Here is a 72089-nt window from a genome sequence, read left to right on the forward strand (position 1 = left end):
TCATAGTCTCCTTTACTTAAGCATAGTACGCTGGTTTGAGCTCCAAATGTCTCACCCTCCAACTGAATTTGGAATTCAACCATGTTATGGTCAGTCATTCCAAGGGGATCCTTTACTAGGACAATTTTATTAATCCTGTCTCATTACACAGGACCAGATCTATGATTGCCTGCCCCCTGGTTGTTTCAGTAACATACTGCTCAAGGAACCCGTCCCTAATACACTCTATGAAATCTTCCTCAAGGCTGTCCTGCCAAATTTGATTTGTCCAGTCATTATGAAAGTTAAAATCTCCCATGATTATAGCTGTTCCCTTATTACAAGCCCAAACTATTTCCTGATTTATACTCCGACCAATAGAGATCCCACTGTTAGGAGGCTTATAGACTACACCCACTAGTGACTTTTTCCCCTTATTATTCCTTATCTCCACCCAAACCGTTCCACTATCATGAACATTTGACCGAATATCATTTCTCACTATTGCAGTGATTCCATCTTTCTTAACACAGCCACCCCACCTCCCTTTTCTTCCTGTCTGTCCTTCCTAATAGTCAAGTGCCCCTGGATGTTTAGCTCCCAGTCTTGGTCACCCTGCAGCCATGTCTCCGTAATGGCCAGCAGAACATACCCATGTGTAATTATTTGTACTGTCAACTCGTCTATTTTATTACGAATGCTGCATGCATTCAGATAAAGAACGTTTAAATATGCTTTGTGACAATTTATTCCTGCTTTTACCCCCTTTACCACTTTACCTTTATCTTTATATATTCTGTCCCTTCCTGACACGATCTGGTTTTTAATTCCCCCACTGCTACCTTGCTCTATTGCCTTCTCCGTTGACATTTTTATTTTTCACTCTCTTGAAACATCCCTCCCCCCACTAATTAGTTTAAAGCCCTCTCTACAGCCCTAGTTTTTCGATTCGCCAGGATTCTAGTCCCAGCACTGGCCAAGTGAAGTCCGTCCCAACGGAAAAGCTCTATCCTGTCCCAGTACTAGTGCCAGTGTCCTAAGAAGCAAAACCCATTTCTCCCACACCAATTTTGTAGCCAAGCATTTAACTCTCTGATTTTATTTACCCAAGCCAAATTTGCTCGTGGCTCAGGTAGTAATCCAGAGATTATTACCCTTCTGGTTCTGCTTTTTAATTTGGCCCCTAGCTGCTCATACTCCCTCAGCAGAACCTCTTTCCTTGTCCTGTTTATGTCGTTGGTACCAACATGAACCACGACAACTGGATTCTCCCCCTCCCACTCCAGGTTTCTCTCCAGCCCAGAGGAGATGTCCTTAACCCTGGCACTGGGCAGGCAACACAACCTAGGGACTCTCGCTCTCGGCTGCAAGGCACCCTATCTATCCTCCTAATGATGCTATCCCCTACCACTACAACATTTCTATTTACTCCCCCCACTTGAATGGCCCCTCATTCCACGGTGCTGTGGCCAGGTTGCTCATCCTCCCTGCAGTCCCCGTTCCCGTCCTCACAGGGAGTAAGAGCCTCGAACCTGTTGGACAAGAGCAAGGACTGTGGCTCGTCCAGCACTACCTCCTGCTTCCCCATCCCTGCCTCAATCATAGTCACACCATCCTGCCCGGACCACGGACTACATCTGAAATTGTTAATCTAATTGGTGTGACTACTTCCAGGAACACAGAGTCCAGGTAACTCTGCCCCTCCCTGATGTGTCGCAGTGTTTGAAGCTCCGTCTCCAGCTCATCAACACGGAGCCAGAGTTCCTCGAGCAGCCAGCACTTACTTCAAATGTGATCATTTTGAACATCAATGCTGTCCACCAGCTCCCACATATTGCAGCAGTAACACATCACCTGCTCTCCCATTCTATGTAATTAATTACATTTAAAAATATTATTTTTAAATACCCTCTGCCCCGATTCTAGATGATGAATATCACACCTCTATTTAATTGAACTTATCAACTTATAAAGGTTTCTAAGGGAAGGAAAAGTACTCACGAACCAGCCAATCACCTACCAGCTTGGCTGTGATGTCACTTTTGAATTCTGACGTCCCCTTGGTATGTTGCCTTTGGAGCCTTTTTAGGCTGCTTCGCCTCACTGCTCCGACTCGACTCAACACCCACTGCTGCTACCGGCTGCCTCGACTGGGCCTCTCCTCGCTGCTCCGCCTCCACGATGTCTGCTAATCCTGAGACTGGCAGGAAAAACAGGGCCAGAAACAAAACAGAAACAGCACCTCACACCCCAATTACCCTAACTCTCTCACTTACCCAAACTCTCACAGCACACTCTGCTGCTCGCACTAGCACTGGTCTTTTTATACTGTTTGTTTGTAGCAAATTGAGTCACCCCTGCTGATTGGTTAGAGCACTGGTTTTCTCTGCCTGCCAATTAACCTTGTTTTACTCTTCTTAAACCAACCGAATCTCAAATATTTAACATTTCCCCTTTACTTAAACTGCTTAAGTAATCTTATCAACAATCTAATGGCAATTGCCACTAACAATTTGCACCACTCCAAATGATTTAAAGAGAAATAACCATTAAAGAACTATGTCATTTACCCAAACTTTCACAGCACTCTCTGCAACTCGCACTCATTTTGCACATCTGTACCGAATGATGCACTGCTGATTGTTGAGGCAACAGCAGCGGTGTGGAAAGTTGAAAGGTTCAGAAGTGCAGGCAATTTTTCTCACGGTTGCTTTCAATGCTGGTATTACAAACAGCCAAAAAATGCACTGTTCTCTGACCGCGAATGGAACCCGTGCCGCGCCGGTGAAAGCGTCGAATCCTAACCACTAGACCACCAGGGAAGCATCCTGCCAGCAAGCAGAACAATGCAGTCTTTCCTCCTTGCTGCTTTGAAATTCAGGTCACTTTCACGCCAGGCAAACTTTTCGCACAAGATGACATTTTTTAGGCGAGATCACAAAGGACATGTTCACGAAACCACAGCATCAAATGCGGGGAGGCGTCCACCTGAAATCTATTTGCTTCTATGCTTTTCTCAGAGACACACAGTCAGAGAAAACCCTTCGGGATATTGAATAATCAGGACAAAAATATCAAGGACAATATAGAGGAAATAGTAATGCAGTGCTTGAGGCAAAGAATCAAACACATACACGAATATAGATGTGTGCCCACTTTGTGTGCGTATGTCTCAGATATCCATATGATTCATGGAGGCTTGCAGCACTGTGTGAGGCCATTCGGCCAATCGTGCCAGTGCTGTCTCCTTGAAAGAGCAGACGTGCTTTCTTCCGCTGTTATCTACATTTCCCTATCCTCTCTCCTTCCGCAGTGCCCCGCACAAAAGACAAACAGAAAGCGAACACTAACGAGGAATTGATGCAGGAAGTTGTTATTCAGTTCTCCACCGTTTAAAATTATTGTAGGTTCATTTTTATTCTGTTCTTCTTTACCAAGGAGCACTTTAATGTGCTGCCCAAAGGTTTAAAATCGGGAATGTTAAAATTCCTCCCCGTTGGGGAATGTAACCCCGGTCTCCCGCGTGACAAGCGGGGATACTCACAACTGTTCTAACGGTGAAGTGAGCAATGTAATATCTGCCAGAGTAAGGATCGAGCCAGTTACACAGGAACAGGATGACCATTCAGCCCCTCAAACCTTTTGCACAGGAACAGGAGCAGATCATTCATACCCTTGACCCAGTTGCACAGGCACAGCTAATATATTATTAATGCTTCATGTGATGTGTTTGCTATGAAATAAATTGTTAAAAAAATTACGCTGCATTGACCAGGAATCGAACACAGGTTTTTCGCGTGGCAGTGCGAGAATTCTACCCCTGAACCACCAATGCACGCAGAGTCAGCGGATTCCATTTTCTGGTAGCTACAATTTAATTTTGATTTTTGTTAATACAAGCGAGGACACTGCATTAACATAAAAAGCAAAATGAAGCAGATGCTGGATCTGGAATTGTTGATTAAATGCTGGAAACACTCCGACGGTCCTGGAAGATCTGTGGACAGAGAAACACAGGGTTAATCTTTCAGGACCATGAGCTCTCGGCAGAGCTAAGATTTTGCGGTTTTGTAGTTCCCGTGTGAGTTTCCATCCAAAGTTCTTAAGCTGCTCAAAAATTAGATAATTAAGAAACTAACCTTCCCCAAAAGAATAAATAGGTGCAGGATTGGGCCATTCGGCCCCTCGAGCCTAACCCGCCATTTAATAAGTTCATGGTTGATGAGATTTCCGACACAACGCCACTTTGCCACCCACTCCCCATAAAGCTTGACTCCCCTGTAGCTGAAATATATGTCTATCTCCTCCAGATATACAGAGCCCGTTTGACCTCTTACAGAGTGGCCCAAGGGATAAGCGACTTCAGTTATGTTGATAGTGTGGAGAAGCTGGGACTGCTTTCCTCTGAAGGCTAGGAGGAAATGTAATAGAAGCTTGCAAAATTACAAGGGGTTTTGATAGATGAAATAAAAGGAAACGCTTTCCAGTGGCAGGAGGGATTGTATGCAGAGGGAGAACTGTCCTATGCAGCAAGTGTTAAGGCCTAATAAATATGCGGATAAGTTATCACGGCCCAGGTATTCTCTCATTCCACTCTTGCACACGATGCTAATTTTTCACACTGGCAATGAGTTGACTGACAGCCGTGCTGTGATCAGCTAAGTTTGTTAGGGAGATGCAGTCGGCAAGATAAAACATGGAAGAGGGATAATAACCGTGACTGTTCTGACACAGTTAAATGTGGGCATTTAAAGTGTCTTCTTCCCAATGTCATTTCCTGCTGACTTTGAAACAACAGGCAAGGCAGGAAGTGAATGTTGCACCTCTGTACCGAATGATGTGCTGCTGTCGGTTGAGGCAACAGCAGCGGTGTGAAAAGTTGACGAGGTGCAAGCATTGCTTCGCGCAGTTGCTTTGATTGCAAGCATTTCAAACAGCCTGAAAATGCACTTTTTCCTGACCGGGAATCAAACCCGGGTCGCGGCATTGAAAGCACTGAATCCTAACCACTAGACGACCAGGGAAGCTGCGGGAAGCATCCTGCCAACAAGCAGAACAATGCAGTCTTTCCTCCTTGCTGCTTTGAAATTCAGGTCACATTCACGCCAGGGAAACTTTTCGTACAATATGACATTTTTTAGGCGAGATCACAATGGACATGTTCGCGAAACCACAGCACAGCACAGTGTGAGGCCAATCGGCCAGTCGTGCCAGTGCTGTCCCCTTAAAGAGCAGACGTGCTTTCTCCCGCTGTTATCTACATTTCCCTGTCCTTTATCCTTCCGCAGTGCCCCGCACAAAAGACAAAGAGAAGGAGAACACTAACGAGGAATTGATGCAGGAAGATGTTATACAGTTCTTCACCGTTTAAAATTATTTTAGTTTCTTTTTTTTTTCTGTTCTTCTTTTCCAAGGAGCACTTTGATGTGCTGCACAAAGGTTTAAAATTGGGGATGTTAAAATTCCTCCCCGTCGGGGAATTTAACCCCAGTCCCCGGCGGGACAGGTGGGGATACTCACCACTATTCTAACGAGGAAGTGAGCAATGTAATCTCTGTCAGAGTAAGAATCGAGCTTGTTACACAGGAACAGGACGCCATTCAGCCCCTTAAACTTGTTGCACAGGAACAGGAGCAGCACATTCATACCATTCACCAGTTGCACAGGTACAGCTAATATATTATTAATGCTTCATGTTATGTGTTTGATATGAAATAAATTGTTAAAAAATCTTACCCTGCATTGACCAGAAAACTAACCCGGGTATCCCACATGGAAGGTGAAAATTCTACCCCTGAACCACCAATGCTCCCATTGACGAAAGATTCCATTTTCTGGTAGCTACAATTTAATTTTGACTTTTGTTAATACAAGCGGGGACACTGCGGTAACATAAAAAGCAAAAGCAAGCAGATGCTGGATGTGGAATTGTTGATTAAATGCTGGAAACCCTCCGAAGGTCCTGGAACATCTGTGGACAGAGAAATACAAGGTTAACCTTTCAGGTCCATGAGCTCTCAGCAGAGCTAAGATTTTGCAGTTTTGAAGGTCCCGTGTGAGTTTCCATCCAAAGTTGTTAAGCTGCTCAGAAATTACATAATTAAGAAACTAACCTTCCCCAAAAGAATAAATAGGTGCAGGATTGGGACATTCGGCCCCTCGAGCCTAACCCGTCATTTAATAAGTTCATGGCTGATGAGATCTCCGACACAACGCCACTTTGCCGCCCGCTCCCCATAAAGCTTGACTCCCCTGTAGCTGAAATATATGTCTATCTCCGCCAGACATACAGAGCCCGTTTGACGTCTTACAGAGTGGCCCAAGGGATAAGCGACTTCAGTTATGTTGATAGTGTGGAGAAGCTGGGATTGCTTTCCTCTGAACGCTAAGAGGAAATTTAATAGAGGCTTGCAAAATTACAAGGGGATTTGATAGATGAAATAAAGGCAAACGATTTCCAGTTGCAGGAGGGATGGTAAGCAGAGGGAGAATTGTCTTATGCAGCAAGTGTTAAGGCCTAATAAATATCAGGATAAGTTATCACGGCCCAGGTATTCTCTCATTCCAGTCTTGCACACGTTGCTAATTTTTCACACTGGCAATGAGTTGACTGATAGCCTTGCTGTGCTCAGCTAAGTTTGTTAGGGAGATGCAGTCGGCATGTTAATACATGGAAGACGGATAATAACCGTGACTGTTCTGACACTGTGAGGTACAGTTAAATGTGGGCATTTAAAGTGTCTTGTTCCCAATGTCATTTCCTGCTGACTTTGAAACAACAAGCATTTTACAGAAGGCAAGTAAGTGAATGTTGCACCTCTGTACCGAATGATGCGCTGCTGACTGTTTGTCGAGGAAATTAATTATCAGACGGAGACTTCGAGGTTCGCTTTAGGAATTTATTACGTGATATCACGGAGAGTCTGCAGCAGTCCCTACTGCCCACCAGCACTCTAAATTACTATTGTACAGCGCTCATATTTATACAGCAAGGTTAACAACTTCAGGTGATTAGCTTACATTACATTTCAACATAAGGTTTCATAGGTTCCATTGTTCTCAAGAAAAAGATTAACATGTTCACATTTTATCACCAGATGTCCTAAGCCAAAATGTCAGCTTGACCTCATTATGGCAGTCAGCATTTCTTTTAGTTTTAACTAGTTTAGTGTCCTTTGTTCAATTAGTAAAGTGGTCAAGTATCCCAGCATGCCTTAATGTTTAATACGTTTTCTCCCACAATTCCCTCCTTGTTGATCTTTACTGATCAACACTGCTTTACGGCATTGTATTCAGTTCGTTTTCATAGGGAGGATAATATCCCTTTGGGAAAGGATGCATTTTTAGACAATCTTCTTCATCATATTCATCCTGGTTTGCTCTTTTTCTTTCCTTTCCCTCTAGTACTTTCGTAGCTCTTTTTACAGATGCTACTGATTCTACTGTTTGCGCTAGCAGATATCTCACTCTTATCCACATTATACAAATTAATATAAATAAAACTCCTGTAACTACACAAAACATAACCATCGGGTGAACAAACAATTCCAGCACTGCGGATGCTTTAGGTGACCATCCTTTAAACACCTCCCACCAGTGGTGTACCGTCAAATCTGTTATTTGTGTAGCTATTTGAATCAAACCTTGCTCATCATAATCCATCACTGCTTTTAAATGGTGCAGATCTCTTCCTCTTTTCGCTAAGGATTCTGCTATCTTTTCATTGTTTTTTCAAAAATTTCGTCAGATTAGCCAAATTAACTGTAGGGGGGGCATTTTCTATCCCCAATACAGTTCTTCTTTGCATTACCGTAGCCCATTTTCCCAACTGATATGATTTGTTGGTATGTGGGTCAAACACAGTATAAACATCTTTTATGCAAGTGTTTAAACGGGGCCTTTTCAAAATCCCGTCTACATATATGGTCCAGGCACTGCTAATACACAGCTAGTTCTGGCCTATCTCATGCAAGGTAGTATCATTACAAGGTTTTAAATTCCAAATACATGTATCTCTACTATGTTGCAATGAGCAAGGTTCATATATAGGGGTATGCAATGGGCATACTTTTCCAAACGGCCAATCTTGGCAATCCGAGGCATCGTGGGTCTTATTCCTCTGATCTATCCATTTACCATGAAATTCTGGATACCAAAAGTTTTCTCCAAACAGTTGGGGCAATACCAAGAACTGACACCAGGTTTTGGCTTTTGTCACAATTACTACTTTCAACTTTCATTGTAAAATTACATCCCATAAGGTCACATTTAGTATATCTTCGATCAGGTTTTACTTCTAGATTATATCCTTCAAATCCGAAAATTCTCATCCAACTAGGAGCATGTCCTGACATAGCGATTCGCTCTAGCTCAGCCCTCAGTGACTGCTTGGTAATTTCTTTATACATACATTGAGTATGATTATTGACTTTCTCTTGTCCCTTTGCAACATTATCTTGTTCCTTTTCTACCTTATTTACTTGATTCCAACTCATTGTATCTGATATCCACTGTGTTAACATCGCTGCTGTCAGTCCATTGTCCCAAGCATTTCTTAATTTTATAGCATCTCCTCTAAGCCCTCCTACTTGCTGTATTTTATTCTGCAATGTTTCAACATCTATTGCATTGAGGGCTCCCATACCAGTTCCTACTCCTCCCAAGACCGTTGCTAAGTCCCTTCTCCTTCTCCCGATCCTAACTCTCTTATTCAATTTGGCTTGTATAGTAGTAATATTACATCCAGTATCTTTTTTATCCTCATATTGTACCTGTACTGTCAAATTTAGAGTATATGGGGAGATCAAGACCAGGGTACAGGTAGAATGCAATCTTTGCAAATGGTCCATCGGACTTTCTATCTGTTTCGTTTTCTTTGCGAAGAATGTTTCCCCATACCAGTGAGGTCTTCCTTCTATAAGAGTTGCATTTATGCATCCGTACGCCTGACCGTCTTTCAAATATATCGGTTGTTCCATGTCTCCGGTTCTTGTGTCATTTTTATACCATTTCCATCATTTAGTATGATAGTTTAATATGTCAGTGTCATTCTCTATCCTACAACTTATGTTCACTCCTTTTTCCCATTTTATACTTAGAGTTATATTAGACCCTTGGTTAAATACTATTTTATCCATCCCAGATTTCATTTCGAACATCCCACAGGCTTCGCAATTAATCGTCCAATTAGCAATTACACAAATGGTGCCATTGTTACAAGTGTTAGTTCCCTGCGATTGGTTACTGTCTCTCGCCTTCCATCCTAACTGGCCTGCCCATTCTGTTTTTTCAGCAGGCAGGATTGTCCAGGCGGCTGTCCTTATTACACTTAGGCCGATTATTATTATCTGGTTTAACATATTTCCTGATTTATCCTAGAAATCTTTAAATTATCCTAATTATTGTTACACAGCATTAAATATAAATATATATAGCAATCCGAAAGTAATCAGTCCTTCAATGGAGTGCCAAATTATGGTGGGCACGGACCTTTACCCGTTTCTGAAGCGGTGTCTGGTGCAGTATGTTTATACTCCACCTCCGGTGTTTCCTCCGGATGATGCAACTTGCACCTTGTAGCGTGTACCCAATCAGGTTTTTCTTTCAATTTGAGAGCTGTTCGAGTTGTAAGCAGCACCAAATATGGTCCTTTCCAACTAGGAGAAAAAGATTCTTTATTTAGCGCTTTCACATAAACTTGATCTCCGGGTTTAAAGGGGTGCATGTTTCCTTCTGTGGGGCGCGTCTGGGCCTGTCTCACTTTCTCATGTATTCTTCCTGCTGTTTCAAACATGGCCTGAGCATAATTTAACGATTTTTCAACATTCCAAATTAATGCCACCTTCTCTGGAGTCATGGGTGGGCGTGTGCCTGTTGTCATAGGCCGGCCCATCAAGATCTCATGTGGTGTCAGACCTGTGTTTCTATTTTTCTGATTTCTCAGGGCATACATTACTACTGGCACAGCATCCGACCATTGCAACCCATTTTGCTGGCATACTTTGGTTAGGGCGGCCTTGATTTCCCCATTCAGTCTTTCCACTATTCCTGAGGATTGTGGCTGGTAAGGTATGTGCAATTTCCATTGAAATCCAAGGGCTTCATTTAAGTTTTTTATCTGTTTGCTGGTGAAATGAGTTCCTCTGTCACTGTTTATTCCCATAGGTATTCCAAATCTAGGTATTATTTCTTTTAGCAGATTGCGTACTACTGTTCTGGCATCATCCCTCCTAGTGGGGTATGCCTCTACCCATCTGGAGAACATATCTACTATTACCAGTATATACTTAAATTCTTTTACTGCGGGCATATGTACAAAATCTATCTGTAGATTCTCAAAGGGCAGCTCTGGTTGGGGTAGGTGATCAAAATTTGTGGGCGATTTCCCTCTATTGTTCTGCTGACATACTAAACACGTTCTGGCAACTTTTTCAATTGTTACCGTTATTCCTGGTGCATACCATTGTTGGGAAAATGCATGTGCCATCCCTCCTTTGCCCATGTGAGCCTGTCCATGTGCCAGGCGAGACAGAGGCAAAAACAAGCTTCGTGGGCAAACCACTCGGCCATCAGGATGCATCTATATATCATGATCTTGATAGCAACCAGCCTTACTCCAAGTACGTTTTTCTTTGACTGTTGCCTGACTTTGGGCCTGTCGTAGTAGATCAGCATCAATGCTACTATGAAGTTCTGCTGGAAAGTAACTAACGGTATTTTTGGCGGCTTGAAGCTGTGGGGCCTGCCTCAGTGCAAACTCTTTAGCCGCACTATCAGCAAACCGATTTCCACACGCGACTTCATCATCTGCCATGGTGTGGGCCTCAAATTTTAGTACTGCAATTTTACTTGGCAACTGAATAGCCTCCAACAAATTTAACACCATTTGCGCATGCTTAATAGATTTTCCTGAGGATGTAATAAAACCTCTGTTTTTCCGTAATTGTCCAAAATCATGCACTACCCCAAATGCATAACGGGATTCAGTATAGATATTGTCGCTTTGATCTTTAGCCAAAATACAGACTCTGGTTAATGCATATAGTTCAGCTGCTTGTGCAGATGTGCCAGGTGGCAACGCTTAAGCTTCCAATAATTCATGAGGAGTCACCACCGCATAACCTGCTAATAGTTGATCATCACTAGGTCGATGCGAAGAACCATCCGTGAAGAGGATCAAGTCAGGATTATCAATAGGATCACTTAGCAAATCTGACCTGGGTGTAGTGGTGGCTTCAACAGTTAACAAGCAGTCGTGTTCTGGTTCACCTGGATGTTCTGTTGTTATTGGCACAAAGGTCACCGGGTTGACAGCTGGTGATCTCTGGTAGATATAATTAGAGTGTGACAAGAGGATTATCTCATACCCAGTTCTTCTTGCCGCCGTAAAGTGCTGAGTAGCTGCCGAATTTAATAATAGCAGCACTGCGTGGGGAACAATTACCACACAAGGGTGATCAAGCACAATAGGGATGGATTTTTCCACTATTGTGGCGGTTGCAGCAACGGCTCGTAAGCAGGCTGGCATGCCTCTCACTACGGCTGGTAAGGCTACAGAGTAATATGCTACAGGCCTTTTTCCTCCACCATGTTCTTGTGCCAATACTCCTGTTGCAAAGCCTTCTCTTTCATTGACGTATAACTGACAAGACTTATTATACTTAGGTAGTCATAACGCGGGAGCACTGACCATAGCTTTTTTAAGATCACTGAATGCCTTATCTCGTTCTGGCGTCCATTCAACTATGGGGGGCTCTGTCTGCAGCGTAGCTGATCGTAAGACCGCATCCATTTCTCTGTAGTCATATATCCATTGTCGACAAAAACCCACCATTCCCAGAAACGACAAAATGTCCTTCTTTGTTCGCGGGATCAGCACTTTATCCACTGCTCTTATCCTTTCCAGTCCCAATCTTCGCTGTCCAAACTCCAACTGTAAACCCAAATACTGGACAGATGTTTGGCAAAACTGCAACTTCTCAGAGGACACCCTGTGTCCCCTGCTAGCCAGATGCTGGAGCAATTTTACAGTATCTTCTTGGCAGTCTGGCCCCGTTCGGGAGGCAACCAAAAGGTCATCTGCGTACTGGATTAAGGTGGACAGATCCAATAACTGACATTCCTCCAAGTCATTTTTAACCGCTGCCGCATACACCACAGGACTTTCAGTATACCTCTGTGGCAACGTGGTCCAGGTATATTGCTGATTTTTATAAGTAAAGGCAAACAGATATTGACTGCCCTTATGCAGTGGTATGGAGAAGAAAGCAGAACACAAATCGATAACCGAAAAGGTAGTTGCATCAGCTGGTATAGAGGAGAGGATGCTGTTGGTATCTGGCACCAAGGGAGCAATGGGAATGACTATTTTATTGATCGCCCGGAGATCTTGCACAAAACGCCAGTCATTTGGTCTTCCTACTTTCGGGATGGGCAAAATAGGAGTATTGCAGGGGCTCTGTGTTTTGACTAAAACCCCTTGCTGCAGTAAAGAATGTATAACCGCTGCTATTCCTTCCTCGGCCTCTGGGGCCAACCGGTACTGCTTTAGACAGCGCAAAACAGCATCCTTCTGTAGCTGGACCCTATGTTCAGGTGCCGAATGCACCTTTCCCACATGATTCTTGTGCTTTGCCCATAACTCAGAAGGTACTTTAGTCAATGACCATGGTAACAATTGTGGATTTTCCTTAGGGGGCTGCTGTCTTTCAAAAATAGTATCCCATTCTTTTCTTAACCAGCGAATTTTTCCCTCTGTTTCATTAAAGAATTCTATCTCCACCTTTCCAGCTTGGATTGGCAACGTGATGGAATAGACTGGCTTGTGGTGTTGTATTCTTTTTATCATCTCCCCCACTTCCTTCGCCTTTGCTGGGGCTCTGACTGCTATGTTCAGGTGGGGTTCGGATGTGTGATGCATCCTAAATCTTTCTTTTTGTTCGTGTGTAAGGTGAACCAACATTCCCAGGCCTTTATCTCCAAAGAATAAATAAGGTGAAATCTGCAGCAATTGTGGCTGGTTTAGGTATGAGCAAACCAATTCTTGATAATTGGGTGTTTCTTTATGCGTGTACCATGCCGTACAATGGGTCCGTTTCTTTTCTCTACTGGTTTCAATTAGATATTGTAAATACTGCCCCTGAGGATCTTCCAATTCCTGCAAGGATTGGAATACATTTTTTACCAATTGGCCATAAGGATTGCTATTCAGCTGCCAACACTACAAAATGGGGGCTCCTTCTACTTGCTTTTCCTTTATCATGAAATTAATTAGCTGATAAGTTTGTATTTGAGGCAGTTCCATGAACATGCCGTCTCGAGTGCAGTATATAACTGCTCCCAATTTACATAAAGCCTGTCTTCCCAACATAGGGAGAGGGGCGGTCTGAGAAATTATGAGGGTGTCTGTGACGGATTGCCCGTGCACTTGAATTTCGGTAGGTTTGGAGAGGGCTTCTAACATAGGGATACCGGCTACTCCCATGCTTACAACGTTAAATTGACTGGCGGGTACACCCACGGAGGGGGTTACAGAGGACATTGTTGCAGCGGTATCGACCAGAAGGTCCAAATGGCTATTTCCTATTTTAACTGTAGCCATAGGCTGTTCTCTCATGGATTTGGACAATCTGATCACAGCCGTCTGTACCACCGCTTCTCAGTGGCACCCCTATGCGGATGGATTAGGGTTACTGAAAGAAAAGGAAGTTCCTTCTGCCCCTGGAGCTGGATACCCTCCTTGTTGGGGGTATTCCTGCTGTGGCCTTGTGGGGCATCGGCAATCTCTAGCCCAATGTCCTCTTTTCCCACAGTTCCGACATTCATCCTGTAATCTATCTCTCATTTGCCATTGTCCTCTTCCCCTCCCTCTGCCTCCACCATTACCTCCTCTTCGTGCAAATCCTCTTCTATTCTGCTGGAAATATTGTCCCGCTGTTTTTGGCTTTTGCTCTTTCGACTGAGAAAAGAGTCCTTCCCTATCCATATTTACCAGAGCAGTAACTACGTCCACCCAGCGCTAAGTCTGCCAATTTAGATTAATCATTTTAAAGGCTTGAGCTTGAAAGGGTAACATGCAGTTTAGCAGTGTTTGTACTGCCAAAGGTCCATTGTCTGCTAACGGAACTCCCGCATGTTCCTCCCACTTGCTTTTAAATCGAGCTACAAAATCAGGAATTGTCTCCTCCTTTCTTTGCAGACATCGAGTAACTTCTCCAATGTCACTAGGCTTCTTGGCTCCTCTCATTATAGCCTCTTTACCTCTAAGTTCCAACCAGTGAGCAACAGACTCATTTCCCTAGTCCAGTTGTACATCATCTTGTCGCCAATCTCCATTTACTCCCGGGGGAACAGAAAATCCGTCCCTTAGGGTCGACCATGAGGACCCATACGCACATTTTAGCAGCATTAGCACATCCCCAGGAAGAGGGCTGTAAATGGTACATATTTGTTCTAGCCAATTATGAAAGGCAGTGGGCTTCTTTAAGGGGACTGGTGCCTCGGCTATCATAGCTCTAGCTTCCGCTGGGGACCATGGATTTAACACTGGCACCTCTCCTATCATGACTCGAGGAAGTTGATGGGTAGTAGTGTCAGGTTGTGTTTGTGACCTAGTTGTAGGTCCGTTACGTGAGGTTAGGTCCTGTACATTACTACGAGGCAGTGCAGCAGCTCCTGCTCCGAGTGCCTCTGCTGGAGGAGGAGTTTCAATTACGGATTCATCTGCGGGTGGGGGTGGATTGTATGGAGGCGGCGCCGGAAATTGTGCCGGTTGCTGTCTTAGAGCAGCCGCTATCATTAGTAAATGATTTAACTCTTACCCCATCTCAACCGGATCTCCTGCTGGGGTTCGGGGATACATTCCCACAACAGGAGCCTTAGGCAGCACCTCTTCCTTTTTCTGACTACCCTCTGCCTCTTCCTGTTTCCCCTTCTTCTTTGGGGGTTGGTGTCTTTTTGCTACTTCCATCCACCTAGCAAAGCACCATTACATATAGGGGGTGTCCCACTCAGGATCCCCTCCTTCATTTCTAGTAATTTCTTCCCATTCTTTTATTAAAGGTATTTTAAAACTTCCCCCATAAGACCAATCTACACCCGACCATACATACAGATCACTACTAAAAATTACCGCATACCGAACGTCTCCTGTTTCTTTTTTTACATTTTCGGCTGGCGAACCCGGTGGAACGATGGGATCTCCTACCTTTTTTCGATGTTGCACGAGCTTTTTTATTCTGTCATTCGTTCTTTTACATATCTTGATTTTACCATTTGCAGCCTCCTGTTCTAGCTTGCCTCGGGCTCCTTTTTGGCAGGCTTGGATGAATCCGCTCGACTGCCGTTATTTCCCATCTTCTCCTTACTCCTGTAACTTAGTTTTAAACTTACTGGTTATACAACCGCGGGTTATTTTATATACACAAAATACAATGAGCGCTCACCGGTTTTTTCCGCGAGTCTCGAAGTCAACCCTTTATTTTCTTTGTAGCTACTTAATTCGGTGCCATAGTCTTTTCTCTCTTCTCAGCAGTCTTGCCTCAGCCTGACAGGCTTCTTGGCTCAGCATGAGTCACCGGCCGGATAACTGGGCAACCGTGCGCCCTCCCCCTTTCAGCTGGGACGCGCTAGGTGCTCTCCTCCTTTCAGCTGGGAGGCACCGGGCACTTTCCTTTTATTTTTAGGAGAGTCCCTTTTTAAATTTCCTTTGTCTAATTGGAGCCTAAGTGGGCCAAGTGATATACAAGGTCGACGCTATACCCAACTTAGACCTTCTTAGTTCTTTTGGATCCCGTTGTTATGGACCCTGCCTGATTACGACAAATTCTGTCGAGGAAATTAATTATCAGATGGAGACTTCGAGGTTCGCTTTAGGAATTTATTACATGATATTACGGAGAGTCTGCAGCAGTCCCTACTGCCCACCAGCACTCTAAATTACTAATGTACAGCGCTCACAGTTATACAGCAAGTTAAACAGCTTCAGGTGATTAGCTTACATTACATTTCAACATAAGGTTTCATAGGTTCCCTTGCTCTCAAGAAACAGATTAACATGATCACATTTTATCACCAGATGCCCTAAGCCAAAAGGTCAGCTTGACTTCATTATGGCAGTCATCAGTTCTTTTAGTTTTAACTAGTTTAGTGTCCTTTGTTCAATTAGTAAAGTGGTCAAGTATCCCAGCATGTCTTAATGTTTAATACGTTTTTCCCACACTGTTGAGGCACAAGCAGCAGTGTGGAAAGTTGATGAGGTGCAAGCGTTGTTCCGCGCGGGTGCTTTGATTGCTGGCATTTCAAACAGCCAGAAAACACACTGGTTCCCTGACCAAGCATCGAACACAGACCACGGTGGTGAAAGCGCTGAATCCTAACCACTAGACCACCAGGAAAGCTATTGGAAACATCCTGCCAGCAAGCAGAACAATGCCGTCTTTCCTCCTTGCTGCTTTGAAATTCATGTCATTTTCACGCCAGGCAAACTTTTCGTACAAGATGACATTTTTTATGCGAGATCACATAGGACATGTTCAGGAAACCACAGCATCAAGTGCGGGTAGGCGTCCACCTGAAATGTATTTGCTTCTGCGCTTTTCTCAGAGATACACAGTCAGAGAAAAGCCGTCGGGATATTGAATAATCAGCACCAAATATTAAGGACAATACAGAGGAAATAGTAATGCACTGCTTGAGACAAAGGCTCAAACACATACACGAACACAGATGTGTGCTCACTTTGTGTGGGTATGTCTCAGATATCCATATGTTTCATGGAGGCTTGCAGTACAGTTTGAGGCCATTCGGCCAATCGTGCCGGTGCTGTCCCCTTGAAAGTTCAGACGTGCTTTCTCCCGCTGTTATCTGCATTTCCCTGTCCTCTCTCGTTCTGCAGTGCCCCGCACAAAGGACAAACAGAAGGAGAACACTATGCTAACGAGGAATTGATGCAGGAGGTTTTAATACAGTTCCTCACCGTTTAAAATTATTTTAGGTTCAATTTTTCGCTGTTGAACTTTTCCAAGGAGCGCATTAAGGTGCTGCCCAAAGGTTTAAAATTGGGGATGTTAAAATACCTCCCCGTCGGGGAATTTCACCCCGGTCTCCCGCGTGACAGGCGGGGATACTCACAACTATACAAACGAGGAAGTGGGCAATGTAATGTCTGTCAGAGTAAGAATCGAGCCTGTTACACAGGAACAGGATGCCATTCAGCCCCTCAAAGCTGTTGCACATGAACAGGAGCAGAACATTCATACCCTTGATCCAGTTGCACAGGTACAGCTAATATATTATTTATGCTCATGTGATGTGTTTGCTGTGAAATGAATTGTTAAAAAAATTAACCTGCATTGGCCGGGAATCGAACCCGGGTCTCCCGCGTGGCAGGCGAGAATTCTACCCCTGAACCACCAATGCACGCCAAGATAGCAGATTCCATTTTCTGTTAGCTACAACTCATTTTTGACTTTTGTTAATACAAGCGGGGACACTGCTTTAACATAAAAAGCAAAATGCAGCAGATACTGCATCTGGAATTGTTGATTAAATGCTGGAAACACTTAGAATGTCCTGGAAGATCTGTGGACAGAGAAATAAAGGGTTAACCTCTCAGGTGCATGAGCTCTCGGCAGAGCTAAGATTTTGCACTTTTCTAGGTCCCGTGGGAGTTTCCTTCCAACGTTGTTTAGCTGCTCAAAAATTACACAATTAAGAAACAAACCTTCCCCAAAAGAATAAATAGGAGCAGGATTCGGCCATTCGGCCCCTCGAGCCCCGCCATTTAATGAGTTCGTGGCTGATGAGAGCTTCGACACAACGCAACTTTGCCGCCCATTGCCCATAAACTTTGACTCCCCTGTAGCTGACATATATGTCTATCAGACATACAGAACCCGTTTGATGTCTTACAGTCTGGCCCGAGGGATAGTGTGGAGAAGCTGGGATTTCTTTCCTCTGGAGGCTAAGAGGAAATTTAATAGAGGCTTGCAAAATTACAATGGGTTTTGATAGAGGAAATAAAGACAAACGCTTTCCAATGGCAGGAGGGATGGTAACCAGAGGTAGAATTGTCTTATGCAGCGAATGTTAAGGCCTCATGAATATCAGAATAAGTTATCACGGCCCAGTTACTCTGTCATTCGAGTCTTGCACACGTTGCTAATGTGGCATTTTTCACACTGGCAATGAGTTGACTGATAGCCGTGCTGTGATCAGCTAAGTTTGTTTGGGAGATGCAGTCGGCAAAATAATACATGGAAGACGGATAATAACCGTGACTGTTCTGACACTGTGAGGTACACATTGTGGTAAACCACTGTTATTGTTATTCACTGTTGTTGTTGTTGCACACTGTTGTACCTAGGCATGCCTCAGCATGCCTCGGCTGGCTCCACCCACAGGCCCAGGTATAAAGGTGATTGACCTGCAGCCCCCTGCCTTCTTGGAACCCAGTCAACCACGAGAGGCATGCTCTTTTCTTTGCTAATAAAAGCCTTTAGTTACTCTCCTAACTCTCCGTCTTTTATGAGTAATTGATAGCGCATCAATTTTATTAGCAAAAACAAAATGTCGACAAACGCTGAACAGCAGGCTGCTGCACCAAACGCTGAACAGCAGGCTGCTGCACCAAACGCTGAGCAGCAGGGGCTGCTGCGAGCCCTCAGACCAACATGCCTGGACCTAGACCCCCAAGAAGCGGGTTCGGCTACCAAATTCGCACATTGGCTGCGTTGCTTCGAGGCCTACCTGCAAGCCTCAACTGTGACCCTGGACGAAAACAAGTTGGAAATCCTGGCCTCAAAGTTGAGCCACCAAGTTTATACAATAATCCAGGACGCGACGACCTATGCAGCGGCTATCGATCTGCTAAAAGGGCAATACGCACGCCCCGTAAATACGGTCTATGCCAGGCACTTCTTAAGATCCCACAGACAGCAGCCCGGGGAATCGGTGGAGGCCTTCCTACAGGCACAACGGATACTCGGCCGAGACTGCGATTGCAAAGAAGTATCAGCCGCAGCACACACGGAGGGACTGATCCGAGATGCTTTCGTTGCGGGTCTAAGGTCCGACTACTCCCGGCAGAGACTGTTGGAAAAGGGAGAAATGGACCTGAGAAAGGCAGTGTCCCTCGCGCTCTCGCTCGACGCGGCCCACAGGAATATGAACGCCTTCTCCCCTAACCGCTCCGCAACGTGGACGACACAACCGTGGTCATGGGACCGCCACATTCAACTGCTGCTGCGATGTCCAAGGCACAGAAATGTTATTTTTGTGGCCAGGCAAAACACCCCAGAGCACGCTGCCTGGCGAGGAACGCTACCTGCTCCGGCTGCGGGAAGAACGGACACTATGTCAGCGCCTGCAAAGGTAAAACCGCTAACGCCAGCAGCGCCGCGTGCGAACCGTGGGGGCAGCCATCTTGTCCACCATCTTGGGCTCCCCCAGCCGCGTGGGGATCGGGACCATGGGCGCCGCTATTTTGTCCGCCATCTCGGACGTCTCCAACTTCAACCACGGGGGATCCGGACTCAACCACCGCCTCATCTGACGACCACATCGACTCGCTCGACCATACGCTGGCCTCCGTGACGCTGGACCAATCTCTCCCTCATCAACTGTCCAGGTCCATGATGGACATTACGGTAAACGGCCGCGCCACTACCTGCCTTTTTGACAGCGGGAGCACGGAAAGCTTTATCCACCCCGACACGGTGCGCAGTTACTCTCTCCCAGTCCTGCCGACGCAACATCGGATCTCTTTGGCTTCCAAAGCCCAGTCAGCGGACGTCGGTGGCTACAGTGTAGTGACCCTTTCAGTAAGGGGCACAGAATACAAAAATTTTAAACTCCTGGTCCTGCCCCATCTTTGCGCTGCCGTTCTACTGGGGTTGGATTTTCACTGCCACCTTAAGAGTGTCACATTAGCGTACGATGGACCCCTCCCCCCACTCACAGTCTGCAGCCAGCAGCTTTTAAATCGCCCGCCACGCACCATTTGCAGCCTCTCAACCCTTAAAGTCCCCCCCCTCCTTGTTCGCTAACCTCACCCGCGACTGTAAGCCCATCGCAACCAAAAGCAGGCGTTACAGTGCCGGGGATAGGAGCTTCATTAAATCCGAGGTAGCAAGACTCCTGAAGGAAGGGATTATTGAAAGTAGCACCAGCCCATGGCGAGCAGAAGTGGTGGTAGTGAAGACTGGCGAAAAACAGCGCCTAGTTATTGACTACAGCCAGACGATCAATCACTACACCCAGCTACATGCATACCCACCCCCCCGCATATCTGACATGGTCAATCAGATAGCACAATACCGGGTGTTCTCGACGATTGATCTGAAGTCGGCATACCACCAGCTCCCCATCAGGGCTGAGGACCACCAGTACACAGCTTTTGAAGTTGACGGTCGCCTCTACCACTTCCTCAGAGTTCCCTTCGGCGTCACCAACGGGGTTTCAGTCTTCCAACAGGAGATGGAACGGATGGTTGACCAGAACGCGCTCCAGGCCACTTTCCCCTATCTAGACAACGTCACCATCTGCGGCCACGACCAGCAGGACCATGATGTTAATCTAGAGAAATTCCTCCGTACGGCCCAGCCTCTGAACCTAACATACAACAAGGACAAATGTATGTTTCATACCAAGCGCCTTGCCATTTTTGGCTGTGTAGTGGAGAACGGAGTCATCGGCCCCGACCCCGACAGGATGCGCCCCCTTATGGAGCTCCCCCTACCCCACTGCCAAAAAGCACTGAAGAGATGCCTAGGGTTTTTCTCGTACTATGCTCAGTGGGTGCCCAACTATAAGGACAAAGCCAGACCCCTCATCAAGTCCACCTCCTTCCCCCTGACAGCAGAGGCCTGCGCAGCCTTCACTCTCATAAAAGGAGATATTGCGAAGGCCACAATGCACGCAGTGGATGAGTCCATCCCTTTCCAAGTGGAGAGCGATGCATCCGACTTTGCCCGAGCTGCAACCCTTAACCAGGCGGGGAGACCCGTGGCCTTTTTCTCAAGGAACATCCAGGGACCCGAGATTCGACACTCCTCTGTCGAAAAGGAGGCCCAGGCCATTGTGGAAGCTGTGCGACATTGGAGGCATTACCTGGCCGGAAAACGATTTACCCTGCTCACTGACCAGCGTTCAGTAGCTTTTATGTTTAATAATAAGCAGAGGGGCAAAATCAAGAACGACAAGATCTTGAGGTGGAGAATCGAACTCTCCACCTACAATTACGATATCTTGTACCGGCCCGGGAAACTCAATGAGCCCCCATATGCCCTATCACGTGGTACATGCACCAACACGCAGGTCGATAGACTGAAGACCCTCCACAATGACTTCTGCCACCCGGGGGTCACCAGGTTTTTTCACTTCATCAAATCCCGTAACCTGCCCTACTCCATCGAGGAGGTCAGGACCATGGCCAGGAACTGCCAAGTCTGTGCCGAGTGCAAACCGCATTTTTATAGGCCAGACAGAGCAAGCCTGATAAAAGCCACGCGCCCCTTTGAAAGGCTGAGCGTCGATTTTAAAGGGCCCCTCCCCTCCTCCGACCGCAATGTGTACTTCCTCAACATAATTGATGAGTACTCCCGTTTCCCTTTTGCCATCCCTTGCTCAGACTTGACCAGTACCACGGTCATTAAATGTCTGAATGACCTCTTCGGATTGTTCGGTTTCCCTAGCTGTATTCATAGCGACAGGGGCTCATCCTTTATGAGCGACGAACTCCGGCAGTACCTGCTCTCGAGAGGTATCGCTACAAGCAGGACCACCAGCTACAACCCCCGGGGGAATGGCCAGGTGGAAAGGAAGAATGCGACGGTCTGGAAGGCCTTCCTTTTAAACTTGAAATCTAAGGGCCTTCCGATCTCTCGCTGGCTGGAATTCCTCCCTGCGGCGCTCCAATCCATTCGGTCACTGCTCTGTACAGCCAGCAATGCTACCCCTCATGAGAGAATGTTCTCCTTCCCCAGGAAGTCCACATCGGTGATCTCGTTACCGACATGGCTGACTTCTCCAGGACCCGTCCTACTGTGGAAGCACGTGAGGTCCCATAAGACGGACCCCCTGGTCGAGAGGGTGAGCCTCCTCCATGCCAACCCTCAGTATGCTTACATGGTGTACCCGGACGGGCGGGAGGACACAGTCTGCATACGAGACCTCGCACCTTCGGGTGCCCCTGAAACACTACCATTGCCATCCACCACTACCCACAACCGAACCCCGCTAGACGGCATGCCGCAGCCCTCGGACCCGTCATTGACCACCCAACCACTCAATGAGACGCCAGATTCAATGTTGGATGCTGCACCATCACCGCCGCCACCACGACGTTCAGGACGGCATACAAGGCCACCTGATAGACTTACTTACACGAACCTTTAGTACACTTCACCCCGCCGGACTCAATTTTAAACAAGGGGTGAATGTGGTAAACCACTGTTATTGTTATTCACTGTTGTTCCGATGCATGCCTCAACATGTCTCGGCTGGCTCCACCCACAGGCCCAGGAAGAAAGGTCATTGACCTGCAGCCCCTGCCTTCTTGGAACCCAGTCAACCACGAGAGGCATGCTTTGTTCTTTGCAAATAAAAGCCTTTAGTTACTCTCCCAACTCTCCGTCTTTTATGAGTAATTGATAGCGCATCACACATAAATGTGGGCATTTAAAGTGTCTTGTTCCAAATGTCATTTCCTGCTGACTTTGAAAGAGCAGGCATTTTACAGAAGGCAAGGAAGCGAATGCTGCACCTCGGTATCGAATGATGCGCTGCTGACTGTTGAGGCAACAGCAGCGTGGAAAGTTGAAAGGTTGATGAGGTGCAAGCATTGTTTCGCGCGGATGCTTTGATTGCTGGCATTTCAAACAGCCAGAAAACGCACTGGTTTTCTGACCGGGAATCGAACCCGGGCCGCGGCGGTAAAAGCGCCGAATTCTAACCACTACACCACCAGGGAAGCTGCGGGAAGCATCCTGCCAGCAAGCAGAACAAGGCAGCCTTTCCTCTTTGCTGCTTTGAAATTCAGGTCACTTTCACGCCAGGCAAACTTTTCGGACAAGATGACATTTTTTAGGCGAGATCACAAAGGACATGTTCATGAAACCACAGCATCAAGTGCGTGTAGGCGTCCACCTGAAATCTATTTGCTTTTTTGCTTTTCTCAGAGATACACAGTCAGAGAAAAGCCGTCGGGATATTGAATACTCAGCACCAAAATATCAAGGACAATACAGAGGAAACAATAATCCACTATGCTAACGAGGAATTGATGCAGGAGGTTTTTATACAGTTCCTGACCGTTTAAAATTATTTTAGGTTCAATTTTTCGCTGTTGATCTTTTCCAAGGAGCGCTTTAAGGTGCTGCCCAAAGGTTTAAAATTGGGGATGTTAAAAATCCTCCCCGTCGGGGAATTTCACACCGGTCTCCCGCGTGACAGGTGGGGATACTCACAACTATACTTTGGAAGAAGTGAGCAATGTAATGTCTGTCAGAGTAAGAATCGAGCCTGTTACACAGGGACAGGATGCCATTGCAGCCCCTCAAAGCTGTTGCACAGGAACAGGAGCAGAACATTCATAGCCTTGATCCAGTTGCACAGGTACAGCTAATATATTATTTATGCTCATGTGATGTGTTTGCTATGAAATGAATTGTTAAAAAAATTAGCCTGCATTGGCCGGGAATCGAACCCGGGTCACCCGCGTGGCAGGCGAGAATTCTACCCCTGAAAGGCCAATGTACGCCGACTTAACAGATTCTATTTTCTGGCAGCGATAATTTATTTTTGACTTTTGTTAATACAAGCGGGGACACTGCGTTAAGATAAAAAGCAATATCCTGCAGATACTGCATCTGGAATTGTTGATTAAATGCTGGAAACACTTCGAATGTCTTGGAAGATCTGTGGACAGAGAAACACAGGGTAAACCTCTCAGGTGCATGAGCTCTCGGCAGAAATTAGATTTTGCACTTTTCTATGTCCTGTGGGAGTTTCCTTCCAACGTTGTTTAGCTGCTCAAAAATTACATAATTAAGAAACTAACCTTCCCCAAAAGAATAAATAGGCGCAGGATTGGACCATTCGGCCCCTCGAGCACCGCCATTTAACAAGTTCGATGGCTGATGAGATCTTCGACACAACGCAACTTTGCCGCCCGCTCCCCATAACCCTTGACTCCCCTTTAGCTGAAATATATGTCTATCAGACATACAGAACCTGTTTGACGTCTTACAGTGTGGCCCGAGGGAGAAGCGACTTCAGTTATGTTGGTAGTGTGGAGAAGCTGGGATTGCTGTCCTCTGGAGGCTAAGGGGAAATTTAATAGAGGCTTGCAAAATTACAATGGGTTTTGATAGAGGAAATAAAGACAAACGCTTTCCAATGGCAGGAGGGATGGTAACCAGAGGTAGAATTGTCTTATGCAGCGAATGTTAAGGCCTCATGAATATCAGGATAAGTTATCACGACCCAGTTACTCTGTCATTCGAGTCTTGCACACGTTGCTAATGTGGCATTTTTCACACTGGCAATGAGTTGACTGATAGCCGTCCTGTGATCAGCTAAGTTTGTTAGGGAGATGCAGTCGGCAAAATAATACATGGAAGACGGATAACAACCGTGACTGTTCTGACACTGTGAGGTACACAAAAATGTGGGCATTTAAAGTGTCTTGTTCCCAATGTCATTTCCTGCTGACTTTGAAACAGCAGGCATTTTATAGAAGGCAAGGAAGCGAATGCTGCACCTCGGTATCGAATGATGCGCTGCTGACTGTTGAGGCAACAGCAGCGGTGTGGAAAATTGAAAGGTTGGTGAGGTGCAAGCATTGTTTCGCGCGTGTGCTTTGATTGCTGGCATTTCAAAAAGCCAGAAAACGCACTGGTTATCTGATCGGGAATCGAACTCGGGCCGCGGCGGTGAAAGCGCCGAATCCTATCCACTAGACCACCAGGGAAGCTGCGAGAAGCGGCCTGCCAGCAAGCAGAACAAGGCAGTCTTTCCTCCTTGCTGCTTTGAAATTCAGGTCATTTTCACGCCAGGCAAACTTTTCGTACAAGGTGACATTTTTTAGGCGAGATCACAAAGGACATGTTCAGGAAACCACAGCATCAATTGCGTGTAGGCGTCCACCTGAAATCTATTTGCTTCTGCGCTTTTCTCAGAGATACACAGTCAGAGAAATGCCGTCGGGATATTGAATAATCAGCACCAAAATATGAAGGACAATACAGAGGAAACAGTAATGCACTGCTTGAGACAAAGACTCAAACACATGCACGAACACAGATGTGTGCTCACTTTGTGTGAGTATGTCTCAGATATCCATATGATTCATGGAGGCGTACAGTACAGTGTGAGGCCATTCGGCCAATCGTGCCAGTGCTGTCCACTTGAAAGATCAGACGTGCTTTCTCCCGCTGTTATCTGCATTTCCCTGTCCTCTCTCGTTCCGCAGTGCCCCGCACAAAAGACCAACAGAAGGAGAACACTATGCTAACGAGGAATTGATGCAGGAGGTTTTTATACAGTTCCTCACCGTTTAAAATTATTTTAGGTTCAATCTTTCGCTGTTGATCTTTTCCAAGGAGCGCTTAAGGTGCTGCCAAAACGTTTAAAATTGGGGATGTTAAAATTCCTTCCCGTCGGGGAATTTCACCCCGGTCTCCCGCGTGACAGGCGGGGATACTCACAACGAGACTAACGAGGAAGTGAGCAATGCAATGTCTGTCAGAGTAAGAATCGAGCCTGTTACACAGGAACAGGATGCCATTCAGCCCCTCAAAGCTGTTGCAGAGGAACAGGAGCAGAACATTCATACCCTTGATCCAGTTGCACAGGTACAGCTAATAAATTATTTATGCTCATGTGATGTGTTTGCTATGAAATATATTGTTAAAAAAATTAGCCTGCATTGGCCGGGAATCGAACCCGGGTCTCCCGCGTGGCAGGCGAGAATTCTACCCCTGAACCACCAATGCACGCCGACTTATTAGATTCTATTTTCTGGTACCTACAATTTATTTTTGACTTTTGTTAATACAAGCGGCGACACTGCGTTAACATAAAAAGCAATATGCAGCAGATACTGCATCTGGAATTGTTGATTAAATGCTGGAAACACTTCGAAGGTCCTGGAAGATCTGTGGACAGAGAAACACAGGGTTAACCTCTCAGGTGCATGAGCTCTCGGTAGAGCTAAGATTTTGCACTTTTCTACATCCCGTGGGAGTTTCCTTCCAACGTTGTTTAGCTGCTCAAGAATTACATAATTAAGAAACTAACCATCCCCAAAAGAATAAATAGGAGCAGGATTGGGCCATTCGGCCCCTCGAGCCCGCCATTTAATAAGTTCGTGGCTGATGAGATCTTCGACACAACGCAACTTTGCCGCCCGATCCCCATAACCTTTGACTCCCCTGTAGCTGAAATATATGTCTATCAGACATACAGAACCCGTTTGACGTCTTACAGTGTGGCCCGAGGGATAGTGTGGAGAAGCTGGGATTGCTTTCCTCTGGAGGCTAAGAGGAAATTTAATTGAGGCTTGCAAAATTACAATGAGTTTTGATAGAGGAAATAAAGACAAACGCTTTCCAATGGCAGGAGGGATGGTAACCAGAGGTAGAATTGTCTTATGCAGCGAATGTTAAGGCGTCATGAATATCAAGATAAGTTATCACGGCTCAGTTACTCTGTCATTCGAGTCTTGCACACTTTGCTAATGTGGCATTTTTCACACTGGCAATGAGTTGACTGATAGCCGTGCTGTGATCAGCTAAGTTTGTTAGGGAGATGCAGTCGGCAAAATAATACATGGAAGACGGATAATAACCGTGACTGTTCTGACACTGTGAGGTACACAAAAATGTGGGCATTTAAAGTGTCTTGTTCCCAACGTCATTTCCTGCTGACTTTGAAACAGCAGGCATTTTATCGAAGGCAAGGAAGCGAATGCTGCACCTCGGTATCGAATGTTGCGCTGCTGACTGTTGAGGCAACAGCAGCGGTGTGGAAAATTGAAAGGTTGGTGAGGTGCAAGCATTGTTTTGCGCGGGTGCTTTGATTGCTGGCATTTCAAACAGCCAGAAAACACACTTGTTCTCTGAACGGGAATCGAACCCGAGCCACGGTGGTGAAAGCGCCGAATCCTATCCACTAGACCACCAGGGAAGCTGCGAGAAGGGTCCTGCCAGCAAGCAGAACAAGGCAGTCTTTCCTCCTTGCTGCTTTGAAATTCAGGTCATTTTCACGCCAGGTAAACTTTTCGTACAAGGTTACATTTTTTAGGCGAGATCACAAAGGACATGTTCAGGAAACCACAGCATCAATTGCGTGTAGGCGTCCACCTGAAATCTATTTGCTTCTGCGCTTTTCTCAGAGATACACAGTCAGAGAAATGCCGTCGGGATATTGAATAATCAGCACCAAAATATGAAGGACAATACAGAGGAAACAGTAATGCACTGCTTGAGACAAAGACTCAAACACATGCACGAACACAGATGTGTGCTCACTTTGTGTGAGTATGTCTCAGATATCCATATGATTCATGGAGGCGTACAGTACAGTGTGAGGCCATTCGGCCAATCGTGCCAGTGCTGTCCACTTGAAAGATCAGACGTGCTTTCTCCCGCTGTTATCTGCATTTCCCTGTCCTCTCTCGTTCCGCAGTACCCCGCACAAAAGACAAACAGAAGGAGAACACTATGCTAACGAGGAATTGATGCAGGAGGTTTTTATACAGTTCCTCACCGTTTAAAATTATTTTAGGTTCAATCTTTCGCTGTTGATCTTTTCCAAGGAGCGCTTTAAGGTGCTGCCAAAACGTTTAAAATTGGGGATGTTAAAATTCCTTCCCGTCGGGGAATTTCACCCCGGTCTCCCGCGTGACAGGCGGGGATACTCACAACGAGACTAACGAGGAAGTGAGCAATGCAATGTCTGTCAGAGTAAGAATCGAGCCTGTTACACAGGAACAGGATGCCATTCAGCCCCTCAAAGCTGTTGCAGAGGAACAGGAGCAGAACATTCATACCCTTGATCCAGTTGCACAGGTACAGCTAATAAATTATTTATGCTCATGTGATGTGTTTGCTATGAAATATATTGTTAAAAAAATTAGCATGCATTGGCCGGGAATCGAACCCGGGTCTCCCGCGTGGCAGGCGAGAATGCTACCCCTGAACCACCAATGCACGCCGACTTATTAGATTCTATTTTCTGGTACCTACAATTTATTTTTGACTTTTGTTAATACAAGCGGCGACACTGCGTTAACATAAAAAGCAATATGCAGCAGATACTGCATCTGGAATTGTTGATTAAATGCTGGAAAAACTTCGAAGGTCCTGGAAGATCTGTGGACAGAGAAACACAGGGTTAACCTCTCAGGTGCATGAGCTCTCGGCAGAGCTAAGAGTTCTCACTTTTCTACGTCCCGTGGGAGTTTCCTTCCAACGTTGTTTAGCTGCTCAAAAATTACATAATTAAGAAACTAACCTTCCCCAAAAGAATAAGTAGGAGCAGGATTGGGCCATTCGGCCCCTCGAGCCCGCCATTTAATAAGTTCGTGGCTGATGAGATCTTCGACACAACGCAACTTTGCCGCCCGTTCCCCATAACCTTTGACTCCCCTGTAGCTGAAATATATGTCTATCAGACATACAGAACCCGTTTGACGTCTTACAGTGTGGCCCGAGGGATAGTGTGGAGTAGCTGGGATTGCTTTCCTCTGGAGGCTAAGAGGAAATTTAATTGAGGTTTGCAAAATTACAATGGGTTTTGATAGAGGAAATAAAGACAAACGCTTTCCAATGGCAGGAGGGATGGTAACCAGAGGTAGAATTGTCTTATGCAGCGAATGTTAAGGCCTCATGAATATCAGGATAAGTTATCACGGCTCAGTTACTCTGTCATTCGAGTCTTGCACACGTTGCTAATGTGGCATTTTTCACACTGGCAATGAGTTGACTGATAGCCGTGCTGTGATCAACTAAGTTTGTTAGGGAGATGCAGTCGGCAAAATAATACATGGAAGACGGATAATAACCGTGACTGTTCTGACACTGTGAGGTACACAAAAATGTGGGCATTTAAAGTGTCTTGTTCCCAACGTCATTTCCTGCTGACTTTGAAACAGCAGGCATTTTATCGAAGGCAAGGAAGCGAATGCTGCACCTCGGTACCGAATGATGCGCTGCTGACTGTTGAGGCAACAGCAGCGGTGTGGAAAATTGAAAGGTTGTTGAGGTGCAAGCATTGTTTTGCGCGGGTGCTTTGATTGCTGGCATTTCAAACAGCCAGAAAACGCACTGAGTTCCCTGACCGGGAATCGAACCCGGGCCGCGGCGGTGAAAGCGCCGAATCCTATCCACTAGACCACCAGGGAAGCTGCGCGAAGGGTCCTGCCAGCAAGCAGAACAAGGCAGTCTTTCCTCCTTGCTGCTTTGAAATTCAGGTCATTTTCACGCCAGGCAAACTTTTCGTACAAGGTTACATTTTTTAGGCGAGATCACAAAGGACATGTTCAGGAAACCACAGCATCAATTGCGTGTAGGCGTCCTCCTGAAATCTATTTGCTTCTGCGCTTTTCTCAGAGATACACAGTCAGAGAAATGCCGTCGGGATATTGAATAATCAGCACCAAAATATGAAGGACAATACAGAGGAAACAGTAATGCACTGCTTGAGACAAAGACTCAAACACATGCACGAACACAGATGTGTGCTCACTTTGTGTGAGTATGTCTCAGATATCCATATGATTCATGGAGGCATACAGTACAGTGTGAGGCCATTCGGCCAATCGTGCCAGTGCTGTCCACTTGAAAGATCAGACGTGCTTTCTCCCGCTGTTATCTGCATTTCCCTGTCCTCTCTCGTTCCGTAGTGCCCCGCACAAAAGACAAACAGAAGGAGAACACTATGCTAACGAGGAATTGATGCAGGAGGTTTTTATACAGTTCCTCACCGTTTAAAATTATTTTAGGTTCAATCTTTCGCTGTTGATCTTTTCCAAGGAGCGCTTTAAGGTGCTGCCAAAACGTTTAAAATTGGGGATGTTAAAATTCCTTCCCGTCGGGGAATTTCACCCCGGTCTCCCGCGTGACAGGCGGGGATACTCACAACGAGATTAACGAGGAAGTGAGCAATGCAATGTCTGTCAGAGTAAGAATCGAGCCTGTTACACAGGAACAGGATGCCATTCAGCCCCTCAAAGCTGTTGCAGAGGAACAGGAGCAGAACATTCATACCCTTGATCCAGTTGCACAGGTACAGCTAATAAATTATTTATGCTCATGTGATGTGTTTGCTATGAAATAAATTGTTAAAAAAATTAGCCTGCATTGGCCGGGAATCGAACCCGGGTCTCCCGCGTGGCAGGCGAGAATTCTACCCCTGAACCACCAATGCACGCCGACTTAATCGATTCTATTTTCTGGTAGCTACAATTTATTTTTGACTTTTGTTAATACAAGCGGCGACACTGCGTTAACATAAAAAGCAATATGCAGCAGATACTGCATCTGGAATTGTTGATTAAATGCTGGAAACACTTCGAAGGTCCTGGAAGATCTGTGGACAGAGAAACACAGGGTTAACCTCTCAGGTGCATGAGCTCTCGGCAGAGCTAAGATTTCTCACTTTTCTACGTCCCGTGGGAGTTTCCTTCCAACGTTGTTTAGCTGCTCAAAAATTACATAATTAAGAAACTAACCTTCCCCAAAAGAATAAGTAGGAGCAGGTTTGGGCCATTCGGCCCCTCGAGCCCGCCATTTAATAAGTTCGTGGCTGATGAGATCTTCGACACAACGCAACTTTGCCGCCCGTTCCCCATGACCTTTGACTCCCCTGTAGCTGAAATATATGTCTATCAGACATACCGAACCCGTTTGACGTCTTACAGTGTGGCCCGAGGGATAGTGTGGAGAAGCTGGGATTGCTTTCCTCTGGAGGCTAAGAGGAAATTTAATTGAGGCTTGCAAAATTACAATGGGTTTTGATAGAGGAAATAAAGACAAACGCTTTCCAATGGCAGGAGGGATGGTAACCAGAGGTAGAATTGTCTTATGCAGCGAATGTTAAGGCCTCATGAATATCAGGATAAGTTATCACGGCTCAGTTACTCTGTCATTCGAGTCTTGCACACGTTGCTAATGTGGCATTTTTCACACTGGCAATGAGTTGACTGATAGCCGTGCTGTGATCAACTAAGTTTGTTAGGGAGATGCAGTCGGCAAAATAATACATGGAAGACGGATAATAACCGTGACTGTTCTGACACTGTGAGGTACACAAAAATGTGGGCATTTAAAGTGTCTTGTTCCCAACGTCATTTCCTGCTGACTTTGAAACAGCAGGCATTTTATCGAAGGCAAGGAAGCGAATGCTGCACCTCGGTACCGAATGATGCGCTGCTGACTGTTGAGGCAACAGCAGCGGTGTGGAAAATTGAAAGGTTGTTGAGGTGCAAGCATTGTTTTGCGCGGGTGCTTTGATTGCTGGCATTTCAAACAGCCAGAAAACGCACTGAGTTCCCTGACCGGGAATCGAACCCGGGCCGCGGCGGTGAAAGCGCCGAATCCTATCCACTAGACCACCAGGGAAGCTGCGCGAAGGGTCCTGCCAGCAAGCAGAACAAGGCAGTCTTTCCTCCTTGCTGCTTTGAAATTCAGGTCATTTTCACGCCAGGCAAACTTTTCGTACAAGGTTACATTTTTTAGGCGAGATCACAAAGGACATGTTCAGGAAACCACAGCATCAATTGCGTGTAGGCGTCCTCCTGAAATCTATTTGCTTCTGCGCTTTTCTCAGAGATACACAGTCAGAGAAATGCCGTCGGGATATTGAATAATCAGCACCAAAATATGAAGGACAATACAGAGGAAACAGTAATGCACTGCTTGAGACAAAGACTCAAACACATGCACGAACACAGATGTGTGCTCACTTTGTGTGAGTATGTCTCAGATATCCATATGATTCATGGAGGCATACAGTACAGTGTGAGGCCATTCGGCCAATCGTGCCAGTGCTGTCCACTTGAAAGATCAGACGTGCTTTCTCCCGCTGTTATCTGCATTTCCCTGTCCTCTCTCGTTCCGTAGTGCCCCGCACAAAAGACAAACAGAAGGAGAACACTATGCTAACGAGGAATTGATGCAGGAGGTTTTTATACAGTTCCTCACCGTTTAAAATTATTTTAGGTTCAATCTTTCGCTGTTGATCTTTTCCAAGGAGCGCTTTAAGGTGCTGCCAAAACGTTTAAAATTGGGGATGTTAAAATTCCTTCCCGTCGGGGAATTTCACCCCGGTCTCCCGCGTGACAGGCGGGGATACTCACAACGAGATTAACGAGGAAGTGAGCAATGCAATGTCTGTCAGAGTAAGAATCGAGCCTGTTACACAGGAACAGGATGCCATTCAGCCCCTCAAAGCTGTTGCAGAGGAACAGGAGCAGAACATTCATACCCTTGATCCAGTTGCACAGGTACAGCTAATAAATTATTTATGCTCATGTGATGTGTTTGCTATGAAATAAATTGTTAAAAAAATTAGCCTGCATTGGCCGGGAATCGAACCCGGGTCTCCCGCGTGGCAGGCGAGAATTCTACCCCTGAACCACCAATGCACGCCGACTTAATCGATTCTATTTTCTGGTAGCTACAATTTATTTTTGACTTTTGTTAATACAAGCGGCGACACTGCGTTAACATAAAAAGCAATATGCAGCAGATACTGCATCTGGAATTGTTGATTAAATGCTGGAAACACTTCGAAGGTCCTGGAAGATCTGTGGACAGAGAAACACAGGGTTAACCTCTCAGGTGCATGAGCTCTCGGCAGAGCTAAGATTTCTCACTTTTCTACGTCCCGTGGGAGTTTCCTTCCAACGTTGTTTAGCTGCTCAAAAATTACATAATTAAGAAACTAACCTTCCCCAAAAGAATAAGTAGGAGCAGGTTTGGGCCATTCGGCCCCTCGAGCCCGCCATTTAATAAGTTCGTGGCTGATGAGATCTTCGACACAACGCAACTTTGCCGCCCGTTCCCCATGACCTTTGACTCCCCTGTAGCTGAAATATATGTCTATCAGACATACCGAACCCGTTTGACGTCTTACAGTGTGGCCCGAGGGATAGTGTGGAGAAGCTGGGATTGCTTTCCTCTGGAGGCTAAGAGGAAATTTAATTGAGGCTTGCAAAATTACAATGGGTTTTGATAGAGGAAATAAAGACAAACGCTTTCCAATGGCAGGAGGGATGGTAACCAGAGGTAGAATTGTCTTATGCAGCGAATGTTAAGGCCTCATGAATATCAGGATAAGTTATCACGGCTCAGTTACTCTGTCATTCGAGTCTTGCACACGTTGCTAATGTGGCATTTTTCACACTGGCAATGAGTTGACTGATAGCCGTGCTGTGATCAACTAAGTTTGTTAGGGAGATGCAGTCGGCAAAATAATACATGGAAGACGGATAATAACCGTGACTGTTCTGACACTGTGAGGTACACAAAAATGTGGGCATTTAAAGTGTCTTGTTCCCAACGTCATTTCCTGCTGACTTTGAAACAGCAGGCATTTTACAGAAGGCAAGGAAGCGAATGCTGCACCTCGGTACCGAATGATGCGCTGCTGACTTTTGAGGCAACAGCAGCGGTGTGGAAAATTGAAAGGTTGGTGAGGTGCAAGCATTGTTTTGCGCGTGTGCTTTGATTGCTGGCATTTCAAACAGCCAGAAAAAGCACTGGTTCCCTGACCGGGAATCGAACCCGGGCCGCGGTGGTGAAAGCGCCGAATCCTGACCACTGGACCACCAGGGAAGCTGCGGAACACATCCTGCCAGCAAGCAGAACAATGCAGTCTTTCCTCCTTGCTGCTTTGAAATTCAGGTCACTATCGCGCCAGGCAAACTTTTCGTACAAGATGTCATTTTTTAGGCGAGATCACAAACGACATGTTCAAGAAACCACAGCATCAATTGCGGGTAGGCGTCCACCTGAAATCTATTTGCTTCTGTGCTTTTCTCAGTGATACACAGTCAGAGAAAAGTCGTCGGGTAATTGAATAATCAGCACCAAAATATCAAGGACAACACAGAGGAAATAGTAATGCGCTGCTTGAGACAAAGACTCAAACACATACACGAACACAGATGTGTGCTCACTTTGTGTGGGTACGTCTCAGATATCCATATGATTCATGGAAGCTTGCAGTACAGTGTGAGGCCATTCGGCCAATCGTGCCAGTGCTGTCCCCTTGAAAGATCAGACGTGCTTTCTCCCGCTGTTATCTGCATTTCCCTGTCCTCTCTCGTTCCGCAGTGCCCCGCACAAAAGACAAACAGAAGGAGAACACTATGCTAACGAGGAATTGAAGCAGGAGCTTTTTATACAGTTCCTCACCGTTTAAAATTATTTTAGGTTCAATTTTTCGCTGTTGATCTTTTCCAAGGAGCACGTTAAAGTGCTGGCCAAAGGTTTAAAATTGGGGATGTTAAAATTCCTCCCCGTCGGGGAATTTCACCCCGGTCTCCCGCGTGACAGGTGGGGATACTCACAACGAGACTAACGAGGAAGTGAGCAATGTAATGTCTGTCAGCGTAAGAATCGAGCCTGTTACACAGGAACAGGATGCCATTCAGCCCCTGAAAGCTGTTGCACAGGAACAGGAGCAGAACATTCATACCCTTGATCCAGTTGCACAGATACAGCTAATATATTATTTGTGCTCAAGTGATGTGTTTGCTATGAAATGAATTGTTTAAAATGTTAACCTGCATTGGCCGGGAATACGAACCCGGGTCACCCGCGTGGGAGGCGAGAATTCTACCCCTGAACCACCAATGCACGCCGAGTTAACAAATTCCATTTTCTGGTAGCTACAATTAATTTTTGGCTTTTGTTAATACAAGCGGGGACACTGCGTTAACATAAAAAGCTAAATGCAGCAGATACTGCATCTGGAATTGTTGACTAAATGCTGGAAACACTTCGAAGGTCCTGGAAGATCTGTGGACAGAGAATCACAGGGTTAACCTCTCAGGTGCATGAGCTCACGGCAGAGCTAAGATTTTGCTCTTTTCTAGGTGCCGTGGGAGTTTCCTTCCAACGTTGTTTAGCTGCTCAAAAATTACATAATTAAGAAACTAACCTTCCCCAAAAGAATAAATAGGAGCAGGATTGGGCCATTCGGCCCCTCGAGCCCCGCCATTTAATAAGTTCGTGGCTGATGAGATCTTCGACACAACGCAACTTTTCCGCCCGCTCCCCATAACCCTTGACTCCCCGACATACAGAACTCGTTTGACGTCTTACAGTGTGGCCCGAGGGACAAGCGACTTCAGTTATGTTGATGGTGTGGACAAGCTGGAATTGCTTTCCTCTGGAGGCTAAGAGGAAATTTAATAAAGGCTTGCAAAATTACAATGGCTTTTGATAGAGGAAATAAAGACAACCGCTTTCCAATGGCAGGAGGGATGGTAACCAGAGATAGAATTGTCTTATGCAGCGAATGTTAAGGCCTCATGAATATCAGGATAAGTTATCACGGCCCAGGTACTCTGTCAATCGAGTTTTGCACACGTAGCTAATGTGGCATTCTTCACACTGGCAATGAGTTGACTGATAGCCGTGCTGTGATCAGCTAACTTTGTTAGGGAGATGCAGTCGGCAAAATAATACATGGAAGGCGGACAATAACCGTGACTGTTCTGACACTGTGAGGTACACATAAATGTGGGCATTTAAGGTGTCTTGTTCCCAATGTCATTCCCTGCTGACTTTGAAACAGCAGGCATTTTACAGAAGGCAAGGAAGTGAATGTTGCACCTCGGTACCGAATGTTGCGCTGCTGACTGTTGAGGCAACAGCAGCGTGGAAAGTTGAAAGGTTGATGAGGTGCAAGCATTGTTTCGCGCGGGTGCTTTGATTGCTGGCATTTCAAACAGCCAAAAAAAGCACTGGTTCCCTGACCGGGAATCGAACCCGGGCCGCGGTGGTGAAAGCGCCGAATCCTAACCACTGGACCACCAGGGAAGCTGCGGAACGCATCCTGCCAGCAAGCAGAACAATGCAGTCTTTCCTCCTTGCTGCTTTGAAATTCAGGTCACTATCGCGCCAGGCAAACTTTTCGTACAAGATGTCATTTTTTAGGCGAGATCACAAACGACATGTTCAAGAAACCACAGCATCAATTGCGGGTAGGCGTCCACCTGAAATCTATTTGCTTCTGTGCTTTTCTCAGTGATACACAGTCAGAGAAAAGTCGTCGGGATATTGAATAATCAGCGCCAAAATATCAAGGACAACACAGAGGAAATAGTAATGCGCTGCTTGAGACAAAGACTCAAACACATACACGAACACAGATGTGTGCTCACTTTGTGTGGGTATGTCTCAGATATCCATATGATTCATGGAAGCTTGCAGTACAGTATGAGGCCATTCGGCCAATCGTGCCAGTGCTGTCCCCTTGAAAGATCAGACGTGCTTTCTCCCGCTGTTATCTGCATTTCCCTGTCCTCTCTCGTTCCGCAGTGCCCCGCACAAAAGACAAACAGAAGGAGAACACTATGCTAACGAGGAATTGATGCAGGAGCTTTTTATACAGTTCCTCACCGTTTAAAATTATTTTAGGTTCAATTTTTCGCTGTTGATCTTTCCCAAGGAGCACGTTAAAGTGCTGGCCAAAGGTTTAAAATTGGGGATGTTAAAATTGCTCCCCGTCGGGGAATTTCACCCCGGTCTCCCGCGTGACAGGTGGGGATACTCACAACTATACTAACGAGGAAGTGAGCAATGTAATGTCTGTCAGAGTAAGAATCGAGCCTGTTACACAGGAACAGGATGCCATTCAGCCCCTGAAAGCTGTTGCACAGGAACAGGAGCAGAACATTCATACCCTTGATCCAGTTGCACAGATACAGCTAATATATTATTTATGCTCAAGTGATGTGTTTGCTATGAAATGAATTGTTTAAAATGTTAACCTGCATTGGCCGGGAATCGAACCCGGGTCACCCGCGTGAGAGGCGAGAATTCTACCCCTGAACCACCAATGCACGCCGAGTTAACAAATTCCATTTTCTGGTAGCTACAATTAATTTTTGGCTTTTGTTAATACAAGCGGGGACACTGCGTTAACATAAAAAGCTAAATGCAGCAGATACTGCATCTGGAATTGTTGACTAAATGCTGGAAACACTTCGAAGGTCCTGGAAGATCTGTGGACAGAGAATTACAGGGTTAACCTCTCAGGTGCATGAGCTCACGGCAGAGCTAAGATTTTGCACTTTTCTAGGTGCCGTGGGAGTTTCCTTCCAACGTTGTTTAGCTGCTCAAAAATTACATAATTAAGAAACTAACCTTCCCCAAAAGAATAAATAGGAGCAGGATTGGGCCATTCGGCCCCTCGAGCCCCGCCATTTAATAAGTTCGTGGCTGATGAGATCTTCGACACAACGCAACTTTTCCGCCCGCTCCCCATAACCCTTGACTCCCCGACATACAGAACTCGTTTGACGTCTTACAGTGTGGCCCGAGGGACAAGCGACTTCAGTTATGTTGATGGTGTGGACAAGCTGGAATTGCTTTCCTCTGGAGGCTAAGAGGAAATTTAATAAAGGCTTGCAAAATTACAATGGCTTTTGATAGAGGAAATAAAGACAACCGCTTTCCAATGGTAGGAGGGATGGTAACCAGAGATAGAATTGTCTTATGCAGCGAATGTTAAGGCCTCATGAATATCAGGATAAGTTATCACGGCCCAGGTACACTGTCAATCGAGTCTTGCACACGTAGCTAATGTGGCATTCTTCACACTGGCAATGAGTTGACTGATAGCCGTGCTGTGATCAGCTAACTTTGTTAGGGAGATGCAGTCGGCAAAATAATACATGGAAGGCGGACAATAACCGTGACTGTTCTGACACTGTGAGGTACACATAAATGTGGGCATTTAAGGTGTCTTGTTCCCAATGTCATTCCCTGCTGACTTTGAAACAGCAGGCATTTTACAGAAGGCAAGGAAGTGAATGTTGCACCTCGGTACCGAATGTTGCGCTGCTGACTGTTGAGGCAACAGCAGCGTGGAAAGTTGAAAGGTTGATGAGGAGCAAGTATTGTTTCGCGCGGGTGCTTTGATTGCTGGCATTTCAAACAGCCAGAAAAAGCACTGGTTCCCTGACCGGGAATCGAACCCGGGCCGCGGTGGTGAAAGCGCCGAATCCTATCCACTAGACCACCAGGGAAGCTGCGGAACGCATCCTGCCAGCAAGCAGAACAATGCAGTCTTTCCTCCTTGCTGCTTTGAAATTCAGGTCACTATCGCGCCAGGCAAACTTTTCGTACAAGATGTCATTTTTTAGGCGAGATCACAAACGACATGTTCAGGAAACCACAGCATCAATTGCGGGTAGGCGTCCACCTGAAATCTATTTGCTTCTGTGCTTTTCTCAGTGATACACAGTCAGAGAAATGTCGTCGGCATATTGAATAATCAGCACCAAAATATCAAGGACAACACAGAGGAAATAGTAATGCACTGCTTGAGACAAAGACTCAAACACAAACACGAACACAGATGTGTGCTCACTTTGTGTGAGTATGTCTCAGATATCCATATGATTCATGGAAGCTTGCAGTACAGTATGAGGCCATTCGGCCAAACGTGCCAGTGCTGTCCCCTTGAAAGATCAGACGTGCTTTCTCCCACTGTTATCTGCATTTCACTGTCCTCTCTCGTTCCGCAGTGCCCCGCACAAAAGACAAACAGAAGGAGAACACTATGCTAACGAGGAATTGATGCAGGAGCTTTTTATACAGTTCTTCACCGTTTAAAATTATTTTAGATTCAATTTTTCGCTGTTGATCTTTTCCAAGGAGCACGTTAAGGTGCTGCCCAAAGGTTTAAAATTGGGGATGTTAAAATTCCTCCCCGTCGGGGAATTTCACCCCGGTCTCCCGCGTGACAGGTGGGGATACTCACAACTATACTAACGAGGAAGTGAGCAATGTAATGTCTGTCAGCGTAAGAATCGAGCCTGTTACACAGGAACAGGATGCCATTCAGCCCCTGAAAGCTGTTGCACAGGAACAGGAGCAGAACATTCATACCCTTGATCCAGTTGCACAGATACAGCTAATATATTATTTATGCTCAAGTGATGTGTTTGCTATGAAATGAATTGTTTAAAATGTTAACCTGCATTGGCCGGGAATCGAACCCGGGTCACCTGTATGGGAGGCGAGAATTCTACCCCTGAACCACCAATGCACGCCGAGTTAACAAATTCCATTTTCTGGCAGCTGCAATTTATTTTTGGCTTTTGTTAATACAAGCGGGGACACTGCGTTAACATAAAAAGCTAAATGCAGCAGATACTGCATCTGGAATTGTTGACTAAATGCTGGAAACACTTCGTAGGTCCTGGAAGATCTGTGGACAGAGAATTACAGGGTTAACCTCTCAGGTGCATGAGCTCACGGCAGAGCTATGATTTTGCACTTTTCTAGGTGCCGTGGGAGTTTCCTTCCAACGTTGTTTAGCTGCTCAAAAATTACATAATTAAGAAACTAACCTTCCCCAAAAGAATAAATAGGAGCAGGATTGGGCCATTCGGCCCCTCGAGCCCCCCATTTAATAATTTCGTGGCTGATGAGATCTTCGACACAACGCAACTTTTCCGCCCGCTCCCCATAACCCTTGACTCCCCGACATACAGAACTCGTTTGACGTCTTACAGTGTGGCCCGAGGGACAAGCGACTTCAGTTATGTTGATTGTGTGGAGAAGCTGGGATTGCTTTCCCCTGGAGGCTAAGAGGAAATTTAATAGAGGCTTGCAATATTACAGTGGGTTTTGATAGAGGAAATAAAGACAAACGCTTTCCAATGGCAGAAGGGATGGTAACCAGAGGTAGAATTGTCTTATGCAGCGAATGTTAAGGCCTCATGAATATCAGGATAAGTTATCACGGCGCAGGTACTCTGTCATTCGAGTCTTGCACACGTTGCTAATGTGGCATTTTTCACACTGGCAATGAGTTGACTGATAGCCGTGCTGTGATCAGCTAAGTTTGTTAGGGAGATGAATTCGGCAAAATAATACATGGAAGGCGGATAATAACCGTGAATGTTCTGACACTGTGAGGTACACATAAATGTGGGCATTTCAAGTGTCTTGTTCCCAATGTCATTTCCTGCTGACTTTGAAACAGCAGGCATTTTACAGAAGGCAAGGAAGTGAATGTTGCACCTCGGTACCGAATGATGCGCTGCTGACTGTTGAGGCAACAGCAGCGGTGTGGAAAGTTGAAAAGTTGATGCATTGTTTCGCGCGGGGGCTTTGATTGCTGGCATTTTAAACTGCCAGAAAACGCACTATTTTCCTGACCGGGTAATCGAATTCGGGTCGCGGTAGTGAAAGCGCCGAATCCGAACCACTATATCACCAGGGAAACTGCGAAAAGCGTCCTGCCAGCAAGCAGATCAATGCAGTCTTTCCTCCTTGCTTCTTTGAAATTCAGGTCACTTCCACGCCAGGCAAACTTTTCGTACAAGATGACATTTTTTAGGCGGGATCACAAAGGACATGTTCAGGAATCCACAGCATCAAGTGCGGGTAGGCGTCCACCTGAAATCTATTTGCTTCTGACCCACTGACCACAAGCTGACCGATCACAAAGAAAGTGACCAAATGATCACAATCTGAAAGAACACACAGAAACTGACCCATTGACTAAAACCTGATGGAACAAACACTGAAACTCTCACACTGACCACAAACTGACCTAAGACACCGAAAGTGACCCATTGACCACAACCTGGACAAACACACAGAAAGTGACCAACTGAACAAATCATGACTGAAGAAACAGAAACTGACCCACTGACAACAACTTAACCGAACACAGAGAAACTGTACCACTGATCAAACACTGATGGAACTGACAGAAAATGATCCACTGACCACAAACTGACCGAAAACAAAGAAACAAACCCACTGACCACAAACTGACCGAGCACACAAAGACTGGCACAATGAGCTCAACCTGAACAAACTCACAGAAACTGACCCACCGGACACAACATGACCGAACTCACAGAATCTGACAAAATGACAACAACCTTACTGAGCACACAGAACTGACCCACTGACCAAAACTTGAACAAACACAAAGAAACTGAACCACTGAAGACAACCAGACGTAACACACATAAATTGGCTCACTTACCACAACCTGACCGAACACAAAGTAACTAACACACTGACCACAACCTGATCGAACATACTGATTCTGATACACTAACCACAACGTGACTGAACACACATAAACTGACATACTGACCAAAAAGTGACCGAACACACAGAAACGAACCCACTGACCACAACCAGACCGAAAGCACAGAAACTGACCCACTGACCACAACCTGGCTGATCAAACATAAACTGACACAGTGACCAAGTCCTGACTGAACACACAGAAACTGACCCACTGACCACAACCTGACAAAACACACAGAAACTGGCCCACTTACCACAACATGACCAAACGCACAGAAACAAAACCACTGACCACAACATGTCCGATCACACATAAACTGACCCACTGACCACAAATTGACCGAACACACAGAAACTGACCCACTGACCACAAACTGACAGACCACACAGCAACGGACACACTGACGGCAACCTGTACGATCACACAGAAACTGACCCACTAACCACCACCTTTCCAAACAAACAGAAACTGATCCACTGACCACATACTGACCGAAGTCAACCAAACTGAACCACCGATCACAGCCTGCCCAAAACTCAGAAACTGACCTTCTGATGATAACCTGGCCGGACATGCAGAAACTGGCCAACTGAACACAAACTGACCGAACACACAGAAACTGACCAACGGACCAGAACCTGATCAAAAACACAGAAACTGACACTCTGACCACAGCCTTACCAAACACAAAGAAACTGACCCACTGACCACAACCTGACTGAACACACAAAAACTGTCCCACTGACCACAACCTGACCAAAGACACTGAAACTGACACACTGACCACAAATTGAACGAGCACACAGAAATTGAGCAACTGACCACAACCTGACCAATCACATAGAAACTGACCCACTGACCACAATCTGACTGAACACACAGAAACTGACCCACTGAGCAGAACCTGACTGAACACACAGAAACTGGCCCACTGACAACACATGACAGAACAAATAGAAACTGGCCCATTGACCACAACCTGACCGAACTGAACCAGACTGAGCCACTGACCACAACCTGACAAAACATGCAGAAACTGACCTTCTGGCCATGACCTGAGCGAAGACACAGAAATTGACCGACTGACCACAACATGACCAAACACAAAGTACCTGACCCACTGTCAACAACCTGGCTGAACACACAGAAACTGACCCACTGACCACAACCTGACAGAAAACACGGAACCTGACACAATGACCACAACCTGAACGAGCACACAGAAACTGACACACTGAACAAATACTGAACGAACACAGTGAAACTGACCCACTGAGCACAACCTGAGAGAGCACGCAGTAACTGAGCAACTGGCCACAAACTGACCAATCACACACAAACTGACCCACTGACCACAACCTGATCGAACAAACAGAAACTGGCCCACTGACCACATACTGACCGAACTCAACCAGACTGAGTAACTGACCACAACCTGACCGAACATGCAGAGTATCACACACTGACATATCCAGACCGAAAACACAGGATATGATCCACTGACCACAACCTGACCGAACAGACAGAAACTGACCCATTGACCACAACCTGACCGAACAATCACTGAAACTGACCCACTGACCAAAACATGAGAGAGCACACAAAAACTGACCTTCCAACCACAACCTGAGTGAACACAAAGCAACCGACCCATTGACCACAACCTGACCAACTGAACAAATCCTGACAACTTGGCTGAACACACAGAAATTGATCCACGGACCACACACTGACAGAACTGACAGAAAATTATCCACTGACCACAACCTGACCGAACACCCATAAACAAACCCACTGGGCACAAACTGACCGAGCACACAAAAACTGACCCATTGACCACAACCTGACCAAACACACAGAATCGGACAAACTGATGACAACCTGACCGAACAAACAGAAACTAACACATTGACGACAACCTGACCGAAAAAACACTGAAACTGACCCACTGACCATAACATGACCAAGCACACAGAAACTGACCTACCTACCACAAGCTGACCGAACACACAGAAACCGACCCATTCACCGAAACCTGGCCAAACACACAGCAACTGACCAAATGAACAAATCCTGACAGAACACACAGAAAATGAACATTGGACAAGAACTTGACGAAACAGACAGAAACTGACCCACTGACCACACAATGACGGAACCCGCAGAAACTGATCCGCTGACCACAAACTGACTGAACACACAGAAACTGACTAACTGATCATATTTGGACCAAACACACAGAAATTGACACACTGACCACAATTTGTCCGAACAGAGAAACACTGACCCATTGACCACAATCTGACCCAATACACTCACAGTGACCAAATGACCACAACCTGACCGAGTACACCAAAACTGAACCACTGATACAACCTGACGGTGCACAGAGAAACTGACTCACTGACCAGAACATGACCGAACACACAGAAACTGACCCATTGACCACAACCTGACCGAAAAAACACTGAAACTGTCCCACTGATCAAAACACGATAGAGCACACAAAAACTGACCTTCAAACCAGAACCTGAGCGAACAAAGAGTAACCGACCCATTGACCACAACCTCTACAAACACACAGAAACTGACCAACTGATAAAATCCTGACAACTTGACTGAACACACAGAAACTGATCCACGGACCACACACTGATGAAACTGACAGAAATATATCCACTGACCACAACCTGACCGAACACACATAAACAAACCCACTGGGCACAACCTGACCGAGAGCACAGAAACAGACCCACTGACCACAACCTGACCAAACACACAGAATGTGACAAACTGACGACAACCTGACCGAACAAACAGAAACTGACACATTGACCACAACCTGACCGAAAAAACACAGAAACTGAACCACTGACCATAACATGACCAAGCACACAAAAACTGACCTTCCTAGCACAACCTGACCGAACACAAAAACCGACCCATTGACCGCAACCTGGCCAAACACACAGCAACTGACCAAATGAACAAATCCTGACAGAACACACAGAAACTGAACATCTGACAACAACTTGACGGAACAGACAGAAACTGACCTACTGACCACACAATGACGGAACCCACAGAAACTGATCCGCTGACCACAAATTGACTGAACACACAGAAACTGACCAACTGACCATATTCGGACCAAACACATGGAAATTGACACACTAAAAACAACTTGTCCGAACAGACAAACACTGGCCCATTGACCACAATCTGACCCAATACACTCAAAGTGACCAAGTGACCACAACCTCACCGAGTACACCAAAACTGAACCACTGACAACAACCTGACGGTGCACAGAGAAACTGACGCACTGACCAGACCCTGACCGAACACACAGAAAGTGACCACATGACCACAACCTGAGCAAACACACAGATAATGATTCACTGACCACAACCTGACAGAACACACAGAAACTGACTTACTGATCACCGCCTCTCCGAACACACAGAACCTGACCCACTGACCACCACCTGTCCAAGCACACAGTAAGTGACCCACTGATAACAGTTTGACCACACACACAGAAATTTACGCATGGAACACATCCTGACCGATCAGACAGAAACTGAAACACTGACCAAATCCTGACTCACAATACAGAAACTGACCCATTGACCACAGCCTGTCCCAACACAGAGAAACTAACCCACTGACAACAACCTGACTGAACACACCGAAACTGACCCACTTAACACATTCTGAACGAACTCACAGAATATGACCCACTGACAAAAATTTGACCGAGCACACAGTAACTGACCCAGTGACCACAACCTGACCAAACACACACAAACTCACCCACTGACCACAACCTTACCGAACACACAGATCCTGACTCACTGACCACAACCTGATCGACCACACAGAAACTGAGCAACTGACCACAAACTGACCGAACACACAGAAACTGACACACTGACCACAACTTGAATGAACACACAGGAATTGACCCACTGACGACAACCTGACCAAACATGCAAAAAGTGACCCGTAGACCAGCACCTGTCAATACACACAGAAACTGACCCACTGACAAAAACCTGGCTGAAGACACAGAAACTGACTCATGAACACAACCTGGCCGAACACACACAAACTGACCAATGTCCACAAACTGACCGAACACACAGAAACTGATCCACTAACCCCAACCTGATGGAACACAGAGAAACTGGCCCACATACCACAGCCAGACGGAGCACACAGAAGCTGTCCCACTGACCAGAACCTGGCAGAACACATAGAATCTGACTCACTGAACAAATCCTGGCCGAACACACAGAAACTGACCCACTGACAACATTCTGAAGATACACACAGAAACGGACCCACTGACCACAACCTGACCGAACACACAGAAACTGACACACTGCCCACAACCTGACCGAAAACACAGAAACTGTCAACCTGACCTCATCCTGACTGAACACGCAAAAACTGACACAGTGACCAAGTCCTGACTGAACATACAGAAAATGACCCACTGACCACATCCTGACAAAAGACACATAAACTGACACAATGACCACAACCTGAACAAACACACAGAAAGGGACCCACTGACGACAATCTTATCTAGCACGCCAAAACTGACCCACTGAACACATCCTGACCTAACACATAGAAACTGACCCACTGACCACAACTGACCGATCACACAGAAACTGCCACGCTGACCACTACCTTAACGAACACACAGAAACTGACGCAGTGAACAAATCCTGACTGAACACACATAAACTGACCCACTGACTACATCTTGGCCAAACACACAGAAACAGACCCACTGACCAAATGCTGACCGAACACACAGAAGCTGACCCACTGACCACAACCTGACCGAGCATACATAACCAGACCCACAGACCACAAACTGACCGAACACACAGAAGCTGACCCACTGAACACAACCTGATCGATCACGCAGGAAATGACCCACTGACCACAACCTGACCGAATGCACTGATAATGTCACACTGAGCACAAACTGACCGAACACACAGAAACTGACCCATGGAACACAACGTGACTGAACAAACACTGAAACTGACCCACTGACCACAAACTGAATGAACAAAAACTGTAAATAACCCACTGACCACAACCTGACCGAGCTCACAGAAAAGGTCCTTCCTACCAAAACCTGACCCAACACAACGAAACTTACCCATTGATGACAACCTGGCCGAAAACACAGAAACTGACCAACTGAACACATCCTGACTGAACACACAGAAACTGAACCACAGAAACAACTTTACCAAACAAACAGAAACTGACCCACTGACCACACACTGATGGAACCCACAGAAACGTATCCACTGACCATAAACTGACTGAACACACTGAAACTGACTAACTGACCACAACCTGACAGAGCAAACAAAAATTGACCCACTGGCGACAACGTGACCGAACACACAGAAACTTCCCCATTGACCACAACATGAACGAACACACAGAAACTAACCCACTGAAATTAACATGAATGCACACACAGGAACTGACCCACTGAACACAACCTGACTGTACACAACAAAACTGAACCATTGACCACAACCTGGCCAAACACTCAGAAAGTGGCCAGCTAAACAAATACGGACCGAACACACAGAAACTGACCCAATGACAATAACTTGAACGAGCATACAGAAACTGTCCGACTGACCACACACTGATGGAACCCACAGAAACTGATCCACTGACAACATCATGACTGAACAGACAGAAACTGACCCACTGTTCACCTACTGCCCGAAAAAACAGAAACTGACCCACTGATCACCACCTTTCCGAGCACACATAAACTGACCCACCGTCCACATATTTACTGAGAACCAGAAATTGACCCACGGACCAAATCCTGACCAAACACACAGAAACTGACCCACATAACTCAAAATCCCAAGCACACAGACACTGACCCGTTGACCACAACCTGACTGAACAAACACTGAATCTCACACACTGACCACTATCTCACCGAGCACACTGAAACTGACCCATTGGCCACAACCTGGCCAAACACACAGAAAGTGATCAACTGAACAAATCCTGACCGAACACACATGACCTGGAACACTGACAATTACATGACTGAACACACAGAATCTGTCCCACTGACCACAAACGGAAGGAATCGACAGAAATTGATCCACTGACCACAACCTGACTGAACACACAGAAACTGACCCACTGAACACCTCCTGAACGAACTCATAGAATCTGACACACTGACCAAAAGCTGACCGAGCACACAGTAACTGACCCACTGACCACAACCTGACCAAACACACACAAACTCACCCATTGACCACAACCTGATGAAACACACAGAAAATGACACACTGCCAACAACCTGACCGAACATGCAGAAACTGTCACACTGATCTTAAACTGACTGAACACACAAAAATTGACTCAGTGACCTAGACCTGAGTGAACACATAGAAAATAACGACTGACCACAACCTGACAAAACACACAGACACTGACACAATGACCACAACCTGAACAAACACACAGAAAGAAACCCACTGACCACAACCTGATCTAGCACACAGAAATGGACCCACTGAACAGATCCTGACCAACCACAAAATAACTGATCCACTGACCACAACTGAGCGATCACACAGAAACTGGCACACTGACCACAACCTGAACGAACACACAGAAACTGACCCACTGACCACAACCTGACCGAAGACTCAGAAATTGACCCACTGACCAAATCCTTACCGAACACACATAAACTTAACCACTGACCACAACCAGTCCGAGCAAACAGAATCGGACCCACTGAACAAAAGCTGACCGATCACACAGAAGCTGACCCACTGACATAACCTGACCGAAAGCACTGATAATGTCCCACTGAGCACAATCTGACCGAACACAAATAAACTGACCCATGGACCACAACCTGACTGAACAAACACTGAAACTGACCCACTGACCACAACCTGAATGAAAAAAACTGAAACTGACTCACTGACCAGAACCTGTCCGAGCTCACAGAAAAGGGACTTCATACCAAAACCTGACCCAACACACCGAAACTGACCCATTGACCACAACCTGGCCAAACACAGATAAACTGACGAACTGAACAAATCCTGACCGAACACACAGACACTGAACCACTGAAGCAACTTGACCGAACGAACAAAAACTGACCCACTGACTACACACTGATGGAACCCATAGAAACTTGAACACTGACCATAAACTTACTGAAAACACTGAATCTGACTTACTGATCACCACCTGACAGAGCAACCAAAAATTGACCCTCTGGCGAAAACCTGACCGAACACACAGAAACTGACCCATTGACCACAACCTGGCTGTTTTTTGTATTCTACTGTTTAGTATTTAGCATTCTAGTTTTATTATTAATAGTTTAGTTGTTTTTAAAAAAATATTCTACTGTTTAAACGACCTGTATGGTTCATGAGGGTAGCCGCTGTTTTACGAACTCATCCACAATTTTCCACTTTATTAATTATTTTATTGTTATTATTAAACAATTCTGTCAGTACTGTTTCTTCACTTATCTGCTACGACAGTCAATCACTTCTGGATATAAGATCGTCCGGAGATATAGGACTTATCCCCGATTTTTCGAACTGTGATTCTGCTGCTACTACCATCAACCCTCCCACCTGCTTACCTGACTTCATTCCTGTGATCAGGACGCGACGACGGTGCAAGCGGGGCAGACGAGCAGGTGCATTAGTGAAGCTGATGCGACGTGAACACCACCCCCCTCTCCGATTATTCTCCTGGCGGATGTGCAGTCACTGGACAATAAGCTGGACGAAGGAGGGAGGCTCACCTTACAGCGAGACATTAAGAACTGCAATGTCTTGATTTTTACTGAGACTTGGCTTGATCCATCGACACCAGCTTCGGCCATTCAACCAGAGGGATTCAACATTCACCGGCTAGACCAAACAAAAGACTCGGGGAGGAATAGAGGGGGTGGAGTATGCTTTATGATCAACAATTCTTGGTGTTCCAACGTGGAACTACTTACATCTTCTTGTTCACCCGATCTTGAACACCTGATGATCAAATGCCGACCATTCTACCTCCCGAGAGAGTTCTCATCCGTGATAATTACAGTGGTGTATATTCCACCACTAGGCCAACGCAAATAGGGTCCTAAACGAGCTGTATGGGATCATTAGCAGGCTTGAAAGTTCCCATCCAGAGGCTGCATTCATCGTGGCTGGCGATTTCAACAAAGCCAAGCTGAGGAAAGTACTGCCGAAATACCATCAGCATATCACCTGCCCAACTCGAGCCAAGAGCACACAAGATCACATTTACACTCCATTCCGGGATAGATACAAGGCCCTCCCCCGCCCTTCCTTCGACAAATCAAATCACAACTCCATCCTGCTGCTACCCACCTATAGGCAGAAACTGAAACAGGAAAAGCCTGTGATGAGATCTCTACAACGCTGGTCGTATCAATCAGACGCTATGTTACAAGACTGCTTTGATTCCACTGACTGGGATATGTTCCAGAATGCCTTGGACAATGACATCAACACATATACAGATTCAGTCATTAGTTTCATAAACAAGTGCATAGACGACGTTGTTGCGAGGATTGTTGTACGAACATTTCCCTACCAGAAACCATGTGTAAATGGCAATATCCGTGCTATGCTAAAAGCACGGTCCATCGCATTCAACTCTGGGGACATGGACGAGTACAAGAAATCAAGGTACGACCTCAGAAAAACCATGCAAAAAGACAATACACGGACAAAGTGGAGTCACACTATCACAGCACAGATTCGCGTAGGATGTGGAGTGGACTACAATCTATTACAGACTACAAAGGGAAACCCAACTGTGTCATGCCCAGCAATGCCTCTCTCCCAGATGAGCTTAACACTTTTTACGCCCGGTTTCAGGCCAACAACAACTGGCCTGTTACAAGGGCGCCCGCGGCTCAGGACGACCGGGTCTTGTCAAACTCCGTGGCTGACGTGAGCAAGACCTTTGAGAGAGTGAACACCCATAAAGCACCCGGTCCAGATGGAATCCCTGGGCGTGTCCTTAGAGCAGGCGCTGACCAGCTGGCAGCCGTGTTTAAGGATGTATTCAACCATTCACTGTACCAGTCTGTAGTCCCCACAACTTCAAGATGACATCGGTTATTCCAGTCGCCATAAAATCAAAAGTAACCTGTTTAAACGACTACCGCCCCATAGCACTCACTTCTGACATCATGAACTGATTTGAAAGGCTGGTCAAAACCCACATCAACTCGTTACTACCTGACACACTGGACCCACTCCAATTTGCCTACCGCCCAAACAGATCTAGCGATGATGCCTTCGCCACTGTACTGCACACTGCCTTATCACCGCTGGATAAGAGGAACACCTATGTGTGAATGTTGTTCATTGATTATAGTTCAGCATTCAATAGCATTATCCCCTCCAATCTTGTCAATAAGCTCAGTGAGCTCGAACTTAACACCTCCCTATGCAACTGGATCCTGGACTTCCTGACAGGAAGGCACCAGGTGGTGAAAATAGGCAGAAACAACTCCCCCACAATGATCCTGAACACGGAACTCCCCAGGGTTGTGTGCTCAGTCCCCTTCTGTACTCCCTGTTTACTCACGATGGCGTGGCCACACACAACTTCAACTCCATCATCAAGTTTGCTGATGCCACTACCGTTGTAGACCTGTGTAAGAAGTCACACAACACCAGGTTATAGTCCAACAGCTTCATTTGAAATCACAAGCTTTCAGAGCGCTGCTCCTTCTTCAGGTGAAGTGGAGAAATGCATAAAGACACAGCTTATATAGTCAGAGAATCATGTCAGATGTTTACAGGTAACCTTTCCAACTGCCATTTATCGCACCTCGGCAGAGAGATAATCACAGCAGTCAAAGGTGTGAATGGTGTCCAAACAGGTCAGTCAGGGAAACATTACATCAAAGAACAATGAGGTGGGGTCACAAGGGGTCAAATATTGCAGATGCTGGGGTCTGTATGAAAAACAAAAAAACAGACAAAAAACATTTTTTTTTTGGCTGGAAATCATAGCAGGTCCGGCCGCATCTGTGTAGCGAGAACAAGCCAATGTCGACTCGAGTCTGGATGACCCTGCATCAGGTGGGGTTACATGTAGCGTGACATGAACCCAAGATCTCGGTTGAGGCCGTCCTCATGAGTGCGGAACTTGGCTATCAGTTTCTGCTCGACGATTTTGCGTTGTCGTGTGTCTCGAAGGCCACCTTGGAGAATGCTTACCCGAAGATCGGAGGCTGAATGTCCTTGACTGCTGAAGTGTTCCCCGACTGGGAGGGAACACTCCTGCCTGGTGATTGTTGCGTGGTGTCCGTTCATCCGTTGTCGCAGTGTCTGCATGGTCTCGCCGATGTACCATGCTCCGGGGCATCCTTTCCTGCAACGTATGAGGTAGACAACGTTGGCCGAGTCACATGAGTATGTACCATGTACCTGGTGGGTGGTGTCCTCACGTGTAATGATGGTATCTGTGTTGATGATCTGGCATGTCTTGCAGAGGTTGCTGTGGCAGGGTTGTGTGGTGTCGTGGTCGCTGTTCTCCTGAAAGCTGGGTAATTTGCTGCGAACGATGGTCTGTTTGAGGTTAGGCGGCTGTTTGAAAGCGAGTAGTGGAGGCGTGGGGATGGCCTTAGCGAGGTGTTCGTCGTCATCGATGACATGTTGAAGGCTGCAAAGAACATGGTGTAGTTTCTCCGCTCCGGGGAAGTACTGGACGACGAAGGGTACTCTGTTGGTTGTGTCCCGTGTTTGTCTTCTGAGGAGGTCTATGCGATTTTTCGCTGTGGCCCGTCGGAACTGTCGATCGACGAGTCGAGCGTCATATCCCGTTCTTACAAGGGCGTCTTTCAGTGTCTGTAGGTGTCCATCGCGTTCCTCCTCGTCTGAGCAGATCCTGTGTATTCGCAGGGCTTGTCCATAGGGGATGGCTTCTTTAACGTGGTTAGGGTGGAAGCTGGAGAAGTGAAGCATCGTGAGGTTGTCCGTGGGCTTGCGGTAGAGTGAAGTGCTGAGGTGTCCGTCTTTGATGGAGATTCGTGTGTCCAGGAATGAGACTAATTCTGAGGAGTAGTCCATAGTGAGTTTGATGGTGGGATGGAACTTGTTGATGTTATCGTGTAGTCTTTTCAGTGATTCTTCGCCGTGGGTCCATAGGAAGAAAATGTCGTCGATGTATCTGGTGTATAGCGTTGGAGATCCTGTGCAGCGAAGAAGTCTTGCTCGAACTTGTGCATGAAGATGTTTGCGTATTGGGGTGCGAATTTGGTCCCCATGGCTGTTCCGTGTGTTTGGGTAAAGAACTGGTTGTCGAAGGTGAAGACATTGTGGTCCAGTTGAACCAGGAACACTCCTCGCCACGATGGACGTCTCGGCACTCTACACCAGTATCCCCCACGATGACGGCATCGCTGCGACAGCCTCAGTACTCAACACCAACAACAGCCAATCTCCAGACGCCATCCTGCAACTCATCCGCTTCATCCTTGATCACAATGTCTTCACCTTCGACAACCAGTTCTTTACCCAAACACACGGAACAGCCTTGGGGACCAAATTCGCACCCAAATACGCAAACATCTTCATGCACAAGTTCGAGCAAAACTTCTTCGCTGCACAGGATCTCCAACCAACGCTATACACCAGATACATCGACGACATTTTCTTCCTATGGACCCACGGCGAAGAATCACTGAAAAGACTACACGATAACATCAACAAGTTCCATCCCACCATCAAACTCACTATGGACTACTCCTCAGAATTAGTCTCATTCCTGGACACACGAATCTCCATCAAAGACGGACACCTCAGCACTTCACTCTACCGCAAGCCCACGGACAACCTCACGATGCTTCACTTCTCCAGCTTCCACCCTAACCACGTTAAAGAAGCCATCCCCTATGGACAAGCCTTGCGAATACACAGGATCTGCTCAGACGAGGAGGAACGCGATGGACACCTACAGACACTAAAAGACGCCCTTGTAAGAACGGGATATGACGCTCGACTCTGCAGTCCGATTCGGGAGAATATATAATGGAGAATAAGCAAATGGCAGACCAATTAAACTCATACTTTGGTTCTGTATTCACAAAGGAGGACACAAATAACCTCCCAGGAATATCGACAAACATAGGGACTAATGAGAGGGAGGAGCTGACAGAAATTAGTATCTCTAGGGATATGGTGTTGGGTAAGTTGAGGGGACTGAAGGCCGACAAATCCCCGGGGCCTGATAAACTACATCCTAGGGTACTTAAGGAGGTGGCCCTGGAGATAGCAGATGCTCTAAGGATCATCTTCCGGAACTCCATTGACTCGGGAACAGTACCCGTGGATTGGAGGGTAGCTAATGTTAACCCAATATTTAAAAAGGGGGGTAGAGAGAAAGCAGGGAATTATAGACCAGTAAGCCTTACATCGGTTGTGGGCAAAATGCTAGAGTCCATTATTAAGGATAAAATAGCGGAGCACTTGACAAATGGGGAAAGGATCGGACAGAGTCAACATGGATTTACAAAGGGTAAATCGTGTTTGACTAATCTGCTGGAATTTTTTGAGGAAGTAACTGGTAAAATAGATGGGGGAGAGCCAGTGGATGTGGTGTACCTTGACTTCCAGAAAGCCTTCGATAAGGTTCCACACAAAAGATTATCATGCAAAATTAAGGCTCATGGGATTGGGGGCAAAGTATTAACGTGGATAGAGAACTGGCTGGCGGATAGAAAACAGAGAGTTGGAATAAACGGCTCGTTTTCGGAGTGGCAGGCAGTGACCAGCGGGGTGCCGCAAGGATCTGTCCTGGGACCCCAGCTGTTCACAATATATATAAATGATCTGGATCAGGGAATTGGATGCAATATTTCCAAATTCGCTGACGACACTAAACTAGGAGGAGGGGTGGGCTCTGATGAGGATGTCAGGAGGCTACAGTGCGATTTGGACAGGTTGGGGGAATGGGCGGATACGTGACAGATGCACTATAATGTGGATAAATGCGAGGTTATCCACTTTGGGGGTAAAAACAGGAGGGTGGATTACTATCTAAATGGCAATAGATTGGGAGATGGGGAAGTGCAGAGGGACCTGGGTGTTCTTGTGCACCAGTCACTGAAGGAGAGCATGCAGGTGCAACAGGCGATTAAGAAGGCAAATGGTATGTTGGCCTTCATATCAAGGGGGTTCGAGTATAGGAATAGGGACACCTTACTACAGCTGTACAAGGTGCTGGTGAGACCGCATCTGGAGTATTGTGTACAGTTTTGGTCGCCCCATCTGCGGAAGGATGTTCTTGCCATGGAAAGAGTGCAGCGGCGATTCACCAGGCTGATACCTGGAATGGCGGGAATGACCTACGAGGAGAGATTGAATAGTTTGGGCTTGTACTCACTGGAGTTTAGAAGATTGAGAGGGGATCTCATCGAAACATATAAAATTATGGCAGGCCTGGACAGGCTGAATTCAGAGAGAATGTTTCCAATGGCCGGGGAGCACAGAACCAGGGGCCACAGTCTAAAAATAGCGGGCAAATCATTTAAAACAGAGATGAGGAAGAATTTCTTCACTCAAAGAGTGGTGAGCCTGTGGAATTCCCTGCCACAGAGGGCTGTGAAGGCTAATTCAATAAATATTTTCAAGAGAGAATTGGATATATTTCTGAAGGCTAAGGGGATTAAGGGTTACGGAAAAAAGGCGGGGACGGGGTACTGAACTGGTAAGATCAGCTATGATCTCAGATGAAGATCAGCCATGATCTCATTGAATGGCGGAGCAGGCTCGAAGGGCCGAATGGCCTACTCCTGTTCCTATCTCTATGTTTCTAAGTTTGACTCGTCGATCGACAGTTCCGACGGGCCACAGCGAAAAATCGCATAGACCTCCTCAGAAGACAAACACGGCACACAACCAACAGAGTACCCTTCATCGTCCAGTACTTCCCCGGAGCGGAGAAACTACACCATGTTCTTCGCAGCCTTCAACATGTCATCGATGACGACGAACACCTCGCTAAGGCCATCCCCACGCCTCCACTACTCGCTTTCAAACAGTCGCATAACCTCAAATAGACCATCGTTCGCAGCAAATTACCCAGCTTTCAGGAGAACAGCGACCACGACACCACACAACCCTGCCACAGCAACCTCTGCAAGACATGCCAGATCATCAACACAGATACCATCATCACACGTGAGGACACCACCCACCAGGTACATGGTACATACTCATGTGACTCGGCCAACGTTGTCTACCTCATACGTTGCAGGAAAGGATGCCCCGGAGCATGGTACATCGGCGAGACCATGCAGACACTGCGACAACGGATGAACGGACATCGCGCAACAATCACCAGGCAGGAGTGTTCCCTCCCAGTCGGGGAACACTTCAGCAGTCAAGGACATGCAGCCTCCGATCTTCGGGTAAGCATTCTCCAAGGTAGCCTTCGAGACACACGACAACGCAAAATCGTCGAGCAGAAACTGATAGCCAAGTTCCGCACTCATGAGGACGGCCTCAACCGAGATCTTGGGTTCATGTCACGCTACATGTAACCCCACCTGATGCAGGGTCATCCAGACTCGAGTCGACATTGGCTTGTTCTCTCGACACAGATGCGGCCGGACCTGCTGTGATTTCCAGCCAAAAACAAAAAATGTTTTTTGTCTGTTTTTTTGTTTTTCATACAGACCCCAGCATCTGCAATATTTGACCCCTTGTGACCCCACCTCATTGTTCTTTGATGTAATGTTTCCCTGACTGACCTGTTTGGACACCATTCACACCTTTGACTGCTGTGATTATCTCTCTGCCGAGGTGCGATAAATGGCAGTTGGAAAGGTTACCTGTAAATATCTGACATAATTCTCTGACTATATAAGTTGTGTCTTTATGCATTTCTCCACTTCGCCTGAAGAAGGAGCAGCGCTCCGAAAGCTTGTGATTTCAAATAAAGCTGTTGGACTATAACCTGGTGTTGCGTGACTTCTTACATTTGTCCACCCCAGTCCAACTCCGGCATCTCCACACCGTTGTAGACCTGATCACAGATGGAGACGAGACAGGCTACAGGGAGGAGGTAAGAGCCCTTGGGGAATGGTGCATGTACAGCAAACTATCCCTCAACATCAGCAAAACAAAGGAGATTATCGTGGATTATAACAAGCGGCAGGGGGAGGGACACACCCCAATCTACATCGAAGGGGCTGAGGTGGAGAGGGTCAGCAGCTTCAAATTCCTGGGTGTATTCATTATGGAGGACTTAAGGTGGTCCCATCACATCGACGTTGTAACCAAGAAGGCATGCCAACGCCTGTTCTTCGTCAGGAGACGGAAGAAATTTGGAATGGCCCCCCAGATTCTCACCAACTTCTACCGGTGCACCATTGAGAGTATCCTGTCCGGTTTGCATCACTACCTGGTATGGCAACTGCACCGCCACAGACCGCGAGGCTCTACAGATGGTAGTGAAAGCTGCACAACACACTATAGGAATTAAACTACCCGCTGTGCAGGATATCTACCCGAGAGGTGCCGGGGGAAGGCCCTGAGAATCATTAAAAACGTGAGTCACCCCAGCCACAACCTCTTCGTCCTGCTCCCGTCTGGTAAGAGATACTGAAGCATACGGTCTCGTACCAACAGGTTTCGAAACAGCTTCTACCCACAGGCCATAAGATACATGAACGATTAATTTATTATTATTTATTACTGTTGTTTTATTTATTATTACTGTCTTTCTATTAGTATTTCTATTAGTATTTTTATCATTGTATGCCATATTTATTCCAATGTTGAGAGAACTCGTAAAAATCAACATTTCATTGTGCAGTACACAAGTCTGCTGCATATATGACAAATAAAATTGAATTGAATTGAATTGAATTGAGCACACGGAAACTGACACAATGAAAACACACCTGACCGAATACACACACACTGACCCGCTGACCTCAAACTGACCAAACACACAGGAACTGACCCAGTGACAACAACCTCATGGAACACACAGAAACTGGCCCACCGAACACAACCTGACCGAGCACACAGAAACTGACCCACTGACCAAAACCTGACCGAGCACACAGATACTGAACCACTGACCAAATCCTGACCAAACGCACAGAAACTGACCCACTGACAAAAGTATGACGAAACAAACAGAAACTGACCCACTGACCAGATCCTTTCCGAACAGAGAAAAACTGACCCACTGATCACAACCTGACCGAACACAAAAAAAATGACTCAATGACCTCAACCTGACCGAAGACACATAAACTGGCCCACTGATCATAACCTTACCAAACACAAAGAAACTGACCCACTGACCACAACCTGACCGAACACAATAAAAATGACCCATTGACCAAAACCTGGCCAAAAACACATAAAGTGGCCAGCTGAACAAATACGAAACGAACACACAGAAACTTACCCATGGACCACAAGCTGGCCAAAAACACAAAAGTGGTCAACTGAACAACCACTGAACAAACCCTGACTGAACACAAAGAAACTGACCCACTGACAACAGTATGACGAAACAAACAGAAACTGACCCACTGACCAGATCCTGTCAGAACAGACAGAAACTGACACACTGATCACAACCTGACCGAGCACACAGAAACTGACAAACTGAACACAAACTGACCAAACAAACAGAAACTGACCGATTGACCACAACCTGTCCGAACACACAGAAACTGACCGACTGAGCATAAAATGCCTGAACACACAGAAACTGAGCAATTGGCCACATGCTGACCGAACACACAGTAACTGACAAAGTGACCATAAAATGATTCAACACACAGAAACTGACGCAGTGAACAAAACCTGACTGAACACAACAAAACTGACCCATTGACCCCAACCTGAAGAAACACACAGAAACTGACCCACTGACCACAACCTGATGGAACACACAGAAGCTGGCCCCCTGGCCACAACCTGACCGAGAACAACAAAACTGACCCATTGACCACAACCTGGCCAAACGCTCAGTGAAAGTGGCCAACTGAACAAAAACGGACCAAAAACACAGAAACTCACCCAATGACAATAACTTGACCGAACACACAGAAACTGACACACTGACCACACACTGACGGAACCCACAGAAACTGATCCACTGACTTCAACCTGACTGAACAGAGAGAAACTAACCCAATGATGACCTCCTGCCCGAACACACATAAACTGTCCCAATGACAACCACCTGTCCGAGCACACAGAAAATGACCCACGGTCCACATTCTTACTGAGCACACAGAAACTGACCCACGGACCAAATCCTGACCAAACACACAGAAACTAACCCACAGAACACAAAATACCCGAGCACACAGAAACTGATCCATTGACCACAACCTGACCGAACAAACACTGAAAGTGACACACTAACCAATATCTGACCGAGAACGCCGAAACTGAACCATTGACCACAACCTGGCAAAAACACAGAAAGTGACCAACTGAAGGAATCCTAACCAAACACACAGAAACTGGAACACTGACAAAAACATGACTGAATACACAGAAACAATCCCACTGACCACAAACTGAAGGAATCGACAGAAATTGATCCAGTGAACACAACCTGAATGAACACACATAAACTGACCCACTGAACACATCCTGAATGAACTCACAGAACCTGATCCAATGAACAAAACCTGACCGAGCACACAGTAACTGACCCACTGAACACAACCTGATCAAACACACACAAACTTACCCACTGACCACAACCTGACCAAACATACAGAAACTGACCTACTGACCACAAACTGACCAAACACACAGAACCTGACACACTGCCCACAACCTGACCGAACACACAGAAACTGTCACACTGACTCAACCTGAATGAACACACAAAAACTGACACAGTGACCTAGTCCTGACTGAACACACAGAAAATGACCCACTGACCACATCCTGACAAAACACACAGACACTGACACAGTGTCCTCAACCAAAACAATCACACAGAAAGGTACCCACTGACAACAACCTGACCTAGCACACAGAAACTGACCCACTGACCACATCCTGACAAAACACACAGAAACTGACCCACTGACAACAACATGTACGAAAACACAGAAACTGACACACTGACCAAATCCTGATCGAACACATATCAGCTGACCCACTGACTACAGCTTGACCAAACACACAGAAACTGACCCACAGACCACCAACTGTCCGAGCACACAGAAATTGACTCACTGTCCACAAACTTTGTGAGCACACCGAAACTGACCCAGGGAACAAATCATGACCAAACACACAGAAACGGAACTACAGAACACAACCTGCCCGAGCACAAAGAAAGTGACCCATTGTCAACAACCTCACAGAACATACACTGAAACTGACACACTGACCCCAATCTGACCGAGCACACCGAAACTGACACAATAACCATAACCTGAATGAACACACAGAAACTGACCCACTGACCACCAACTGACCGAGCACACAGAAACTGAGCCAGTGACCACAACCTGACAGGACACATAGAATCTGACCCACTGACCAAATCCTGAACGAACACACAGAAACTGACCCAATGCCAACACTCTGATGAAACACACAGTAAGTGACACACTGAACAAGTCCTGACCGAACGCACAGAAACTGAACCACTGATAACAACATCATCGAACACACAGATTCCGTCCCACTGACCAAACACTGATCGAACCGACAGTAACTGATCCACTAAACAAAACCTTACTGATCAAACAGGAACTGACACACTGAACATATCCTGAATGAACACACAGAAACTGACACACTGACCACAACCAGACCGTGCACATAACGACCGCCACAATGACCACAAAATGAAGGATCTCACAGAAACTGAGCCATTGACCACAACCTGACCGAACACACAGAAACAGACACAATGACAACAAATGGAACTAATTCACAGAAACTGACCCACTGACCACAACCTGCCTGAACACACAGAAACTGAACCATCGACCACAACCTGACTCACCACACAGGATCTGACACACTGATCAAATCCTGACCGATCACACAGAAACTGTCCCACTGACCACAACCTGACCAAAAACACCAAAACTGACACAATAACCATAACATGTATGAACACACAGAAAATGACCCACTGACTCAAAACTGACCAAAAACACAGAAACTGACACAATGATCACAATCTGAATGAACGCACAAAAAATGACCCTCAGACCATCACCTGTCCAAACACACAGAAAATGACCCACTGACCACAAACTGGCTGAACACACAGCAACTGATACATTGAACACAACCTGACCGAACACATGCAAACTGACCCACTGACCATAATCTGACAGAACACACAGAAACTGACCCACTGACAACAACCTGAAGGAACACACAGAAACTGACCCAATGACCACAACCTGACCGAACACACAGAAACTGAACCACTGATCAAAACCTGAGTGAACACATAGAAACTGACCCACTGACAACAGTATGACGAATGAAACAGAAACTGACCCACTGACATAATCCTGCCAGAACAGACAGAAACTGAACCAATGATCACAACCTGACCGAGCACACAGAAACTGACAAAATGAAAACAACCTGAACGAACGCACAGAAACTCACCGATTGCACACAACCTGAACGAACACACAGAAACTGACCCATTGACCATATCCTGGCCGAACACACAGAAACTGACAAACTGACCATAACATGACTGAACACACAGAAACTGACCCAGTGAACAAAACCTGACCGAACACAGCAAATCTAACCCATTGACCACAACCTGAAGAAACACACAGAAACTGACCCACTGACCTCAACCTGATGGAACACACAGAAACTGACCCCCTGACCACAACCTGACCGAACACAACTAAACTGACCCATTGACCACAACCTGACCAAACACACAGAAAGTGGCCAACTGAACAAATAGGGACCGCAAACACAGAAACTGACCCAATGACAATATCTTGACCGAACACACAGAAACTGACACACTGACCACACACTGACGGACCCCACAGAAACTGATCCACTGAATGCAATTTGACTGAACAGACAGAAACTAACCCAAAGATGATCTCCTGCCCGAACACACAGAAACTTTCCCAATGACCACCACCTGTCCGAGCACACAGAAATTGACCCACGGTCCACATCCTTACTGAGCACACAGAAACTGACCTATGGACCAAATCCTGACCAAACACACAGAAACTGACACAATGACCACAACCTGACCGAAAACACCAAAACTGACACAATAACCATAACCTGAAAGAACACACAGAAAATGACCCACTGACTCAAAACTGACCAAAAGCAAAGAAACTGACACAATGACCACAACCTGAACGAACACACAAACATTGACACTCTGACCATCACCTTTCCAATCACACAGAAAATGACCCACTGACCACAACATGGCTGAACACACAGAAACTGACCCACTGACCACAACCAGATGGAACACACAGAAACTGACCCACTGACCACAAGCTGACCGAACACACAGAATCTGAACCACTGAACATCCATGACTGAACACATAGAAACTGACCCACTGACAACATTATGACGAAACAAACAGAAACTGACCCACTGAACAGATCCTTTCAGAACAGACAGAAACTGACCCACTGATCACAACCTAACCGAGCACACAGAAACTGACAAGCTGAACACAACCTGACCGAACACACAGAAATTGAACCATTGACCACAACCTGACCGAACACACAGAAACTGACCCACTGACCATATAATGACAGAATACACAGAAACTGACCCATTGAACATAACCTGACCGAACACACAGGAACTGACAAACTGACCATAAAATGACTGAACACACAGAAACTGAACCACTGAACACAACATGACCGAATATAACAAAACTGACACATTGACCACAACCTGATGGAACACACAGAGACTGACCCACTGACCTCAACCTGATGGAACACACAGAAACTGACTCCCTGACCACAACCTGACCAAACACTCAGTAACTGAACCACTGACCACAACCTGACCGAACGCACAGAAACTGACCAACTGACCACAAACTGACTGAACACACAGAAACTGAAACACTGCCCACAACCTGGCCGAACACAAAGAAACTGTCACACTGACCTCAATCTGACGGAACACACAAAAATTGGCAAACTGAACAAATCCTGACTGAACACACAGAAACTGACACACTGACCACAAACTGACCGAGCACATAACGACTGACACAATGACCACTACATGAACGAACTCACAGAAACTGAGCCATTGTCCACAAACTGACCGATCACAGAGAAACAGACACAATGATCACAAATGGAACGAATTCACAAAAAACTGGCCCACTGACCACAACCTGCCTGAACACACAGAAACTGAACCACTGACCGCAACCTGAATCACCACACAGAAACTGATACACTGATCAAATCCTGACCGATCGCACAGAAACTGTCCCACTGACAACAACCTGACTGAAAACTCCGAAACTGATACAATAACCACAACATAAATGAACACACAGAACATGACCCACTGACTCAAAACTGACCAAACAAACAGAAACTGACACAATGACCACAACCTGAACGAACACACACAAAATTGACCCTCAGACTAGCACCTGTCCAAACACACAGAAACAGAGCTACTGACCACAAACTGGCTGAACACACAGCAACTGATGCACTGAATACAGCCTGACCGAACACATGCAAACTGACCCACTGACCACAATCTGACAGAACACACAGAAACTGACCCACTGACAACAACCTCATGGAACACACAGAAACTGACCCAATGACCACAACCTGACCGAATACACAGAAACTGAACCACTGAACAAACACTGACTGAACACACAGAAACTGACCCAGAGAACAAAACCTGACTGAACACAACAAAACTGACCCATTGACCACAACCTGAAGAAACACACAGAAACTGACCCACTGGCCACAACCTGACCGAACACAACAAAACTGACCAATTGACCACAACCTGGCCAAACACACAGAAAGTGGCCAACTGAACGAATAAAGACCGCAAACACAGAAACTGACCCAATGACAATGACTTGACCGAACACACAGAAACTGACACACTGACCACAAACTGACGGAACAACACAGGAACTGATCCACTGACCAGTACCTGTCTGAACAGACAGTAACTAACCCAATGATGACCACCTGCCCGAACACACAGACACTTTCCCAATGACCACCACCTGTCCGAGCACACAGAAATTGACCCACGGTCCACATCCTTACTGAGCACACAGAAACTGACCCACGGACCAAATCCTCACCAAACACACAGAAACTGACACAATGACCACAAACTGACCGAAAACAGCAAAACTGACACAATAACCATAACCTGAATGAACACACAGAAAATGACCCACTGACTCGAAACTGACCAAAAACACAGAAACTGACACAATCACCACAACCTGAACGAACACACAAAAATTCACCCTCTGACCATCATCTGTCCAAACACACAGAAAATGACCCACTGACCACAACCTGGCTGAACACACAGCAACTGATACACTGAACACAACCTGACCGAACAAATTAAAACTGACCTACTGGCCACAAACTGACAGAGCACACAGAAACTGACCCACTGACAACAACCTGATGGAACACACAGAAACTGATCCACTGAGCACAAGTTAACCGAACACACAGAGACTGAACCACTGAACAATCCCTGACTGAACACACAGAAACTGACCCACTGACAACATTATGAAGAAACAAACAGAAACTGACCCTCTGACCAGATCCTTTCAGAACAGACAGAAACTGACCCACTGATCACAACCTGACCGAGCACACAGAAACTGACAAACTGAACACAACCTGACTGAAAACACAGAAACTGACCCATTGACCACAACCTGACCGAACACACAGAAACTGACCCACTGACCATAAAATGATTGAATACACAGAAACTGACCCATTGACCATAACCTGACCGAACACACATAAACTGACAAACTGACCATAAAATGACTGAACACACAGAAACTGACCCACTGAACACAACCTGACCGAACACAACAAAACTGACACATTGACCACAACCTGATGGAACACACAGAAACTGACCCACTGACCTCAACCTGATGGAACACACAGAAACTGACCCCCAGACCACAACCTGACCAAACACACACTAACTGATCCATTGACCACAACCTGACCGAACACACAGAAACTGACCAACTGACCACAAACTGACCGAACACACAGAAACTGACACACTGCCCACAACCTGACCGAACACTCTGAAACTATCACACTGACCTCAATCTGACTGAACACACAAAAACTGACACAGCGACCAAGTCCTGACTGAACGCACAGAAAATGACCAACTGACCACAAACTGACCGATCACACAGAAACTGATACATTGCCCACAACCTGACCGAACACACAGAAACTGTCACACTGACCTCGCTCTGACTGAACACACAAAAACTGACACACTGAAGAAATCCTGACTGAACACACAGAAACTGACACACTGACCACAACCTGACCGAGCACATAACGACTGACACAATGACCACAACATGAATGAACTCACAGAAGCTGAGCCATTGACCACAAACTGACCGAACTCACAGAAAAAGACACAATGACCTCAAATGGAACGAATTCACAAAAAACTGGCCCATTGACCACAACCTGCCTGAGCACACAGAAACTGAACCACTGACCACAACCTGAATCACCCCACAGAAACTTATACACTGATCAAATCCTGACCGATCACACAGAAACTGTCCCACTGACCACAACCTGATCGAAAACACCAAAACTGACACAGTAACCACAACCTGAATGAACACACAGAACATGGCCCACTGACTCATAACTGACCAAACACACAGAAACTGACACAATGACCACAACCTGAACGAACACACAAAAATTGACCCTCAGACCAGCACCTGTCGAAACACACAGAAACGGAACCACTGAACAAATCCTGACTGAACACATGCAAACTGACCCAAAGACCACAATCTGACAGAACACACAGAAACTGACCCACTGACAACAACCTGATGGAACACACAGAAACTGACCCAATGAACACAACCTGACCGAACACACAGAAACCGAACCACTGAACAAACCCTGACTGAACACACAGAAACTGACCCGCTGACAACAGTATGACGAACCAAACAGAAACTGACCCACTGACCAGATCCTGTCGGAACAGACAGAAACTGACACACTGATCACAACCTGACCGAGCACACAGAAACTGTCAAAATGAACACAACCTGATCGAACACACAGAAACTGACCCATTGACCACAACCTGAACGAACACACAGAAACTGACAAACTGACCATAACATGACTGAACACACAGAAACTGACCCAGTGAACAAAACCTGACCGAACACAACAAAACTCAACCTTGACCACAACCTGAAGAAACACACAGAAACTGACTCACTGATCTCAAACTGATGGAACAAACAGAAACTGACCCCCTGAACACAACCTGACCGAACACAAAAAACTGACTCATTGACCACAATCTGGCCAAACACACAGAAAGTGGCCAACTGAACAAATACGGACCGAAAACACAGAAACTGACCCAATGACAATAACTTGACTGAACACACAGAAACTGACACACTGACCACACACTGACGGAACCAACAGAAACTGATCCAGTGACAACAACCTGACTGAACAGACAGAAACTAACCCAATGATGACCTCCTGCCCGAACACACAGAAACTTTCCCAATGACCACCACCTGTCGGAGCACACAGAAATTGACCCACGGTCCACCTCCTTACTGAGCACACAGAAGCTGACCCACGGACCAAATCCTGACCAAACACACAGAAACTAACCCACAGAACACGAAAAGGCCCGAGCACACAGAAACTGACCCATTGACCACAACCTGACCGAATAAACACTGAAACTGACACACTGACAACTATCTGACCGAGATCACCGAAACTGAACCATTGACCACAACCTGGCCAATACACAGAAAGTGACCAACTGAACAAATCCTGACCGAACACACAGAAAATGGAACTCTGACAAAAACTTGACTGAATACACCGAAATTGTCCCACTGACCATAAACTAAAGGAATCGACTAAAATTGATCCACTGACCACAACCTGAATGAACACACATAAACTGACCCGCTGAACACTTCCTGAATGAACTCACAGAATCTGACCCACTGACCAAAACCTGACCGAGCACACTGTAACTGACCCACTGAAATCAACCTGTTCAAACACACACCAGCTTACCCACTGACGACAACCTGACCAGAGCACACAGAACCTGACCCACTGACCATAACCTGACCAAACACACAGTAGCTGACCAAATGACCACAACCTGACCGAACACACAGAGACTGGCCAACTGACCACAAACTGACCGAACACAGAGAAACTGACACAATGCCCAAACTCCTGACTGAACACACAGAAACTGACACAATGATCACAACCTGACTGAGCATACAAAGACTGACACAATGACCACAACATGAACGAACTCACAGAAACTGAGCCATTGTCCATAACCAGACCGTATACACATAAACTGACACATTGACAACAAATGGAACGAATTCACAGAAACTGTCCCACTGACCACAACCTGCCTGAACACACATAAACTGAAACACTGACCAAATCCTGGCCGAACTCACAGAAGCTGTCCCACTGACCAAAACTGACTGAAAACACCGGAACTTACACAATAACCACAACCTGAATGAACACACAGAAAATGACCCACTGACACAAATCTGACCATACACACAGAAACTGACACAATGACCACAACCTGAACGAACACACAAAAATTGACCCTCAGACCAGCACCTGTCCAACCACATAGAAAATGACCGACTGAACACAACTTGGCTGAACACACTGTTGCCTCACAGCGCCAGGGACACGGGTTCAAATCTGGACTCGGGCGACTGTCTGTGTGGAGTTTGCACATTCTCCCTGTGTCTGCGTGGGTTTCCTCCGGGTGCTCCGGTTTCTTCCTACAGGCCAAAGATGTGCGGGTTAGGTTGATTTGGCTATGATAAATTGACCCTTAGTGTTGGGGGATTAAATACGTGGTGTTACGGGGATAGGGTGTGATATGAGTCGGTGCAGGCTCGATGGGCCGAAATGCCCTCTATCTGCACTGTGGGGATTCTGTGATTTTGTGTGATTCTGTGAACACAACCTGATGGAACACACAGAAACTGACCCACTGACTACAACATGGCTGAACACACAGAAACTGACCACATGACCACAAACTGACCGAACACACAGAAACTGACCCACTGACCACACCCTGACTGAACACACAGAAACTGACCCACTGACAACAGTATGACGAAACAAACAGAATCTGACCCACTGACCAGATCCTGTCAGAACAGACAGAAACTGAAGCACTGATCACAACCTGACCGAGCACACAGAAACTGACAAAATGAACACAACCTGACCGGACACATGCAAACTGACCTACTGATCACAAACTGACAGAACACCCAGAAACTGACCCACTGACTACAACCTGATGGAATACACAGAAACTGACCCAATGACCACAACCTGACCGAACACACAGAAACTGAACCACTGAACAAACCCTGACTGAACACACAGAAACTGACCCACTGACAACAGTATGACGAAACAAACAGAAACTGACCCAATGACCAGATCCTGTCAGAACTGACAGAAACTGGACGACTGATCACAACCTGACCGAACACACAGAAACTGACAAACTCACCATAACATGACTGAACACACAGAAACTGACCCAGTGAACAAAACCTGACCGAACACAACAAAACTGACCCATTGACCACAACATGAAGAAACACACAGAAACTGACCCACTGACCTCAACCTGATGGAACACACAGAAACTGACCGCCTGACCACAACCTGACCGAACACAACAAAACTGACCCATTGACCACAACCTGGCCAAACGCACAGAAAGTGGCCAACTGAACAAATACAGACCGCAAACACAGAAACTGACCCAATGACAATAACTTGACCGAACACACAGAAACTGGCACACTGACCACACACTGACGGAACCCACAGAAACTGAACCACTGAACACAACCTGACTGAACAGACAGAAACTAACCCAATGATGACCTCCTACCCGAACACACAGAAACTTTCCCAATGACCACCACCTGTCCGAGCACACAGAAATTGACCCATGGTCCACATCCTTACTGAGCACACAGAAACTGATCCACGGACCAAATCCTGACCAAACACACAGAAACTGACGCAATGACCACAACCTGACCATAAACACCAAAACTGACACAATAACCATAACCTGAATGAACACACAGAAAATGACCCACTGACTCAAAACTGACCAAAAACACAGAAACTGACACAATGACCACAACCTGAACGAACACACAAAAATTGACCCTCAGACCACCACCTTTCCAAACACACAGAAAATGACCCACTAACCACAACCTGGCTGAACACACAGCAACTGATACACTGAACACAACCTGACCGAACACATGCAAACTGACCCACTGACCACAAGCTGACTGCACACACGGAAACTGAACCACTGAACCAATCCTGACTGAACACACAGAATCTGACCCACTGACAACATTATGACGAATCAAACAGAAACTGACCCATTGACCAGATCCTTTCAGAACAGACAGAAACTGACCCACTGATCACAACATGATAAAGCACACAGAAACTGAAAAGCTGAACACAACCTGACCGAACACACAGAAACTGACCCATTGAGCACAACCTGACCGAACACACAGAAACTGACCCACTGACAATAAAATGACTGAATACACAGAAACTGACAAACTGACCAGAAAATGACTGAACACACAGAAACGGACCCACTGAGCACAACCTGACCGAACACAACAAAACTGACACATTGACCACAACCTGATGGAACACACAGAAACTGACACACTGACCTCAACCTGATGGAACACACAGAAACTGACCCCCTGACCACAACCTGACCAAACACACAGTAACTGACCCACTGACCACGACCTGACCAAACTCACAGAAACTGACCAACTGACCACAAACTGACTGAACACACAGAAACTGTCACACTGACCTCAATCTGACTGAACACACAGAAACTGACACACTGAACAAATCCTGACTGAACGCGCAGAAACTGACACACTGACCACAACCTGACCGAGCACATAACGACTGACACAATAACCACAACATGAACGAACTCGCAGAAACTGAGCCATTGACCACAACCTGACCGAAAACACAAAAATAGACACAATGACAACAAATGGAACGAATTCACAAAAAACTGGCCAACTGACCACAACCTGCCTGAACACACAGAAACGGAACCACTGACCGCAACCTGAATCACCACACAGAAACTGATACACTGATCAAATCCTGACCGATCGCACAGAAAGTGTCCCACTGACCATAACCTGACTGAAAACTCCAAAACTGATACAATGTCCACAACATAAATGAACACACAGAACATGACCCACTGACTCAAAACTGACCAAACATACAGAAACTGACACAATGACCACAACCTGAACGAACACACAAAAATTGACCCTCAGACCAGCACCTGCCCAAACACACAGAAACTGTCCCACTGACCACAATCTGACAGAACACACAGAAACTGACCCACTGACAACAACCGATGGAACACACAGAAACTGACCCAATGACCACAACCTGACCGAACACACAGAAACTGACCCACTGACAACAGTATGACGAAACAAACAGAAACTGACCCACTGACCAGATCCTGTCAGAACAGACAGAAACTGACACACTGATCACAACCTGACCGAGCACACAGAAACTGACAAAATGAACACATCCTGACCGAACACACAGAAACTGACCCATTGACAACAACGTGAGCGAACACACAGAAACTGACCCACTGACCATAAAACGACTGAACACACAGAAACTGACCCATTGACCACAACCTGACCAAACACACAGAAACTGACAAACTGGCCATAACATGAAGAAACACACAGAAACTGACCCACTGACCTCAATCTGATGGAACACACAGAAACTGTCCCCCTGACCACAACCTGACCGAACACAACAAAGCTGACCCATTGACCATAACCTCGCCAAACACACAGAACGTGGCCAAATGAACAAATACGGACCACAAACACAGAAACTGACCCAATGACAATAACTTGACCGAACACACAGAAACTTACACACTGACCACAAACTGACGGAACCCACAGAAACTGATCCACTGACCACAACCTGACTGAACAGACAGTAACTAACACAATGATGATCACTTGCCCGAACACACAGAAACTGACCCAATGACAATAACTTGACCGAACACACAGAAACTTACACACTGACCACAAACTGACGGAACACACAGAAACTGATCCACTGACCACAACCTGACTGAACAGACAGAAACTAACCCAATGATGACCTCCTGCACGAACACACATAACTGATACAATGACCACCACCTGTCCGAGAACACAGAAATTGATCCACGGTCCACATCCTTACTGAGCACACAGAAACTGACCCAAGGACCAAATCCTGACCAAACACACAGAAACTAAACCACAGAACACAAAGTGCCCGAGCACACAGAAACTGACCCATTGACCACAACCTAACTTAACAAACACTGAAACTGACACACTGACCACTATCTGACCGAGAAAACCGAAACTGAACCATTGACCACAACCTGGCCAAAACACAGAAAGTGACCAACTGAGGCAAATCCTGACCGAACACACAGTAAATGGAACACTGACAAAAACTTGACTGAATGCACCGAAACTGTCCCACTGACCACAAACTTAAGGATTCGACATAAATTGATCCAGTGACCACAACCTGAATGATCACACATAAACTGACCCACTGAACACATCCTGAATGAACTCACAGAATTTGACCCACTGATCAAAACATGTCTGAGCACACTGTAACTGACCCAGTGACCACAACCTGTTCAAACACACACAAAATTACCCACTGACGACAACCTGACTAGAACATACAGAACCTGACACATTGACCATAACCTGACCAAACACACAGTAACTGACCCACTGACCACAACCTGACCGAACACACAGAGACTGATCAACTGACCACAAACTGACCGAACACACCAAAACTGACATACTGCCCAACTCCTAACTGAACACACAGGAACTGACACAATGACCACAACCAGACCGTAGACACATAAACTGACACATTGACAAAAAATGGAACGAATTCACAGAAACTGTCCCACTGACCACAACCTGCCTGAACACACATAAACTGACACACTGACCAAATCCTGACGGAACACACAGAAGCTGTCACACTTACCAAAACTGACTGAAAACACCGGAACTGACACAATAACCACAACCTGAATGAACACAAAGAAAATGACCCACTGACACAAATCTGACCATAGACACAGAAACTGACACAATGACCAAAACCTGAACGAACACACAAAAATTGACCCTCAGACCAGCACCTGTCCAGCCACACAGAAAATGACCCACTGACC

The 72089-nt window shown here is 46.2% G+C and overlaps 11 non-coding genes across 11 annotated transcripts; all 11 read right to left on the bottom strand.

Annotated features, from left to right (window-relative positions):
• Positions 1 to 17326: 17326 nt before the first annotated feature.
• trnag-gcc (transfer RNA glycine (anticodon GCC)) lies at positions 17327 to 17397 on the bottom strand. Its single transcript has one exon. It is a non-coding gene; the product is annotated as a tRNA-Gly (tRNA).
• An 8505-nt stretch (positions 17398 to 25902) lies between these two features.
• trnag-gcc (transfer RNA glycine (anticodon GCC)) lies at positions 25903 to 25973 on the bottom strand. The gene has a single exon. It is a non-coding gene; the product is annotated as a tRNA-Gly (tRNA).
• A 3338-nt stretch (positions 25974 to 29311) lies between these two features.
• On the bottom strand, positions 29312 to 29383 carry trnae-uuc (transfer RNA glutamic acid (anticodon UUC)). The gene has a single exon. It is a non-coding gene; the product is annotated as a tRNA-Glu (tRNA).
• A 954-nt stretch (positions 29384 to 30337) lies between these two features.
• trnag-gcc (transfer RNA glycine (anticodon GCC)) lies at positions 30338 to 30408 on the bottom strand. Its single transcript has one exon. It is a non-coding gene; the product is annotated as a tRNA-Gly (tRNA).
• Positions 30409 to 31529: 1121 nt separating this feature from the next.
• On the bottom strand, positions 31530 to 31601 carry trnae-uuc (transfer RNA glutamic acid (anticodon UUC)). The gene has a single exon. It is a non-coding gene; the product is annotated as a tRNA-Glu (tRNA).
• Positions 31602 to 32555: 954 nt separating this feature from the next.
• Positions 32556 to 32626, bottom strand: trnag-gcc (transfer RNA glycine (anticodon GCC)). Its single transcript has one exon. It is a non-coding gene; the product is annotated as a tRNA-Gly (tRNA).
• Positions 32627 to 33746: 1120 nt separating this feature from the next.
• trnae-uuc (transfer RNA glutamic acid (anticodon UUC)) lies at positions 33747 to 33818 on the bottom strand. Its single transcript has one exon. It is a non-coding gene; the product is annotated as a tRNA-Glu (tRNA).
• A 954-nt stretch (positions 33819 to 34772) lies between these two features.
• trnag-ccc (transfer RNA glycine (anticodon CCC)) lies at positions 34773 to 34844 on the bottom strand. The gene has a single exon. It is a non-coding gene; the product is annotated as a tRNA-Gly (tRNA).
• Positions 34845 to 35960: 1116 nt separating this feature from the next.
• Positions 35961 to 36032, bottom strand: trnae-uuc (transfer RNA glutamic acid (anticodon UUC)). The gene has a single exon. It is a non-coding gene; the product is annotated as a tRNA-Glu (tRNA).
• Positions 36033 to 36986: 954 nt separating this feature from the next.
• Positions 36987 to 37057, bottom strand: trnae-cuc (transfer RNA glutamic acid (anticodon CUC)). Its single transcript has one exon. It is a non-coding gene; the product is annotated as a tRNA-Glu (tRNA).
• Positions 37058 to 39199: 2142 nt separating this feature from the next.
• Positions 39200 to 39270, bottom strand: trnag-ccc (transfer RNA glycine (anticodon CCC)). The gene has a single exon. It is a non-coding gene; the product is annotated as a tRNA-Gly (tRNA).
• Positions 39271 to 72089: the final 32819 nt, after the last annotated feature.

Source organism: Somniosus microcephalus, unplaced genomic scaffold, assembly GCF_052327205.1.
Source record: "Somniosus microcephalus isolate GS21.2 unplaced genomic scaffold, FLI_Smic_1.0 unresolved_chr8, whole genome shotgun sequence".
NCBI lineage: Eukaryota > Metazoa > Chordata > Chondrichthyes > Squaliformes > Somniosidae > Somniosus > Somniosus microcephalus.